Source organism: Trematomus bernacchii, unplaced genomic scaffold, assembly GCF_902827165.1.
Source record: "Trematomus bernacchii unplaced genomic scaffold, fTreBer1.1, whole genome shotgun sequence".
In the NCBI taxonomy this organism is placed as follows: domain Eukaryota; kingdom Metazoa; phylum Chordata; class Actinopteri; order Perciformes; family Nototheniidae; genus Trematomus; species Trematomus bernacchii.
This window is the reverse complement of record NW_022987656.1, coordinates 3035781-3095336: the sequence shown is the minus strand read 5'-3', so window position 1 is coordinate 3095336 and position 59556 is coordinate 3035781. Positions and strand designations below refer to the sequence as shown.

Sequence of the window (59556 nt, the reverse complement as noted above, 5' to 3'; positions counted from 1 at the left end):
GTCAGAACAAAATGTTTCTAGGCTATAAGCAAATGACATCACATTCGCTATAATTCACGTCACTACCGCTAAACTAATGGCGTCTCATTTTTAAGAACCAGAAGCTTTAGAATTTCACGAGTAAGGTAATTTTATAGCTTTAGCTTGTGCAAACCACATTTCTTATGTCACGCATTTAACCAAAAACACGTTCAAAATGGGCTTATTATTTAGCTTTTTCAACGTTTCAATTTTTTGATTGAATCTCAGGAAAACAGGAAAGTCCCTTCAGCTTCCAAATAGCTCAGGATTCAGCGTTCAAGTGCCAGAATCCCAACCTTCCCACCTCCAACCCATCATCCCAGGATCTCTTAAAATGTCAGTCTAAAAAGAACCCTGAAAGAAAAGGTTACTTTGGGCAACATTGGTTTCCTTTCTCAGTTCATTGCCACCTTTAAAAATGTCACTACATCATGACAAATGCCATCACAACCTCAAGCATCGGCATTCTTTAAGCCAGGAGGCACAAGCATCCCCAACTAGATCCTTGTTGAAGTGACTGTTGAGGCTTCATTAGGTTCCTTTGGAAGTTATGGAATGCTTGTGCTAGTAACCTTTAAAGGCCAGCTGATCTATCATGTAAGATCCTTGGCAAGCATGCATGAGAATGATAAACTGAGGGAATTCATGTTTATAGCACCTTCAGAGCTGATATCACAAAGGAGATGACAATAAAAGCAACAAAGTAAAAGCAATATGAGAGTGCACAAAAAAATTGAAAAAGTATAATGCGAACCCCAATACACCAACTCAAATAATGAATGTAGTAAATCCTTGAATATTCAAATCATGTGGTGAAGATAGAGCATTTTGATAGGGGGGAATTCCCTAAAATGTACTTAATTGATAAAATACCTAAAAACATTTCAATTAAATTAAATACATTTTTAGTTATAATCTTTTTATTTTGATTATTAAAAGACATCTCATAATGACTCATCTGCTTCACTATGTGTATTGTAAAAATGCAGAATGGATACATAATGGATTTATCTGTAAATGGTCATTAAAAGTGCATTATACTCTACATTATTATTTCATCATATTAATATATTTATAGGTAATGCATTCAATTATTCAATGCAGTGTATCTGCATAACTGTTATTATGAACATATTAAAGCTGGAAACGCTCTACTTTATTGTCATTTTAAAGGCTGTAGTTTGTGGTAAAGTTGAATTGCGTCATACCAAGGGGGGGGGGGTCTAATATTTAGTCCATTTTCTAATATAAATAGAATGGACACATATTCAATCAATGAATTCTCAATGTCATGATGCACTGTTTCTTATTATAATAAAAAATACAATTATCCAGTGTATTATTTGTAAAGATATGGCCTATAATTAAATAATTCAAGGATCATTTGTTGTCATTGCGTAACAAGGTGGCATGGCTTTGACATATCATACCATGTCCATGTTGTAGATTTTTCAACATATTATACTACATATTTTTTTCTGATATTTCAAGGTTCAAGGTTCAAGGTTCAAAGATATTTTGGAATTACTATACCATGTTGACTTTTCATCAAAGCTACAGTCATTTGTTCTCATATTTTAAACATATTAAACTTTCCTGTGCTGTTCCACCACGCTAAACAAAAAAGAAACATTACCAATCAGAAAAATACAGTTGTTGTAAAGTTGCATTCCCGAAGTACAATTTAGAAATGTACAACTGAAATTCATATTGCAACCGTCATAAAAAATAAATGCAGGTTTGTCCACACTTTGCATTGAATACAAAAATATCCACCAACACAGGTGAATATAATATTTTCCCAGCTCTCTGTTGTGAATACTAATAAAATACCATTACCTGTGCAGACAAGTAAACACAAGGCCACTGACACGGTCACTAGATGGGGTTACAGACTAACCTTGGCAGCAATGAATGCAATCAATGTGGTAAATTGAATTGAGCACAGTTTCTCGGTCTCCAGTCGGCCTCAGTTGCCACAGGCAGGACCTCCTTGTGTTCCAATCAGAGGCACTTATTGAAATCCCAGACCACTGATTTCGAGATAACCGGTCAAATCCATCGGGCAGAAGGACATAATCCAGCAGGGGAAATATGAAATGAAAGCTAAAATCAGAATAGACTTTCGGAAAGAAAATGTGTCGCTAACGTAATCTGATTTTGAGTTATAACTCCGACCCGAATCCAGCAGAAGACCACACAGAGCCTTAACCAAACATTATTACTTGGAAATATGTATCCGGCTGACTTCTTTTAGGGCTGCTCAGGGGCATTTTGTCTAGACTCAAGGCAGGTTTTAATAGGTAATCATTTCACTGCTGTCCATCACTTTACACTGGAGGGAGCTGCAACCCCATTTAACTTTAAACTGGTGCTTGAAAGGCCAGTAGGCAGTAACAGGGATGGATTTGTTGACAGCACAAGTCAACATCCTGCAGGCTTTCAACTTGAAAGGCAGTGATTTAGGCGCTCAGTGTTGTGTGGATTACAATGTGGTCTTGTTTGTCTGCCTGGGTTTTTCTTATCTGGGGCTTTGATGGTGGCAGCTCACAATTCAGAGGAAACTAAATTAACTTAGGTGGCGACACAAGCTGGAAAATGTAATGTTTGTGTGCTGAGGTGAGGAGGGAATTTCAGACGATCAGCAAAAGCATAAAACATCAAGAAGGATTTTTTTATGTGTAAGTACGACTGGCAGAGTTGAGCAAAGAAATGTGTTCCATGGCGTATGTTGCAGCTACATGTAATTAGGAAATTACAATGTGTATCAGCATCTGAGCTGCGTCCATTTGTGAAGCCTATTATCAGCTTAACGTTCTGTATATGGCTGATCAATTTCCCCAGGGTCCACTCGGGCGCTCATTCCTCTCCCAGTAGTAAAGGGATCAATGGTGGGATTTGCAGATTAAATGAATGGGGAAGGTAATCAGAGAGGCAGTAAGCCTATACTTGCGACCAAGAACGCTCGGATAACATATACATTACATACGTAGGAGGACCCATGAGACACAATCAATGCAATAACAAAGAACACAACAGTGCAGTCTAAAGCAGTCATTGTACACATGGTGTGTGCTTTTAAAAGCATTGATCCAAACTCCCTGTACACTTGTCTGTATGAACTGTATATAAAGCTCAACTCCTGACAGACAATTATGAAGAAACACCATATTATCCGAATTTTAGCTTCACATAGCTGGCTCCCATTGCAACGTGGCATTGATTTGATCATTTTATTGATGCGTTAAGGATTTAAGGCACTTCTTGGTTAACCTAGTTATTTCTCTTAAGTTTCAACCCTGAGGGAGCTTTACAGTGCCCGGCGTGACTTTCTAACTTTGTGTTCTCCTTTAATGCACACTTGAAAAAATATAGAAACTCTGAAAGCCTAAATTGTCAGTAACTGGTTTAGGAATTGTTTGACATTGTTGGAAATGTGCTTATTTTTCACTTCGGTCTGTTTAAAATATTGATACCACTCTGTCTGCTAAATATGCGGCTAAAGCTAGGGGACGTTAGCTTAGTAGCAATTTAGCACAATGATGACATGCGGGGACAAAACTATGCTGGCTCTTTCAGACTCTAAAAATAACATTTAAAAAACCTCAGTAATTAACCACCAACAAGTGTACCTAATTTGTAAACAGCCAAAGTGTAAAACAAAATATGTTGGTTAGCATGCTACAAGTCTTTGTGCTATCCAACTGCTAGCTGTACCTCATTTTTAAACAGAACGATATAAGAGTGATGTCTTCTCTTTCTTCACAAGAAAGTGAGTAACTTATTCCAAAATGCCAGACTATTCCTTAAAGCCATTTGTTATATCCCATATCCTTTGGCATGGGTTCATCTTGTGACTTTTGCTCATGTAATTGTTGCTAAAAAACACTTTACCCTTCACTTGTTTTCTTTACTAATTGAATAATTGACATTTAGTAGGCATTGTGGTAATTAACGCGGTGATTAGTTACTTCAGCGGTTGTCAATATTGTCCACAGAAATGTTGGTTATCTATCTTTTTAATTGTAGTTAGTTACTTCCTCATTAGAACACAGGATGGAAAAACAACTGCTTTGAAAAGAAAGCATGGAACAAAATGTAGTTATTTCCGATTAAAAAAGTGGAACAGTTAATTTGAGCTCTGCATTTTCTAATGGCGAGGTCACAGTTGGAAGGTCTGACGCAAACTGGAGATTAATTAGAGTAGCCTTTTGTGACGTTTTCACAGTGTTTGCACTCACAGTGATGTATTAAATTGCCTGGTAATAATAACCCCATGTGCGCTCCCTGCCTCATTCATCTGTGATAAATGAGCTTGAGAGATTCAGTAGTCATATTCAATTTGTGTTAGACATATTGAGGCAAATATTTTCCTAACATTTAATTTCATACTATGTTGTACCCACAATCCACTGGCAATGTTCAACATTGTGTTAATGAATACATGTAATTATGATCAAGAAACATACTAAGCAGGACATTTACCAGAAACAACTACGTGTTGGTGACAGTGTTAAATGACTACCAACCTAGATTACTGTGCAGAGGAGGGTCTATAGATTTTAATTAAAACCAAAGTCCTAAACTGCGTTAATCAGTTCATTATGGCCGCTTGGAAGCAGCATATCAAGCTGAACATTGAATTGATATCCTCCTAAAGTTGCTACTTCAAACGTGATAGCAAACAATGTTCTATTTGCACCTCATAACACACCCCAACAAATCACAAATTCACCTTTAGCATTGTACACAATTTAAACCAATCAATGTTGTGTAATTAACAGGTATAATCTGGTGTTTTTGAGTTGATGAGTAGTGCAAATATCACTGTAAAATCAATCGACAGTAAGGAGAATACTTACTTCCGGGTGTAAAATGCTACTTCTGTGGCCAGAAAACGTGAGTTCGTAACATTCTTTTCTCTTTGTATAATAATAATAATAATAATAATAATAATAATAATAATAATAATAATAATAATAATAATAATAATAATAATGATAATGATAATGATAATGATAATGATAATGATAATAATAATAAAGGCCAGCAAGATTGTTCAAATTAATAAGCAGCCCCGTGCGTGGTCGAGCGCATTGTAGGAAAGCAAGAGAATAAATGGCAAAGATATGTAGAAGATAAATGTATTTGAGATACGTCCAAAACAAACGTAATGTGGGAAAAAATAAGTTTCTAGCTAAACGTAATTGAGAATGCAGTTTAGTTCTGTGGGGACGTAATTTTGAGGAGACAGGGTTGGAAATATAGAGAAAGAAAAGCAGGGGGCCACGACCAGAGCCTTGAAGTACTCCATATTTAACGTCAGAAAACGTGTATGTAGTATTAGAAGGAAACACTGCATTGCGGACCAGTAACCCAACAAAAATTAGTTAAAGGAATGCTAAAAAAAATGTGTAGAGCTGAGAGGAACTCCCGATTTTCGCGAATATTACATATCGTTTCTCACTATCGTCAGCCCCTTTCACATACACTTAGTCATTTGATCTATTGCTGATATAAACATATGTATTAGTGCCGCAAAGTCTGTGTACCTTGGTTTCAATTGTTTTTCTTTGTTTAACCATAGTTTGGGAATGATTATCAACACATAAAGACACATCCAGCGGAGTATCATCAGCATAGCAATGGAAATGAATTCCATGTCTGCTTAACATGTGGCCAAAAGGTCCACAAGCTGAGAGGAACTCCAGATTTTTGTGATTATTCCATGTGTGTTTCTCATTATCATCAACCCATTTCACCTACACTTAGTCATTTAATTCATTGTTAATATAAACATATTAATTGGGGCCGCAAAAAGGTGATTTTACTAATTAGGAAAGCAAAAAACGAATCAGTTAAACTATCTTGATGTCATTGGTTCACATTTCTACACCCTAGCACATCGTTTTTCCACTGGTGCTGGGATTGGACTACAGGAGCTTTCAGCCAGTTCATCTCTTATTCACACAAGCTGTGTTCCATGTGGATAAACTCCGTAAACCTACTTCATACCAGTTAAACTTCTGAGTTTGTAGTGTGTTCACGCTGGAAAAGTGTATTCTAAACATGCTTTGAGCATTCTGTTTTTCCACCATCCAATGCATTAAGGAAATAAATAAGCCATAAAAATGTTTTCAATTGTGCAGGCAGTGGACAGAAATATATATAAAAACAAAAGATACACATTCAATATTTGAAAAACATGAGCCTTCTCTTCCGGAAATTTGATTGACAATTGCGATTTGATTTACATCCATTATTTCCTCTCAGTAGAAAACTGTAAAAAAACAAAACTTGATTTTGTTATATACTAACTTCAAAACACCCTACCGTGACAATTAGCATATGGTGCATTGTGTTTACAGTTCGTATATATCAAAGAATTGGAACGCACTATCATCCCAGTAGGCTTAAAACAATAGGAAAAACCCTCTGAGATTCATTTCAAAGAGTGATCCCTCCCTTGGAGAGTTGGTGCACAATACATTACCATAAAATAAACAGAGAGAGTTGTGACAGAAGAAAATGAGGTGAGACTTTAGTCAATAATACTTCACTGTATGCATGCAATAAAAAGCCTGGAAACATATGATGTTGTCCACAACGGCCAGTGGATTATCTATCCTTGAGGCCACTACTGCCCTATTAGGACTCCAGCTACATTAATGCTACTTTAGTGGAAAAAGCATGGATGAGACACCCTGGGTGTTTCTCAATCGCGAGTACGCTTGCTTGGTAGCACATGTCTGCCGAGCATCTTGCTTCAGAAGCGAGGCAAGAATACTTCCTGCCATTCGGAAAACGAAGAGTGGAACACGCTAGCAAGTGTGCAGGTGTGCGTCATATGAGAGGCCCCGCCTTACATCTTCCGCCACAGATTTGGGGAAATTGGTCCGTGCGCAAAGCATTGTGGGGATTTTAAGGCCGCGAAGTCTACTCATGTGCACACTCGATATTTCTCCAAACGGAGTACGCCGGGCTCGGTAGATTTCCAAGTATGCTGGAGATTGGAACAGTACTTCGGCGGCACTCGATGACGTAGTATGCTTGAAATAGTGGCTCGGAAGCAGCTTTACTCGCGATTGAGAAACACCCCCTGTGTGTTCCCTCCTACCTGATTTCCTGATTGTGTTCACCTGGTGCCCCTGTGTTTTCTCCTCCCTCCTCACCTGTGTCTTGTTTGTGTGATTAGTCTTGTGTGCATTTAAGTTCTGGTTTTTCTGTCTGTCTTTGTGAGATTATTGATGTTGTTGGAAGGTTTTTGTTCAGAGGGATTTTTGTGTTTTGCCTTGCCTAATTTTACTTTGTTGCTAGTTCCGCAATAAAAGTATTTTGGATTTGGATATTCTGCATTTGGGTCCTGTGTACCTTGCCCTCCAGCCGTGACACCCTCACCTGAAAACAAGTGTAATGTTCTACTAAGCTTTGTTGGCCTTCATTTAAATAGATAAATATAAGTATTTATTCAAACCAACAGACATATATTATACTTAAGTACATCATTTCTTTAATTAAGTCTATCAAGATATACAGTAGAGCCTATTTTAAACCATGTTTTCCACGTTTCTGATCAAATATCCTTGTGCTTTCCAGTGAGTTACAGGCACAAGTGTTTGTCGACCTTCTCATTTGTGTCTTCTGCTCGTTTTTAATGCCTCACTATTTTGCAGTCTGTTGCTGCCTTTGTGCACTTGGCTTGCATTCACCCAACTGCTGCAGCCTCCAACAATTCAACGCCCACCTCGGAGACACTTGTCACTTCTTTGTGGTTGTTTTCTCTCAGTAATTCTCCAAACAAGTGCATGATTTGTGCGTGTGAGTGGATGAAGGATTGTGTTGTGTGAATTTAATGCGCAGAATTGACTTTTTCGTTTAACTGCTGCTCTGAGGGTTCATACAGTACCGAATTCTGCCTTGAGTTACATAACTTCAGCTGAAATGACACGATTTTGGGAGCTTAACTCAGGATAATGAACATTTAAAGTCATTACAAACACTGTTGCAATAGGGAAGCAATTCTTAACAAGGGTTCTATTTTCTTTTATGTTAATGTTGGTATCTTGTTGTTCTATAAACACATTTCCACTGAGCAAGCAAAGCATTAAAAGCGTTACATTTGACACTTATCTTCAAAATGATAACACGCTGCATATTTTATTCACATTAGGCTCAGCCTGTTCTCATGTCATTCCTATTATGACCTGTTTATAGCTGTGTGGTCTTGAATCCTCATCCTCTGATCACTGCCTGCGTGTTCTCATTTACCAGATACTGGTGGTACAATGAATTCATTACACGTCTTGATCACCCAGCCGCTTGTTATTACAGGCAGACACCGGGTTTTGCTGCTCTCTCCTGACCAATTTCGCCTCCCACCACAACACAGGAAAAGATTGCAATATTCCTTGTAGGTGTGGTTATGTCACGGGCGCTGAACCAATGATAAAGTGTTTAATACCATGCATCTCTTTCCTATGGGCCAAGTATTCAATTGTGCAGTTGGTCTAAAATAATTCAAAGAGCTAAACAGCAATACTTAATGGTTGAGAGTTATTGCAAATAGTCCTATTAATAAAACACAGTTTAATGTTTGCTCTTTTGTATTGTGGAGGTTGAGAAGATTCTGAAAATAAGTCCCTGTATGGTATTTTGTACAAAGACACACATACATATGTTGTATCCATATATATATATATATATATATATCAGGTGGTTAGCTTAGCATAAATCAAGAAGAATCAGCTAGCCTGGCTCTGTCCAACCTGAGTACATCCCTTCCTATCTAATGAGGACCAGTGACAACCCGGAGTCACGGCTGGTTGCCTAGCAACCTCACGGTCTAACCTCACCTGCTGGCTCCAGCATCATATTTATTGTTCAGACATCAGAGTGCTGTCCGTGTTCGAAATCCATTGCTCTGCAAGAAAATGATCAAACTATTCTCTTAAAAACACCTTAACCCCAATTGATTCCAGAAAGCATTTATAATGTTTTCATCAGTTATAAGATGATAAATTACAGATGACAAAAAAAAGGGTGATTAGAAGGAGAAGTCACAACCTTGTGTATTTACCAAATGTGAGTACTTCTTTGGTAATATTGGTTACCCAATTTGTATACCCCTTAACCATTTTCATGTATAATGCTATAGAGTGGTGCAGTGATGACATTTTGTTGTAGACCCTCCATCAATAAAAAGCAATGGTATTTTTCCAGCTGGATGTTGCGATATTGCAGCAAACGAGCTCTGTGGCCAACACACGTTTTTGATAGTTAACATGGTTAGTTTAGCATGATTATCTCCACATATTAATACACCTCTCTGATTTTGGAAGCGTTAATGCATTGCCCGTAGTAAAAAGCTAACGTTTCGCTAAAGGTGGACTTGTGTTCGGGGGATGAAATGTAGTAGTCTCATTAGTCACTTGGTAGCAACCACTGTTTTTATGACACATTAAGGCTTCGGAGATTCGCAAGTGGAGTATTAACTGACATATTTTATGTCCTAGAAATAGATCGTAAATCTCGTAAGCTTGTGTTAACCACAGACCTCATTTCAGTCATCTAACCAAAATCCCGTTAAAAAAAACTTTGACTTTGAGAAGAGGAAACCCGAAGTGGAAAATGCTAACTCATTTCCTGGTTTTAGGAGTAATTCCTACACCACCCTATAGGGGACCAAACCCTAAAAAACTCATCAAGAGTTCCTCTTATGACAATCTTTCCAATGGTAAAACAGACATCCGTTTTTCCAACCATTCTGAAATGAACTATTTTTTCCACAGCAATTACAAAATGTCAAGTAACATTTGACTTTTTGCCAAGGAGTAAGCCAGACGTTTCTGTGTTGTGTATTTGCTGTGCAACGTGACCTTTAAGCAGATTTAACCCCTCTAGCTGGACGTGCTACTGTTTGTTTAAAGGACAGCTGTCACACAACCTAGCATGCAAGGCCTTATGTAACCCCGCTGAGGTGCACGAGATCAGAGGGACAGGCCTCTACGGACTTGTAGAAGGTATGATGGATGTGTAACTTTCTCACTTTTTGCCTCAATGCATACAGTTTGTGATACGTACAGTAATGACAGATTCTATAAACAAGAGAAGGAAGGAATAAGCTAGTGAAGATCTATCCGTGGATATATAAGCACAGCAAGAGGAATTCATTTATAAAATGGTGGCAAATGAACCATTTTAAAAACTATTATAACATTAAACATTTAAAATTGTTATTTTTTTGTTTGCCAATGTCGTTTAGAAATATCTTGAATACTTAATAAACCATTTACATATTACTTTGTTTTTGATTAAAATGTTTTAATCATTTAAAAATGTGATCTTTATTTAAGTAAATTACTAGTTTAATTGCCTTTCTGAGTTATTTTCATACAACTTGATAGGAACTTTCTTATTTCAATCCCTCCAAAAGGGCTACATACAAACAGGAATGTATAATTATTGATATATACACTGTAAAAGAAATGAGTTTGTAAAATGGTGGCTAATAGAGAACTATTTAAAAAATATATTACTTTTTCCACCAGGCCTACATAGAAATAGGAAATACAATAGCAATTTGACAACAAATATGTGCAGTACATCAGAATCTAAAAGTGGAAGAGCTGTGCAGTTTAGAAAGAGTTAGCATTGAGCAGAAATGTGCAGCAGCATATACAGGGAATGTGCGAGGCTCACATTCTGTTGCATGTACTGAGTACACCATCATGACACAAACACTGTACATCCAGCGGCGTCCCAGGGCTCACTCCAGTCAAAGAAGACCTTTGGGAAGATGAAGGCAGGATGGCATGATTGTTTTCTCAGAGGCCTTGGAGGTGAAACCAAATGTTGAGCCTTCTGTCTCTGTTGCTTCTGCCTGTCTGCACAACCTCTGCATGAGTACAGGCGACATTTACAATGTAAGCCAGATGCCTGTGATCCTGAGGCTCCACGCCACCAGGCTCTGGGACAGTGGTAGGGAGTTTCGTTGAGAGGAGGGACGAGGAGGGACATACCTGTTTATTTTTTCGTTTTACATTCTTCCCTTTATTTGTTCTCACTGAAGAGCGCCGGGTGTTGAAGCAAATGTTCATAGTGGCCAAACGGTTGTACTACACGTTTTAGTCCGTGTCGTCATTTTGCGCCCAAAAATACTTTCCTAGTGAAATTTCCTTACATTAGGAAGGAGATAGCTGTATACCACGATTCTATTTTTGGAGCTATATCAACTACCCACTACAATCACTTGAATAGCCTTTGTCAAATGTTCCTTCTCTTTTCATTTGACTAAAGCAAACAGCAGGAGATTGGAGGCGGGGCTCAAATCCAGGGTTGCGGTCGAATAGTCCAAAAATCAGCTCCTAAATTCTAACCCTATCGTCTATTCCTTGACCTCTGAGTGAAACGTCACGGGGTTAAGGGATAGTGGATAGGAGAATTCAAAAGGATTTAGGAGAAGAGACTGCGGGGTTGCGGTCGAATAGTCCAAAAATCAGTTCCTAACGTCTATCCCTATCGTCTATTCCTTGACCTCTGAGTGAAACGTCATGGGGTTAAGGGATAGTGGATAGGAGAATTCAAAAGGACTTAGGAGAAGAGACTGCGGTACTTAGAGAATCCGACTGCACTTTCACTATCCGACGTGTTTATGATGCGCCAGCGGACGTCATAAATGTGCATCTGCTGCTGTGGGGAAACTATGGAAACTACAGTTTTCTATACAACGGACTACAACATGGATGTTTAATAAGAACGAGGGACTACTGTAAACTCATCTAGAGACTCTGCACCGTGCTCTGATGCTGTTGTTTTATGCTTTATGAACGGGGACAACAGAGAAACATATTCTTCATGACCAAAGTTGGAATTGAAATAAAAAAGGAAAGTGAAACTTATGCTCGTCACCCTCTCCCTCCGGTCCACATTAATACAAATGATCCCAATACGTATGATTGTATGAATAGATCTTAAAATCAATACAAATGTATTTATTATAAACGTTAGTCCTTAACATCTATCACTGTGTATATCACCATTCAAACATCTTTTAAAAGTTGAACAAACCCCACACAGCTCAGTAAAGACTGTGAAATGTTGACTTTATTTGATCATTTCAGTAAAAACTAACGTTCATATTTCTCTTTTTGATTATAATACTGATGAACGTTCAAAACAAAGGGCAACTTACCACATACATTTTAAAATGCTTCATAAGCACCGTAACTTTCATGATATCATTTCTCGGTCATAATCGGTTGTTTCCGTGAACGGCCGACTGTTGTGTGACGGCAAATGCCGCGGCCGCAAGGCATTGTGGGGCAGCATTTTCTCCTCTCCTTTCGGTTAGGGAGGTCCAGTGGTTCCTAAGCTAAAGGAGGTTATAAAGGAAGTTTGAAACCTCCTTTCCTTTCATTTAGAGAATTCGAACGGCACTTATCATGGCTGCCACTGAGGGACTTCCGGGTCATTTCACTCCGTTAGGAAGGTTCCTAAGCTAAATGGACTATTCGACCGCAACCTAGTTCTCTTAAAACATCCATGTTCCTGTTCCTATTTTTTTATTTTTTTAATAGTTTCCTGTTTTATTTTCAAAGTCTTCTTCCCCTGTTTCACGTCTATTTCCTGTCTTTGTGTGTTTCCCGCCTTTATTGATTGTCCTGGCCTTATTAACTCCACTTGTTCCCAATTAGCCCTGCAACCACCTGCACCTTATCCCCTCATTTGTTCTGCTTGTATTTAACTCCCCATTTTTCAGTCAGAAATCCTCTACAACTCCCACAGCGGGGACATTTACAGCTTTAAAGCAGCTAACAGACAGTTACGATAAAGAAAAAAGGGGGAGAGTTACATTAAATAAAAAGGCAAAAACACGTTAATAAAGCAAAACGTGAAGTTACGTTAAGTTTGGTCCAGTTCTCTTTGCCTTGCATTTATCAGGCTATATGTCTTGTCTTTATTTTAGACAAATCAGTTTGCTTTAATATCCTGCATTTGTGTCTACCCCAGCTCCGCTTTCCGTGACACCCTTACTAATTTCCCTGATAACCCGTCTTGGAAATAGTGAATAAAACAAACTGATATTAAATATCACTCATAATAATTCAAGACAAATTCGATGATTGCAAAAGTGACTTTCACTTCATAAGACATAATTACTCTCATCCAGACCTGGCAGTGAGCACTCCTTTTTTACGAGAGCACAGTCAGTCTCAAATTAGGTTTACTGTCTCCTCATCCGACCTTTTGAGTTAGATTATAAAAAATCAAATTGAAATGTCATATACCCTATGTTTTAATCACTCGGGATATTAACACAGTGAAATAATATGTCCTGCTTATCAGTCTGAAATGTCAAAATGAAAGTTGCTTATATTTATAGCTTTGCCTCCATCATTATTTGCTGTCAGTCAATAAATGATTATCTCAAATTTTGCAGGAGTCTCAAACTGTGCAGACATGAGGAGAATACTAAGTATAATATTTGATTATTTATTGACTTACATTCTTTGTTTCACTACTGTATTTATCTCGATAGTTATCAGGTTCCTGCTGTATCTTTATTCAGGGTTTGATTTCCATTTTGTACAGCAGGTAATTACAGAGGAGACAATGTTAACTCTTACCTTCCACTAAATCCGATTTGTTTTAATAAGGATGAAGAAAGATTGACATGGCTATTAACATCGAAAAACACTTGTGTTATCTGGTGGCTGGCTATTGGTTGTGCAATCCTTATGAAAAGTAGTACTTTCATTTGCATTTGCAAAGGACGGGCATTTTAAAATGAAGTACAAGTACATATAATGTTGTATTATTGCTTTTCATTTGTTGTTTATGTGTTACTATCCGTCTAAGATTTTCATCGTCATAACTACACTATGTACGCATGACCAATAAAAAGCCTTGAACTTACCTGCAAACTTGAGGGCGTAGGTTTTAACGAATATAATACCATAAGGTTATAAGCTGTGAGTGGGTTATTTAAACATATTGACATTGAAAAATATTACTGAGATCATATGTTCTCCTTAGAATGTGATATTAAAGGGGTATTAAGCTAGGGGATGTAGATACCCTCTCAACTAAGATAGTAGCTCGGACAGGCAATACTTGAAGGCTGACATCAACTTGCTAACGTGCTCACAATGAGAACGTTAATCAATCAGTCAAAAATAAATTTTGACTGAAAAGAAACCATGGATAAGTGACAGTTTCACCATATTAGAATAAAATAAAAATAAATAACACACTATTATTAGCAGGTATAATATTTATCATGTTAACTCACCTTCGTTTAGTGTGTTAGAATTCCGTCATTTGCTAATTCACACTTAAAAACAGGCAGAACAGATTGGAATGCCGTTTGTGTTGCTAGCTTTTGGGGTAGCTATGGCTCAGGAGGTAAAGTGGCCATCTAATAGTTGTTGATATACTGTAGATATTGGATTGATATTTAACCAAGGTGGTTCACCGATCAATGGACAGCGGCTGTGACCGAGTAAACATCCTGCCAAAAAACGAAAACGTCACTGCAGGTACTAGGACGTGTTGGGAGGGGAAAAGCTTAACCGTGAAATATTACTGCCTTACAAGATTCAAACTAAGTATTGTGCAAAGTTGTCAGGAAAGTATACTAGAGCCACTCTTGAATGTTAGTTTTATGAATGCAGATATGTTTCAATAGATAAGAAAATGTTTGCTACCAAAACCAAAACAATTGAGAAAAAACATCCTGTGATTTAAATTCCTGGACTCGGAAGTATTGCCTCAAGCAACAAATAAGCCAAATGAAGGGATAAATTCCTCTCATTTAACCTGATAGTTTTGTTTTTCCTTTTTTCTAGTGAGCTGTTTCATGTTTAATCCATCAAATTTAATATTTTACAGAGCCTCAATTTGGTGTAATTAAAATGGCTTTACAGCGTAAAAGCTGAGATAAGGACATACATCAAACCGGAGAGAAAATATTTGATGTTAACATTATGAGTAATTGGGAGTGTAATGAATTATGAAGCAATAAAATGTGTGAACACATTTTAGGCTTTATATCTTCCTCTGCATGGTTGCCATAGATGCCAGAGCTGTGTTCCTCTTTGGTCTCTGGTTCTGTCTTTACTGCTTCTATTTTGGTCTCTCTCTCAGTCCAAAGTGTCAAGGGGTGCAGGTGGGGAGTAGCGAGCCAGTCTCTCACCACAGGGACAGCAGCGGTGTAAGGTTGTCTAGCCAGAACCCCATAGAGACATTAGCCCCATAGGTACATGCTAATGAAGAGAGTGGAATCAATATTCCTGCCATCCTCCCCCCAGACACACACACACGTTTGTATTTCTGTACTTGTGAGGACCACCGAGGACTAATTGTAGTCCTCAGTCCCAAAACTAAAATGCAAAGCACAACCTTGACTCTTACATAATTAATTCATTGTATTTATTTATATTTTCAGGGAACTCACTTTGCTTTTAACTGCCTTTAACACTTCAGATTCTTACCCTTTTTTAGATTTGTGTTAACACGTATGTTAAGAGGTTATTCATGTTAGGAATTTGTTCAACATTTTCGGAACACACTCAGTTTATTTCTTGCCAATTGTTATGTCTTGTCTGTTAGCTTAGATTAAAGGAATGGTTTATATGATTTAGTGGCATCTAGTGGTGAGGTTATAGATTGCAACACATCGAACACCCTTCCGCTCGCCCCTATCAACTATTGTGGCCTTCAAGTAACGTGAACATGTTAAATGCCCTCTTTTTGGCCATTGTTGCATTGGACAGTTGTAGGCTACTGTAAACACAGAGGCCGACTATGATTTGTTGTTCTGTTTAGTTGTGTTTTTCTTGTGTAGCTGTTACGTCCCCACTAAGGTCTAGGGGACCTGGAGACAATAACACACAACAACCAATAAAATGAGAGAGTCAGCGTAAAGGTTGACAAAAGGTTTATTCTTGTAAACCAAGAACTGAACAGAAAATGAACAGAAATACTCTGTGTGTGAGGAGGAGGAGGAGGAGTCGAAGGATTGTGCCAAACATAAATGGAATAAGTTAACACCACATTTCTTTGTGCAAGCCTGTGTTGCATAATGAAAACAAGTATAAGTATTTGTTTTTAATTATTGCTAATATTTCACCCAAATCCTACACACTGGTCTTTTTTAAGACTTAGAGGAAAAGGCCAGCTTGGCTCACTCCAAGGTAAAAAGAAAATCATCCTACTGGCATCTCTCAAGCTTGCCAATTAACACCATATCTTGTTAATCTCCCCACGAAGCCAGACATTTCAGCGATTTTTCGCTTTCAAAGATTTCACAGGTATATTTCTTGTTAGTCTTTGTGCCAAGCTCATATAACGTCTCCGGAAACCACATTTTAATCCTTTCCACAGAGCAGGACCTGTATAATGTCAGACCTATTGCCTCTATGGAGAATGTCTTATAGATATCTTTGTGAGGAAATGTGGTCCTCATTAGTATAGAAATGTAAGAAAACACGCTGACACACACCTCATATCTTCATCATGTCACATGCGAGTCGGGGCTCCCCTGTGAGTCTTAGTGTGAGGGAATGTCATAGAAGATTAAAATATGGGAAAGATGAATGGGTAGTGTGGTGTGCATGGGGAACAAGGATAGGGAAAGAGTGTGTTAAAGCTGATCTCAGAATAAAAGTTGCATAAAGCAGATTGAGAGAGAGAGAAGAAATAATAAAAAGTGAAGTGAAAGTAGAAATAAAAGAGATCCCACAGGCGCTCCTTTCTTTTCTTGGCGTCATACTGTGAGCATGACGCCTAGTCATGTTCACTGGTAATAGCAGACTGATTAACTCTGAAGACTGGATTCCAACCATCTCATTGGCAAACTACCCAGGACATGTAGCAGGACTTCCTTTGAAAACCTTCAAAATAAAACAACAAACACGAGGGATTTTAACAAAATCATTCCAGAGATTTGGAAATAAATCAATTTATTCACAGGTATATATACAAATATTGTTTTAGATGTTTGTCTTGACACTATATATAGACACTCAATTAAATTGTGCACAGGAAACAGTGATTGAGTGAAATGTGAGCCAGGTATTGATCTGTTTTAAAATCCAGAGCTAATCTTGAAGTCAGCATTGTCCACCTCTGATGTAATGATTTATCTGTTTCAACACAAATTGATTGGAGAACTCATCACCGCTGGGTGTCTATGAGAAGCCTTTCAGGTGATGCTAATGTGACATTTGATCTAAATCCACTGTGACCCTCTTTGTTGTCTTCTTGTGCTTTTCGTTTTTCTAAATTTGGGATTAACACGAGACATACCTGTCTCCCTAAAAACCTACGTAACAAGTCAAAAACAACTGCATTCTCTATTATGATTTGTAAAATGAAGAAGCAAATCTTTTTTAACCCTTTTTTTTTTAATTTAATCTGGAAATGTATCTCCCAAAATGACAAGGAAAAAAAAAAAAGTAAATAATAGTTGTCATATGACGAGGAAACACATGACAAATAGCAACTAAAAGAGACTGATTGGATTTGACCAAATATCGTTTGCCATTCTTTCGTTCTTTTGTGTCACCTATTGCCAGCTGGTGTTCACTATTTACCAGCCATGACTCACCAGTAGCCTTTCCTCTTTCCCAGCACCTTCAACATGTGCAATAGAACCCCCTCTCTGGTGACCTTCATCTGTTCGTCTCTGGTCTCTCCGCTAATTTACTATTAATGACTTCCTTAATCAATCCTCTGTTCTTCTTGTGTCTGCATTCTATAGCAATAGGCAGAACATTGTATAGTGACTGTGGTTGTCTCTTTAAAATCGCACTTTTCAGAAGCTCACTTTAGCTTTTTTGAATTTTACCTTGAGAGATTCTTAACTCTTGATTTGTAATTGACTGGATTCGAATTATCTAAGGAATTAGTGTTTAATCTAAAATAAGACACATGGAGTATTGAGTCTTTGAGTATTTGGTTCAACTTTGGTTTTCACAATGTCTCTAACCAATTCATTCATTCATTTCTTCAGTGTATCCATTCATTCCTCCACATGACAGCATCAGGAGCGAGCCTGACTTGCAGCCATAATTAAGGATCAGTGGATGAGCAGAGTCCTGCAGGCTTTTTTGTTCTTTATGATCCTCTATGCTAACATTTGCAGTGCATACAAATGACGTCAACCCTGTTGTCTTTCGTTATTTAACGTTTTCATCTGTATTGAGGGGGCTTATCTTTTATTCTATTGCATGCTTTTACTCTGAAGGCAGATGCAGCCCAGTCTCATTGCTGTTGCCTTGACTACCCCCCCCTGTTCTGTCTCTCCCTCTCTCTCTTTCTCCGTGCTGATGCCTCTTTAAACCTGGAGCTGCCACCAGGAAGGATGCTCTGCTTGCTTACTGGAGAGAAAAAATAAATAGAAGACGAATAGATATTTTTTCACAAGAAGGTAGTTTTCGTGGAAGCAAGAGACCAACTCAGTGAGAGAAAGTGTGGGAGTGTGTGTCAGTTAGACCCTCGGACTCCCGACTCAGTGATGTAAAACGTGAAGGTGGATTTTGGCATGTGGAGGAGCAGGTAAAAAGGTAAGCCTCATGACACTTCACTGATCACTCACAGCATGGAGTTACAAGCTGTTTCCTCGCACGACTCAATATTAACTGTTAAAAAAAAAAGATATTGACACTTGGTTTCATCAGCAGACAGGCGTAATCATCTGGGCGTGAGGTGTGAAGATTTGGGCAGAAATAAATGAACAAATTAATAAAGTTCCCCATACTGTTTTATGATGAATGAGAATGGATTTGCTGTAGGTGTTGAAAATGTGGTGCATTCACTGTGAGAGTTTGGGTGGATGACGACACTTCCTTCCCCCAACATTGTGGGATGAAAATGTAATCAATTAAGTGATTAAAAAAGTGGCATTATGGGTGAATGGTTTGGTGAAGCCCGTGGATGTGACTAGTTTTTTTTTTAAGCCGTAACGAGATTGCATGTGTACCCAGGCCGACAAGATGACAGCAACACACTTCACAAGGTGGATAAGACCCTCCCCGAGAAGCTCAGCGGGGGTGACACATGCACTGTGTGAAGTTGGCGGCTGGTGCGCGGCTGTGAGTGGCCCTGCAGCAGAGCACCACAGTCCTTTTTCTGTACCCCCAGAGTGGCCCTCTAAAAGCCTGTGGGTGGGGGAATAGTGTAGATATACTCTTTCATGTGGATGAGTGCTTGCTAAAAAAAAAACTTCTATCCTGACCTTAAGTATGAGAAACAGGACTGAATTATAAATGAGTTAAGCTCCAGAGAAAGGGACTCGGCTACTGTCTGACTTGTGCGGGCATTAATTGAGTATGGCATTGGCTCCGAAAATTGCGTGCAAATTAAATATTTTCGTTGTAATGGAGAGTAGAGCTCAGGGGAAAAAATTGCCAGGAATGCATTTGTAAGCCAGATCTAAAAATAAAAAAAGGGGCGTTCAGGAATAACAGTTCGAAGTGCGTCAAATCTCGTGTCGGTGAATATCAAACTAAGTTTTCTTCGTGATAAATGCGCGTAGTTTTTCTTCTTTTTTTTTTGTGTGTCTGTAAGCAAGAGGGATGCTAATGGAGGAGAGATAGGATACAGGCGTCACCGCTGCAAGATAGAGAGAGCGTGTCTGCGAGAGAGTGTGTGAGGCGTTTCCATGGCAACCTGTCAGGGGTGTGTTTGGTCCCCGGAGACGGTGAGGAAAGGAGGGGAGAAGAGAGATGAGAAGCGAGGAGAAAACTATCCCTCGTTAAGGGTGAGAGGGGGATGGGAAAGGAGATAATAGAGGGAAGAGGGAAAGGTGGGATTGTCTCCCCTCCACCCCCCACCCCCCCCCCCCCCCCCCCCCCCCCCCCACCTTACATTACCCCTCCTATTGTTTTCTCTTTTCCCGGATTCCTTCCCTTCTCTCACGCCACCTCCTCTGTTCACTTGAAAGTAACTGTCGTGGCTTCGTCGGTGTCATACGCGAGGCGTTCACTGTGATCATCAAGTGCATCAAAGTGTTTGAACTCGTCGTAATTCGTGATCATTCTCTGTCGGCTTTGGTTGACACTTTTTTTTTTCACACTTCCTTGAGGTGTCTTTAGTGAGTCATACTGACCGTGACCAGAGTCTCTACATCCACAGTTCAGACCTGTTCATTTATCACTCGTCCTCAAGAGACTTAACATGCAACCATGTGGCTGCGCATCAGCCAGCTGGGTGCTTCTTTGCACTTTAATTTCCTTTTACATGGAGCCATTAATGTAGGGAAGCGATGCCAGTCTTTGGACTTAATCTGATTAGTTCTTTTGGTGCTGATTAGAGCTGATCTCCTATATTGGCATTGTTTGGACCTCCATGATCTGTGGCTATTAGCTTCAACCCAACACATCCATACCACACCCATAGCCAAATATAAAGACCCCAACATTAATATACAAGGAAAACGCAATGTAAAAATGAAGGCAGGAACACTAAAGCTCTAAAAAACGACGTTAACATTATTGTTAAAGGACAATTGCCATCTGTTGCAGCAACAAGTGTCCCTTTTTTTTTAATGACGTAGGCCTACCATTGAAAATACTTTCCATGATCATGTTTTTTGTTATTTGAGACTTTGACCAACAACCTCTTCTGTCGTTTACGTACGAGGAATTATTGCAGAAAAAAAATACAAAAAAATGTAAAAGTCAGTATTCTGATACTTCGCTAAAGAAAATCTCAAAGGCTGAATTCAACTCAAAAGGTTTTTAAATGATGCCCATATCTACTACTTGCACAGAAGTTAAGCAAATAATGCCTTGGTGAATTAAAAAAATAATATGATAAAGAGCAGGGGCCTCATTTATAAAGACTTGCGTAGGATTCACGTGGGAAGGTTGCTTACGTAGGACAAAGCAAATAAATACGCACAGACATTTTCCGATTCATAAAAGACTGCGTACCGGTTTCCCTTTTATAAATCACAATCAAATGCGAAATGCGGCGCAGCTTTTGCGGGCTTCACGTAACGCCCATATTTGTCTATAAATAGTCAAAGAAATGCCCATTCATTCATTCATTTTGACTGACTGCATGAAGAAGATCGCAGGAGATGATGACAGAACAGCTAAAAAAGACATCTCACACCGTGTCAGATTTTGGTTCTTTTGGCGAGGTTGAGATTTATCATATTGTTTGGTGGATGCAGTTTGAACCAGAGTAGCAGCATGGAGGTCGGATCGTCACCAAAATAAATAAATAAGTGGTCCGAAAAAGGTTAATGACAAAAAAAATACACATAACCTTCCTCAGGCAGTGTGTTTGTCCCGGGGACAGGAGACACCCCCTTGATGAGAAACTGTAAGAAATGATCGGGGAATCCCTCCGGAGTGGAGTCATGACGACTGGATCTGAATTATTTTGTTGTATTTGGTGGTTTGTGTTCCAGCTTTCGATCAGCAACTATATATCCATAATCCACCAGTTAAAGGAAATACAACTAATGTGTTGTGTTATATTAGCTGTACAATTTACCACATATGGTGTTCTTAGTTTCCATACCTCCTGTGTTTTACGAGCGACTTATCAAGTCTTGGCAAACGGCATAAAACACGATTAAACGTGATAGTATATAAAACCATGCTCGTATCTACAACCTATAGAAATGCAAAACGGCGTCAGTTTAGACGTCATTCTGTCCTCCTGCTTACCGCATCATTTATGAGAAAACATTTCATAACATTAACAACATATTCGAGGTGGTTTTAAATAACATATCCGTATTTATTTATTTCTCCAAGTTATGTTTTTGTGTGCACTGAGGAGTCTCAAACAGGCGTTTGTTTAATCATTTTAAGATTGGCTTTAATCAATGTTTGAAAATGAATTCTTCATATTTGATAAATGAGAGGTAACATTTTATTTATGGTATTATTTCCACATATTTCTCTCCATTCTTCCTTCTGCCAACGGTGTCGCAGTTTCTCGTCTCTCCCGTTTGTGTGCTTAGTGCGTACGCATGGGTTAGAGTTTGCTTGGAGGACCGCACATTTTCCCGTCAAGTTAGTATTTTATAAATCGCAAACATTGCGTAAAAACTGGCGTACGCCATTTTTTGAGCGTATATCCCTTTATAAATGAGGCCCCTGGACATTACTGTCTTATAAAAAGAAAAGAAAGTCCACTTAAACCAGATGTATGAATTTTGGCAAGAGCATAAAAAGCTCTAACATGTATTATGTTACGTTTTTCTCATACTGATATTCTGCACAAACTGTGCTGTTGTATTTGCTGTAAAGTGTCTTTACTGTAGGGTATTTTTATTATATGTACAGCACTTTGGCTCGACCAAAAATCGTTTATAAATGTGCTATATAAATAAAACTTGATTTGATTTGATTTGATTATATATAAGCATCTTTTTTATATTCATCATAATTATAAAATGACATTTGCCACATACTGAAGCAATGATTTTTTTAATGATGTATATGCCTACTATTCACACAAACTTGATAACGAAAGCCCTAGGCATACTATCTTGCGGCTTACTCCTAAGCGTGCGGTGCGATCTCCATCTCCGGTTTATCCGAGAGATCCAATATCTATGGTAACCATTCTCCTAAGAACACCAGAGTCTTTACCTTCAACTCCCTCTGGAAATCCAACAACCCTCGGATTTCTCCTTCTTTGGCGATTCTCCTGGTCTTCAAGTTGCGGGTGCTAGTGGAGCCTCGCAGATGGGGGGTGCTGCAGCCCCCTCAGCACCCCCCCTCCATCCCGCGTCCATTCGCGATATCTCGCTGTCTCGCAGATCCCACGCAGCAAGCAGGAAATGAACCCAGCTCACACTGTCACTCACAGCAGCGAGCCGCGCAACGTCCCGCCAACACGACACCCAGACCCCACGCAGCATTCTCATCTGTTTGTCCTTACTGGTATCATTTTCTGGTTGCTAACAAACGCCATTGTAACACATAATCACTGATGTTCCGCTGTAACGGTGGTAGACTCATCAGAACAGAGTGGGCGAGCTGACCAATCAGAGCACAGTGGGCTCACAGGAAGGGGGGGGGGGGGGGCAGGAGCTCCAACAAGCCGTTTAGGACAGAGAGTGAATACACATACTATATAGAGATGCTGTATGAGAAACCAATGTGAGTTTGGAACATTGCACAATATAAATCTATTCTAGTAGACCTCAACAATGGAATTATGATCAGTAGAAATGGCCATGACATGGGACCTTTAAAGAAATGCAAGGTGTTGCACTGACGTATCACTGAGGCCTGCTAAGCAGTCCACTGTGTTTAAGAGCAGCTGCTGCATGGTCATACTAGAAATAATGAATGATCAGCTGTCCTTCTACCAGTGCCTGTTTTATTGTGCTTGCTAAAGTAAGAATGACAGAAAGTAGTTAATTAGAGGGTATAATGATTTGTATTCAGACAAATTAAAGTTGAAATGTTGGGTGTCTTTAACACCTATTCTGCTTTAAGTGCAAAATAAAGAACAGCTGGCCGCCTGAGCAGCGCCATAACTGATGAAAAGACTAAAGCTTTTAATAGCTTCAACAATTATCTTAAGTGTTTCTTAAGTATTATTTTGTTAAGCAAATGTTCAAAGTGGCCAAACAGTGGTACTACAAGTAGAGACTCTTTCCCATTGACTTACATTGGGAAAGAGACATCTGTAAATCATCAAGGTCTAAAAATGGTTAAATGCTATGAAAACCGAATCCAGAGTTATTTCTACTCCTTATTAATTTGACCGAGAGTGGTAGATCGGGGGCAGGGCTAAGAATGAACGTTGCCCCGCCTCTGACGCTGAATCCAGTTCTCTTTAAACATCCATGATGCGAGCAGCATATTACGTCCCATATTTACGTTTATTGTTGGGCCGAGATTTCAAGTGGCCGCAGTAATTATGACCCAAGGAAGTAAGGTGATATACAGAACTACAAAGTATGCGTACGAAGGAGGAACAGGTCAAACAAACACAAGACCTTTTCCAAGGATTCAAAGTTAACATTGATTTAAGTTAAATTATGCCACGTGCATATTGCCCTTAACCAACCTCACGTACACAACATACCTAAGTTACGTAAAAGCAGTTATTTTGACCTAATTGTGATCTTTTTCTTAACCTAACCAGGTAGTTTCGTTGACTAAACCTTGAGCATGTTAACCACATGTTTGAATCTGTAATTTTTCACACCGTTCACCTGTCGCTGTTGCTCTCCTATGATCAAGTATTTAGTTATTTGAGCCTTTGACACATAACCTCTTCTTTCAATTGTGTATGAGGAGGTTTTTCTTCGAGAGCCTGCTCAAAAGATAGGAAACCATCTTAAAAAAGTAAGTAATCTGATGGGTTAATCTAAGGAGGTTTGCTAAAATGGCTTAAAAACTAAAGACTATACTAAAAGATGAAATTCCAAATTCAAAGGATATTTGTGTTGTGCAAAATAGCTACAGTGAAGATTAGTTTTAAGGAACTGTTGTGTAAAGGAGGTGGCAGAGAAAGTGATTCACACATATGAATTAAGACAATAGAACATATATACATTCTCAACTAACACTTACGGAGAAGCAAAAATAGAAACACATCATGGGAAAAATAAGTAGAACAACCATTTAGTGTAGCAGACCGTATGCTAATTTTGTAATCCCCCTGCTCTTGTTCTGAATGCAGATATTGGCGAACAGGACAGTGACGGCAACACGCTATGGGTGGTTACTGGAGACATTTTTTTCAGTTTGACAGGGAAGACAAGGCGAGTCTGTGGGGCCTTTACTCGACAGTGATTAGCATTGCAGATGTGGTTTTCTGTAGGCGTCAGATTCAACAAACTCAAGGTTCCCCCCTATCTCCAGTGCATGATTAAAATGTAACAGTTATGCGTGGGAAATTCACAAGAGCAGAATTATGCTCCGACACTCACAAAGCCTATTTTTTGCTCAGGTATGTTGGACCTCCTCCTGCACACGCTCTCTTTTGTTTCCCACTTGAACATAAATACACATAAGGGCACGACCCATATGGGAGGTTTGTTTTTTAATTTGGAGCCAAAATCGTCTCATAACACCTTTTTATTTTCTACAGATATAAAAAAATAACGTGTTGATGTGAAGGAGAACATTGATGTAAGTCATGTGAATTTTGTAGAGGCACGAAGAATAAAGACAATAATGGAAACTATTTCAAAACATAACCTTTCAAACAGTCATATTTCTTCACTCAAAGCATGGTCACAAACGTGTGCATAGGCATTATAAACATAACAATAGTCGTATAACCGACAAACCCGTCATCATAATAATGATCATAACAATAAAACGCCTTCACGGTTATGCAATCCTGTTGAAATGTCACGATCCAATTAATTCAGGTCACGATCCTCACGCCAGCGTAGTATTGATCTGCTTTTAAAATAAATATGTGATCAATCAAACATCTATTGCTCGAGACAACAGAATGAAGCTGATTCTTAATGAAAGCCTGTAGCAGCTGGGTCATTTATCAGAAAACACACTACACACGCACACAAAAACACTCGTGTGAACACGAACATGGACAATGGCTATAGTTTGATGGTGCACAGATGGTATGATATCTAGCCGCTAGAGGAAGATGCACACAGACGTATATGTAGGATTGTAAAATATCTTTATTATTTATTAAATAAGCTGTGATAACTGCAATATTTAGATTGATACATTGTAACCACTTCTCTCACACATTTCTGCTTTAATAATAAATGTATTCCCATTAAAATGCCACATGGGACATGAGCACTGAGTCCATGTTGCTCTGTACTGTCTTGACCCACTGCAATTACACATTGCATTAATAAATAATAAGGTTATTTACTGGCTTAATGTAGGCAAATCTATATTCTGTGTTGTATCACAGCACATACTAGATGAAAGTGCTTCTTTGTGTAAAATAAAAAGGTGCTAAAAGTCCAAATGTTTCAAAGGGCCTGCCACTCTGCTGCCACATATAAAGATGCGGCCTCTGTGATGTCAACAGCACATAATGGCACACTTCGTTCCCGAGGAGGAAATCAACAGGTAGGTCTCTGGAGGACACACTCCTGCAAGAGATGCCAGTTCAATGGGGAAAGGCTTTCAGCACTATCGAGTTCTCCTGTTAGCTTGGGCTTCCCTTCCTCTGGTATCATCACGTACACGGAGGAAGGTTGACATTCTTCATAAGCCTATTTTTACATTATTTAAGAGCACGGTCTATAAAAGTAGCTGGACACCCTTTTTTAAGCAGTACATTTATTAACACAGAAGTGGAGTCACTTTCTGAGCTTCTTATGCAAGATCTAACCCTAACCCTAACCCTTTTCACATCTTCAAAGTTAACTGAGGCCAGGGGTATTATGTTTTCCGGTTGTCCGTCCGTAAATTCGTACGTTCAATTGTTGTGAATGCTAGGAGGGAATTTCTTCAAATTTCGTTAGACCACAATAATTTGTACCTTATCCAATGTCTCCAAAAATGTAGCATTAGCTGCAAAGCTACTTGCTATGGCTAACAATGGCTTTCTTTGGTGGTTGCATATTGTTAGCTAATCACACAATTAGCTAGATGCTAATTGGCAGCAGCATAATGATTTGCAATTTATAGAAACTCAAACAATTGTTTTACTCTTGCACACAATTGAACACCATTTCCTTTTAAAGTCAGTTCAACCAAATGACACGTTTTGCCCTCACTCTTTTAAGATATCCATCTCTTATAAAAAAAAAAAAACAATCTAATTTTTCTTACCAACTGAATTTGTTAGTTTCAGTAATCCAATTGCCTATTAAATCTACATTCTAATGAAAACAATAAAGATGACTAATGAGAGAACCATGTTCTTTAACATCTAACAGATATCACAAATGACCCTGGTTGCATTAAAGTTAATAGTTGCCATATTGTATGGCAAAAAGACAAACCTTGTATAAAGCCAAAATAGGATTATATTCTGCATGATATTTGTGTTCCACTGGACCAGACAGATTATTGTGGAAACAGACAGCAGAGGTGAGGAATTAAATGTGACATTAGCCAGGAGGCAGATTTGATATCAGAATGTCAGAGTACCTGCCTGTCCTCCTATCTGTTTCCACTTGGGTATTTTATTCATTTCAACAGCGATGCCCCGTAACCCTGCACCTCCAGGAGTTCTGCCTGTATCTGGCCTGTAGTCTATCATTAGCTCCCTCTGATCTCTCCCTCGCTGCCTCCCTCCCCCTCTGCTACGGCAAATTGACTTTAGTCCCAAATACAGTAAAATAATAGAAAGGCATAAGAGGGAAATATATTACACATTGTTCAGGGGATATGTCAGCCCTGAGGGGTTTAGGAAAGTAAAACATAAGGAGACCAAAATGAGCAATGGAAGGTTATAAAGACATTTCTGAATTGGATAATAGAGCGGAAATGATGCCAAGAGTCAACAGGGAGGCATTTCAGAATGCCATTTAAAGTGCACGAACGGCAGAGCATGAAATAAAATAAATCTGATACAGAAATTGAAAGTGAAAGCAGTGGTAGGTTAGCATGGAACATGATATAAAGGAAATGCTTTGACCTCAAAGTATAATGTAAAGACAAATTAGATATTTTTCCTTTTCAATTTTGAATCCGCAGCTTCAGTGAAAATGAATACAGATTACTGCAAGGCTAATATTAGCTGTTTATGTATAAATGTGTTGGATTCCAATGTGTGGCAGCAGCAATTAAGTACAATTATCACCCCTCCCCATATAAGCATTCAATTGCCCTGTGACGTAAAGATCAAGCATAGCTGTTGAAATGTAATCGCAACATTTGTTTTCCTGGCAGTACCACAGGGAAATAAATGCCACCAGGTGATAGACAAACACAAATCACCCCTATTTCCTGACATTGTATCTGGGGTAATAAAAACATCTGCTGATTGCCTGTCATGTATGATAGAAGGGAAGATATGGCCTGCTGTTGCACATCTCAGAACAAATATTGTTCCAATCTAAGATGGTCAATATGGCTGTATTCACCTCTGTGACAGCATGCAGGATGGCTTAGCTTGCGAGCTCAAATAAAAGCGGCGAGTGCCGATACAAACAGGTTGTTTGCTCATGCAGGGAACATAACAGAAGATAACACCTGCTGTACTTTTACTTACTTTCCTGTCAATGCCATTAGTCCAGCTAGCTTTAATCTGAATGCAATAACCCCTGTCCCATTATAAAGCACTTCACAGAACACAAAGGCCAACAGTGTAGCAACAGGCCTGCGTGTTTCCAGTTGTGGAGCCTCTGGCCTCTCAGCTGTGCTGTTGTTTGGACGCCAGTGCTCTGTCATCCTCTGTCTGAAAGCACACTCCTTGCCGTGGGGCCATGTGGCTGGTTGACGGCCAAAGCCAAAGCTTTTTTTAGAATGAAAACATCATCCAGATAATAGCTGTGTCCTTCCTCGCTGGTACACTGAGCATCTGAACCAGAGGTAGTTTGCATTGCTGCCTCTCAATCAGGTTTTTTTTAAAGTTTGTTTTATTTGAGGTTTCAATAGTATTATAACCTATATAGTTTAGCATTATACATTGTATTTAGTGTATTTCAGTCTGGTCTCAAGGGTCTCACTATATGGCATTTAATACTAACACCTGGGCAGTTGTCAACATATTAATAGCAACACCCAATGTATTACAATGCTAACCATGTGATACAATGCTAGTCGCTTTTCAGAGCAGAAACCACGTGTTACTTAGCTAGCCATGTGCTACAACCAGTGTTGGGTGTAACGCGTTTCTAAAGTAACAGAGTTACAGTGATGTATTACTTTTTGCTGTAACGCAGTAATGTAATGCATTACTAATGAAATTTGGGTAATATAATACCCGTTACATTTCTCAGTAACGCACGTTACAACACATTTTAACCCGAAATTAAGTGGTATTTAGTTTTTTAAGAATTCACCAACATCGCGAGACATTCCGACACCAGAGAAAAATTGTGTGGGTAGATTAGTAAGCCTGGTGTTTACGTAAGGGTTAATGTGCAGCGAGGCAGTCATTATAGGGAAAAGAAGACCCGACAGGCTGATCAGGGAGCCCGACCCGAAGCGGAGGGATCTTCATGAGCCTGAAGGGTGTTCTTTTCCCCATAATGACCGCCTTGCATAATGATTTTATTGACTTAAAAATTATCGTATTTCTTCGGCTAAGAAAAAAAACACAGTGGGCCGATCGGACGATGTGGGCCGGTCGGATAAGTCACTAGCATCCCCCCCTGATACAGACGGGCTGTCAGGAGAGAGGAAAAGAGAGGCTCCGTTTATTATTCCCGTGTTATTATTCAAAGTTACTGTAAACTTCTGAATAATGTAATAACTACTAGAGTCTAGTCTGTCAAAGGGAGAATCTAGTAATTTTTTCGCGCAATGTTAGTAACTGTAGTGTGATTACTGAATGTATAACAGTAACGCGTTACATTACTCCGTTACCGAAAAATGTAATGTGATTACAGTAACGCGTTAGACCCAACACTGCCTATAATGATCATATAAACGTGTGCCTCGGAAATAATTGTTTACATTAATCGTGACCAAACCGTTTGAGACCCACTGAGATAACTTAGACTAAAGTTAACTATCTAAACACTGAGAGAGTCTTTTACTTCACCTGAGATTCTCAGTCTGACAGGAGAGAGTTCTCCCTCCACCTTGTTGTTGAAAAAGCTCCTTATATCCGTTAGCGTAGCACCAGATGCTAACAACAAAGATCTCCGGTACCGGTGCGCTCTCTCTCTCTCGCTCGCTCGCGCACGCACACAAAATGGCTCGTGCCACACAGAGCCGAGCTTGAATGAAACACAGAGACCCAGACGTACTTGTACTGTAGCATATTATTTTCCAATCAATCCTTTTTCAAATTATGAATTTCACACATAAAAAAAAAAAGACACATACATTTCTTGGGGGTGCTATGGCTATCCTAAGGGGAGCTGCAGCACCCCCTAGCGCCCCCTTGGCGCTGCCTATGCAACTAAGCTGTGTAATAAAAGTTGTTAGTAGCCTTAATGGGACAGAATCATGCTCTCACAGAAACAGACAGCTCCTGCTTCAGGACACTGAGAAATAGAGCAAATGAGCTGCAAGGTGTTATGCAATGTGTCACACAGGCAAATATTACTCAGTATTGCATAGAAACCTCTATGCAGAGACGCACACGGTAGGGAACTAACACAGAAAAGGTTTCGAGTTTTTTGCCAGGTGTTTATATGTCTGTCTGTGGACAAATGGTTAGCTGTGATTAAAGAAAAAGATTGATTTTAAATGTGCATGGTCAGATTATGGGGGATTAAGTGACTATTGACAAAATGGTCTCTTTTCTCATTTATTTAGTTAGTAGTTTAGTGATTTTTATATATGTTTTTTTTTTTTTTCTTCTATTTATCTCTATTCTTGCTGTCTTTGTGTTGCTGTAAGAACTGGATTTCCCCTCTTGCTATGCATAAATGTCTTACTTAGCTTTTTCTATGTTGCTGCTCAGAGGGTTTTATTGAGTGGTACATTACCCTTATTGCTTTTTATTCCTTTGATATATATCTTGGCTTGGTTCTCAAAGAAGATAAAAGCTATTCAAGGCTGTTTTTACATTTCAGATTGATTCTAGGTGAATTTTTGACTCATCTTTGAACAGCTAAAAGGTTATTTTATAATTGTAATACAAGAATGGATTGAATTGAGTTCTGATTGAATTAGCGACAACTGTAGTTTCGTATGGTTTCCCTAACATTATTTGAATTACACAAGTTCCAAAGTTCTGTTTGAAATAACACAACTATCAATGACTGGGAAAAAAGAGGACTATTAGAAGATTCAATTGTGTTTCTTCCAAAACATTTCCTATTTGTATGCTCTTCCAGATTATACGTAACATTCCACGGCTCTTGTCCTTCCAATTTCGTACGGAGTATTCTTCCAATATTATCTGTAAATCCCTTCAGCCAGTGTATGCCATTTAATCCATTGTGGCTGTCACGATCTGTCTGTTTCCTGTTTTATTTTTGAAATATCTTCACTCCCTGTGTTAGGTCTGTTTTTACTTCCTGTTTCTGTGTTTTCCCTCCTGTTGGATTTCTTAATTATGTTCACTTGGTGCCTTTGTGTTTTCCTTCCCTCCCCAGCTGTGTCTTGATCAGTATTGCATGTATTTGAGTTCTGGTTTTCTGTTTGTTGTTGTCAGATCCTTTTATGTCATTTGTGAATTATTTCATGTCAAGGCATTTTTTGTTGTATTCGTACGTTCTGCATTTGGGTCCACCCTGCTGTCCTCTCAATCATGACAGTGACACTGCAAACTACTATATGGAGTTTTAACGTATGGGTGTACATACATTTAATAGCCCAATAGCAGAATAAATGCTATCCATAAATATTATCGAAAGAAATTGGGTTGGATATGTTAATAAACCTACTGTATGCCCTCATAAGAGAATAAAGCGGATTACAGAATGAATTCACTGAAAATGTCTCAAACTAAATGCTGATACAAGCAACCTCATAAACTGAAAAGATTATTTGGGTTTTTGTTGGCTCTTTCTCTCCTTTGTGATGAACAATTCTGTTCTTTCACTTAATTTTCCCAAGTCAGATTTCTCATGAGATGATTGCCTCTAATTTCACCCTTAGACATGTGCAGTGTTGCACAAAACGCCATTAGTCTGCTGTTAAGTGCATTAAGGGATATTTGACTCAACAAAGTGGTTAAATAAAAAATGTTGTTGTATCAACTTGCATTTCAATCTCCTTGTTTATACATAGAGTAAACTTGTTGCTTCATACGAACTCTGGACAATCCAGAGAATCAGGTTTGGACATTGTCCAGAGTTTACTTTAACATGTGTAGCCCAACAGAAGTTTTTCACTTACTTAAAAAATACTCCTTTGGTTTAGAGGAAGCATGAAATGATGCGGATTACACCACAGTCATGTAGCCGGTACATCATTTGATCATACACAACCTAGTTTTTGCAGTTCTTTGTACGACATTCGTCAGCCCTTCCTGAAACATGTTTGCCATTGTCCTTGTCTCTCCAGTTCGAAATATTTGTGTAAATTACCGTACTCCTTCATCCTCAGTTGTGTTTTTTTTCCAATTTTGCGCCAACTACTCATCAAACATGAGACATTAGAAGATGTTGGACAAGGAAGCTGGCAGGGAAAAGTCCAGTTAATGTCCTTTACAAATAATTTGGAGATTGACATTTGCCTTCTTACAATTTCTTCAAGTAATGTCCAGATTTCAGACTTGTCTAAGGTTTGAAAGCATGTGTTCATTTCACAGAATGGGACATGATCATAGAAATACTATGGATGGACAAAAATAGCATAATTTATTGTGTTCAAATTATAGTGTGACTTCATTGCATTGAGGTACTGTATACAGAGTCTAATTTCTAATGGAAAAAGAAAACTCTTCGTCATACACTAATCCACATTGACAGAGTAGGACATGGCTTGTTGAGCTACAAAAGCTCAAAAGAAATTAATAAGTCGGTTTGTTGCAGATTGCTCTCTCTAAAGAAAGAATACTATTTCGGCGAGCAACTAAGTGGTAATGTTTCCGGCCATTTATCAGTTTTAATGGGTCATTAAAGGAGAGGGAGCTCGCAGGATGCACTCAGGTTGCCAAGACATGTGCTAAGTGCACTCAGCATTCCCACATGGACCCCCAGTCACTGGGCTCTGCCATATTTGGACAATAATTTGCAAAGCCGCTCATGTCTACAAAATCAATATTTCTTCATGTGTTATTTACATGCATTTTATATCGTCTTATGAGTTGCTTACATTTCTTATTTTCCAAAAACCCTGAGATTATTTTTGGGAAAACAAGCATGAAAATAGTCTCAATGATTCAAGTGCTACTAACTTTGGGTGCTATAATATAAAGAGTATTGCGCCTGTGTGTCATGAAGATGTTGCATGATGACAGAAATTATGGAAATGGCCTCAAAATACCCTTTTCTTGATGAGAATATAGTTGTCAGATATTATTTATATATAATACATGTTGGGTTGGTCAAACAACAGATGGTTACAACTGGATAACAGTTTCATGATAGTAAGGCATGCCACAGCAACAAAACTGAAAACAATTGTATTTTTTAAGGTTTTGTAAGGAAAGGCACACTCAGAACACCTTCATCTTGCCTGTGACCTTTGAGGTGATCTGACTTGGGCCCTATGAAAAATAAAAAGACAGGACTAAAAACGTATTAAGGTCCAGATGTGAAATATTACTAGAGAAAGGTGGTATCAATTTGTTAGAAATGTCTCTGGTAGCCGGAGCAGCTGCCACCATTTACTCTGCTGCTCTGTGCTCAGCTGATAGAAAATAGATGAGGTGCTAATGGATGCGTGCCACCAGTAGTTCTCCATCCTGTGTAAAGACCCAGGCATGGCTACAGAGGCCACTTTGTCCTCAGTTTCTCTGTATTGATTTCCTGGCATATTATTTATTTTCTTGAATGGTACAATTTGTAAGATTCTGAATGTTGGGACAGCTTGGCTGCTGCATATAGACAGAGAAAATGTGACGTTTCACTTTACCAAAAAAGGAGTGGGGCTGAAATATTTTATGTGCTACTTTTTCAACTGGATGGGTTTTTTAAACTAGCTTCTCCAGGAGGTTTGACTTTTAGGATAGCAGTGGTTTTGAAGACTACATGAGTGAAACACTCTTTAAACATAGAAGCTCTATCCAAACCACACTTCCTTCCAGCACAGACAGTATGAACTCATCATTGTGCAGTGATAGAATTTCCCCTTCTCGCTTGGTCACAAAGTGGATATCAGACTATGCATAATCTCTGGGAGTATTGATGCATGCCTGTGAATATGAGTTATTTCAGTTTGTTTAATCACAATTAAGTGGTTCAAACCCATTCATTCCCAAAAGAGTTCAGTCTCCGGCTATGTTTGCAGACAGCCAATTATGCGGCAGGTGTAAAAGGCAGGTAGTTTCCTTTGAAAGCATCCAAACTGCTCACACACACACACACACACACACACACACACACACACACACACACACACACACACACACACACACACACACACACACACACACACACACACACACACACACACACACACACACACACACACACACACACACAGTAATTGAATGCTTTTACATTAATTCTGTGGATCTGCATTCTGGAGTAAACAAATCACAGAATAACAGGTTCTCAGTCTGGGTGAACCTCAGGCTTTTGTTACATTTTAAGTAAGACATCCACAAACACTATAAAGCAGTCACTGCTTTTATTGCTGCAACAGCTACACCTATGGAAGAGCTACATTAGTGGAATTAAGTAATTATTGATTCTGGCAACCAGTAGAAATTGCAGAAATGCTGTTGTTTACTGGAAAGATCTAACTGAGGAACCTGGTCTTATGAAACAACATTTTTGAAATAGTATTGATCAATCTAAAAGATAAACATTACTGGTTTCTGAGATGAGGGGATTTGCTCGTTGAACTATCAGTTGGTCCCTGGGGAATTTTGACGGCCATTTTTTGTCAAATCTAAAATGGTGTACTACATAGATAGACTAAAGACCCTAATGGCGGGGTAAGTTCAACACGGTGTGGTTTGTGTGATATATCATTAAACTTGTGAAAAAGGTGATTATAGCGATTACCTTACTCTAAGGTGGGATAAAGGGAGAGATAGGTAAGATGCAACAGTTGGTCAAATTCAACACTGTTTGGGCCTCATTATAGCCCACTTAGTAGGGGTCTCGGCCGATATAATGGTGCCAGTCCCCTTGTGGTGGACCCGGTATCAAATCTGGCCTGGGACAATTTGCCGCAAATCATCCCCTTTGTCTTCCCCTTTCTACTCTGTCTCTTCAATAAAGGCCCCCCAAAAAAACCTTAGTACGCAATCAGGACGTCAAAAAATGCTTGGTAAGAGTTATTTTCTTTCTCCTGAATCAATCATCAGTCCGTTAGATTATCAGCTGAATTATATATCTGATTCTTTGATAACAAGTTGAAGGTACATATCTCTGTACCAAAGAACTTAAGAGGGTTAACTTGGACACCAAATGGGTATATCTAATCAATTACCACTCCAACTTCATCATAAAGCTGATTTGGCTTGTGACTGTCTTGGGAACAATGATATTCAGCTTGTAAGAGAGAAAGAGGTTGAGAAGAGCCATTGCCCAATTAACCCGGGTCAGCTCCAAAGCAGCACAAAACTCTTTGTTTCCCCCAATGTCAGTTCGCTAAATCAATATTGTCATGATTTCGATTTTTGGTGTTCTATTTAGAAACGTTTTCTGCGGTGCAGTGTTGCGTAGTTTCAGGTTCATATTTTGTTCATATTCGTCCCTATACCCTAACCCTTACCCCAACCCTAGCCCCTGAGGCTCATTGGTATTCTTACCAATAGAAATCCAATGTCCAAAAGAGTTCCCTCACTGGGTTTTCTAACTCATTATCATCCCAATGCCTAACCCTACCCCAGAATCAGCAGAAAATAAGCTGTCTTTTGCTGTATACCTTTCCAGATGGTTGTACACGGACACACCAAGTTCGGATTTTTCACATTTTTACTTGCCCAAAACCCTTAACACTAACTATACGTATGAGTCAATGACAATCATATCAAGGGAAGAAGCTAGAGGTACTACATACTGGTTTTCTAACCAATTATAAATGAATAAAAGACTTTGTTATACATCTTGCAGCTGACTAAAGTGATTGGTAGCTGATTTACAGTATGTTAACCCACTTGATTTCCTACTGTCTCTTGACAACTCCTACGTAATGTCCGTCATGCTAACACTGTGCATGCTGAGGGAGACTCTGTCAGAAAGGGTTGATGAGAATGACTCTTTCCTTTCCACTCCAATGTCACCTTGGCTGTCACAGCGACTTGAATTTGCTTCAAAGCCCGAGCGATTTCTAGGGAGTGACGGTGGAGATTGCTAATCCGTCAGAATGATTTGGTGACAGGCGAAAGTGCTAATCCCCCTCATGTTATTCAGTGCCAGCGAGGACAGCCTAATCCCTCGCTGTGGGTCGAATGTAAAAAAAGATATGACGCCAACTAAACGACTCTCTAGGAAAATGATCGGAGAAAATTCCAGATATTAACAGCGCCAATATTTACTGCTCCCCAGTGTATATGGTAGTAAATACATTTTGGTTCTAAGCCAAATTCATGGGATTACTGACAGATGAGTAGTAAGACATTCTGTTCCTCAGGCTAATGAAAGTGAATGTGAAAACCTAAAAAGTTTCTTTAACATGTTTAAGGGCTATATTTCTATTTTGTTTGTGGAAAAACCAACTTAGTTTTCACATATTATATCATGTTTTAAAACGTTTTCGGAGGAACCCATGAATGCAAGTGATGCTGCTTATTTCTCTTACCCTTTCCCAAACACAAACTCGTCTGAAGCCAGTGAGAACATTTCCTGGAGTTCAAACATCCGTCTGAAAAAGGCTTTCGTCAACATTCTTGTTATTAATAATTGCTAGCGGGCAGAATTAGTTCCTAGAAATGTGGAAGTGGAAGAGACTTTCCCGGAAAGAAGTGTAAGTTCTTAGAATGCAAAGAATTGGGAATGAGAGCATATCATGATTGTGAATCCCTTGGCAGATAATAGGAAATGACTGATTTTAAAAGCTTGTATTAATTATAAAGCTGTCAGAGGCATCCTGCTTTAGTTCCGAATGTTTACTTCCGAATGTTTACTTTATGGAAATGAGGTGTGCAGTGACCCAGAGGGAGTGTGAGGAGAATAGCAGCAAGATGTCCTCAAGCACTGCAAATGAATTGGAAACTTCTATTCAAACTGGACGAGTTAATCACGTAATTATTAGCACTCGGATGCAACTACACTTTTGTTCTGCGTGACCTCTCATTCACTGCGGTGAATCACCATTGCTGACTGAATGAGTGAGTTTTCATTCTGGAGCTTGCATGTAGAAACGGACAAAAATAAAGAATGAATTTGACATTTGGGAAATAAGCCTCTGCACTAGCTTACCAATATTAATTAATACAATGTAATATTACGTAGGATTTGATGTTTATATTAGATAAGAATAGATTATACTTTTATTGCAAAGTAAGTCTCAATTGGGTTTTAATTAAAAAAAGATATATCAATATATCATTTTGACATATATCATGTATTATCAGATATCCTTTATTCCTCCCACAGCAGGGGAATATACATTTGATTTTATTCAGATATATTACATACATTCATATACATTATACATAACATTTATACAGTAACATTATAAATATTGAACAATGCATATTTATAATTGTATTTATCAATCATTATTTAATTATAGCATATTTAAATGCATTCAATTGTATTGTGCTATTATCACTATCATACTATCCCAAGGTATATCTATTTCACTTAAATGTATTATTACCTATACACATTAAAAAACATATGTACACTGACTAAGTGCATCCAATTATAATTTGTTTTGCCCACTTCTGGATCACTATTAATGTTATTAATCCCATTGGAATAAAGACACACATATATCTGTATTTGGTTAATTGAATTGATTGATTGATGCAATATCATACCTACTGTATCATGTTTGATCCACAAATGAAATAATAACAAATGAAATGCCCCCTCAATCGCATAAATGTTCATCTAAAGTATTGGTTGAAAAAAACAAATACACCTTTCTCAATATTAGCAAAATAGCTAGCTTGATAGGTCACTTGAGTCATAACAAAACAAGAATATTATTGTCTTGAATTTGGTAAATATAGCCCTCTACTTCCTGCATTACATTGCTAGAGGGCAGTAGACCCTGGCCCTTTCTCATTTCTCTAATTCCCCTCCTCGACTCCCCTCCTCGACTCCTATCCTCGTGTCTTAGTCCCGCCCACAGGAGATGCGAGCGGAGGAGTCGAGAAGGGGAACCGAGGGGAGAGGAGGGGAAGCAGCAGGCGTTTAGAGAAATGAGAACTCCTCTCCTCTGAGCGGTCATTTTAAAGAGACGTCCATTAATGATGACAGGAGGCACAGCAGCCCTCTGTCTGATGGACAGATGTGTTCATGACGACTTGTATGTTTACTTTGAATTAATTCACAGTGCGGTATAATGAGACAATAAGAGGCTAAAGATGCGAACATATACACACACACATATATAGGTATATATATATTTATATAAATATATACAATTTCAGAATGAAACAAGTATGAGAGCACTCTCATAACAACGTAACACTATCAGAGACTGGATATATCCCCCCCCCCCCTCTGGTCGCTACAATGAGGAAATGAAATTACGGGCCAAAAGTTGTATTTACAATTATTAAAAGTAAGCATAGGACACCAAACCAACTGAGACCTGTCTGTCCGCCGCATCTACGCACACACACACACACACACACACACACACACACACACACACACACACACACACACACACACACACACACACACACACACACACACACACACACACACACACACACACACACACACACTGTACCACACGCACCTACACACTTTAGTTTACAACACACACTTACAGCTCCTAAAGCATATAATATATATCAGGATACAGCCGTTGTGTATTTTATTATGTGAAGCACTAAATGGTTTTAGACAAATATCGACTCTTTGTTTGTAGATATCTACTAAACTACAGCATACAAATACAGAGAGTAATGTAGGCCTGTTATACTGAGTGATATATATTATACACACTGCTCTGCTTTCTGCACGGACCTCACAGCTGTTCTCACTGTAAACATCACGTCTGATTCAAGCAGTTAATAAAATAATATCCAGGGGATGCATGCAGAGCTGTCATTGGCTGAGATAAGTCCGGCCGTGCGTCACGACTCTTTGAAACATCACTGTTGCCGGAAATACATCCGCGGAGGAGCCACGGAGGAACCATCAGTGTATCCTCGATTATGGCTCCTACAGAGCTACAGCGTGGTTCGCGCACGTGGAGGCACACTTTGCTGTTTATACATCCATGCAGATTGTATACGATATGTTTGGCAGCTAATCATTGATCTTGTTCATGATGTTGGGTTATCAGAAACTTGTATATCAAGTATGGTATAAATGGTAGTATAGGGTTGAATATTAAGCCAGAGCCTGCGGCTGGTTAGCTTATCTTAAACCCTGACAGCACAGTAAACCGTGAGCTTGATTCTTGCCAATGTACCACGACTACAGCTCACTAATTAACACATTGTATCTTGTTTGATAAATCCGTACAAAATTGAAGCAGAAAAACAGGAATTGTGGTATTATAAGGGATTATGTGCGGGACTATTTCTTGGCCGGAGGCAGTGATTTGCTGCAAACAAGATATTATTTCGTTTTTGTGTGAGCTTTAGAGTTACTGGTAGCAGAGTTCCCGTTAGCCGGTAATTACCGGACTATGACCGGTAAAATATGCTGAAGACCGGCAAATCTAAATCTCTCCGGTCAAAATGTCCGGTCAAAATAATTTCCCTTTAGCACAATACGGCATCAGTTGCGCCACTTATGTGACAGACAAGAATAGTATGTGACAGACAAGAATAGTCAATTCTAATGACTAACATTTAATGTGGAGAAAGAGTGTCCTGTATGGGTTGATTGTGCGTTGATCTGTTGGTAATGCCTCGGGGTTCCGGTGGGCATGTAAACAAATGCATAATGCTGCGCTATACTTTGTGGCCTCACCCGGTTGCATAGCGACGCTTATTGTTTAGGTGTCTTTTAATAAGCATGTAGTCATATCATTAGCTAGAACTAGCTAGATCTGATCGATATGGACATAAACGCGAGTGAAGTCTAATCTGACGGGAGCAAGAGATCAGCTGCTGCTGACGAGTTGACACGCAGCTCTGCATGATCATCTGCAGCTGAGCGGAACAAACCACACACTTCAGGTTAGAATATCACGTAGCTATTTTAATTACCTCTCAAACTACCTAAACTAGTTATAGATATGTTTAGTTTTACTGTCGGGTCACTAATTACTGGATCCGCGAGCTGCATGATACTGACGGGCTGTCAGGAGAGGGAGAGAGTGCTCCGTTTATTATTCCCGTGTTATAAATTACTGTACACTTTTGAATAATGTAGTTAATCTACTAGAATTAGTTTGTTTAATATCGAATCATATCAATTTGTTTAAAAGCTCAATAAATAACAAAGAAGACCTTTGACCGGCACTTTTCTCATTTTGTCCGGAAGATTTAAACTTTAACGGACATGTTGACTGGCAAAAAAATATTCTAACGGGAACTCTGACTGGTAGGTTATATATTTATTCTTTATATTTTAACCTTTGGATACAGCCAGGAGAGCTTTTTCCAACTTCCAATAATGTTAATTCAAATCAAATGTAGACAGAAGAAACAGACAGTGTACCAATAACTGATGTGTTGCACTCTTAAACGTGATTTTGCAATGGTAGGTTGAACTTAATTATTTTTAAAATCCCATATGTTCTATATAACAGTCCAATAAAAAAAGGATATTGCATCATATCCGTTCATCTCCCCAATAATTGAATCCAGCTTGTTGTATTGACTTTTATCAAAGCTTCAATGAACAGAACGCAGACACAAGAGGACAACATTTCTCTTCTTAAAGTAAATACAAATGCCTTATTTATGAGGTTCCTTGCTGTTTTCAAATGAGAGCACTTTCCATTGTTCTTATTTCCTCTGAGAAACGTCTGTTGAATCTTAAAATCAAGGACGAACTTTAATCAATACTTGGGATCAATGTGGGCACCATATAATTGCAACAGGGCCCTACTAGGACAGTACAAATGCCTCCCTTGAGTTTTGCTTCGAACATAAAAATGTTGACAACAAGAGACCGTCTAACATCAGTGGGCTCCTTTCCCCTTTAGATGTAAATTAACACTTGACCTTTTCAGGCGACGCCTCTTCGCCTTTGTGGATTGGCGTCATCTGAAATTGAAAGGGACATAGTTAAGAATGAAGCCAAGGGAGTTCTTTCACCTTCTGAAAGAAAAATGAATCATATGTTACATTGTGTGAAGATCTTCTCTGGTTAAGTAAAACCTTGTATTTGGGCTATTTTGGTGTTTTTTAATATGATTGTGAGGATTTCACACAAGCTTAACTGAAGATAATCCCGACCCCTACCCCAGTTTGCAGTAAACCTTGGAAGGCACTACAAACTTTGCAAATAAACGATAATGCAGTTTTGAAAGAAATGACATGGAACTTGTCTGCACAAGATAATAACATTATAAGACTGAGTGCAGGAAAAAAAAACGCTGTTATATGCTATGACAAATCTTATTTTGGTGAATGGGAAAGAGGCCTATGAATCACTGTGGTCGGTAGTACACATATACCATGAAAAATGGATGAGTTCTACCTCCCGAGACTAAAATTAGACAGGAACCTAATATGGCGAGTGTCCTTCAAGTAACACTGTCATTTATAAACAAGACACACAGGGTGGGAAAAAATCTGCTATTCCACAAAACCGAGAAACGTAATGCCAGTCGACACGCCGTGGAAAATCAGATTATTCCTTTAAAATGGAAACCTAAGCAGCCATTGAGATGAAGCATTGGCATCTTTTCAAGCAGTCATTTCACAAATATGATTACTGTGTGACTGTTGTTCAATGACAACAGTGAAGTAGAATACACAATGGCAGAAAGGGATAAACGTACAATGTACTATGAATATGACATTTTCCGTTTTGCAAGCTTTAAATGTGAGTGTGTGCATGTTAATGTTTTGGGAAATATACTTAAGCAACTTAACTAATTCATTAATTAATATGGAAAGACCTTAATTCCTTTAAAAGCACCTGTGGGCAAAAGCCAATAATGAGTTGCTTACATTGAAAAGTGCAGGCTAAATGGCTTATGAATAAATCAATTTTATTAGGTAATGTATGCATTGCTGCAAATTAGTAGCTCACAAGTGGCCTGAAACGTCTTTTTTTCTTGGCTGACCATAAAGTACTTGCTATTAGTCATCTAGACATAGGTGTCCAGGTTAGGGTTAGGGTTGAGAAAAGAGCCACAATGCTTATAAGACCATTCACGCTAAGAGCATTTGGTCAGTTCTCTAAAAGGCTGCATCAGCTATAGATTTGTAAACCTATTTTTCTGGTAAAGTCTTAAATATTGAAAGTAGAGAGATCATTATGAGAACTAAATGACCAGACGTCAATACTGCTTGATTTCTAATGGCCATTTGTTGGCATTCTGACATTAACTTTAATTGGTCTGGATTGCATTACTTAATATAGGTCTCCTTTTAGCTCTGGTTTTGACTCCACCAAGTTCTGATGGATATATTCAACCTAATATTGCAGTGCGCTTATATTGAATGTAGTGAAATGCCTGGTGCGTTTCATGCAGGGGCTGATAGGGATGTGATTAACCTGTTGCGAACGTCTTAAATGTTTTTGTCATGGGAAGTGTTTTATAGTAGGTTTTTAGAGCTTTTTTGTTAGACCAACACTGATGAGAGCAGTCAAAACTAAAAAAAAGGCAGAATTAAATCAACTAAAATGGCACTCAGAGAGTGTAGACCTTCACCAAGGCCAACGCATTCACATCTTCCTAGAATGGTCCCATTGCCGGGGGTTGGGAAGTCTTTCTTTCAATTGTAGTGTGTTCATGAGCTTTAAGTCATAATGTGATAGGGAGGCTAGTATTGCTTTCACTGCTCAGATTAAATGTAATGTTTGCATGTGAACTCATAGCAAAGGAAGTAAATAAGTTAAAATATGCAAACCAAATGTTCTTCAGACTTTCCGACAAGGGCGCATTCTCAAGGATTTTCCAGTTGTTAATTCATTCTTCACCATATGAGGCAAGTGAAGCAAAAATTGCACAAATCTAGCAAATGTTTATGTAATAGAAACTTGGGATCCGCTCCCATTTTTTCATTGGGTTCTTTCTTGGCCCATTCTACACCCTTCCATTATGTTTCATGAAAATTGGGCCAGTAGTTTTTCTGCGTACAGACAAACAGACAAACCAAGCAAAAATATAACCTTCTTTGCTGGGATAAAAAATAACGTATATGCTTCAGAGAGCTAAGAACTGCATAGTAGATAAGTCTCTGTGGGGTTGTCACTACAAGTGACACCTTTCACATCATACATTACATAGTCATTTGATCTATTATAAATCTGAAAGCATTTGATTCCGACTTGCCATGTTGAAAGTGTCACAGAAAAGTCATAAATTCTAAAGCAGTGAGATTGCCTCCACATAAAAGTGACCTGGGTGCTTATTCAGATTTGAGCACATGAAGATTCACCATATGTAACGAAAACCACATTCAAAAGGAGCTTACATTTGAATTGAAACAGACAATAAATGAAAATATGGCACATGCTGCTGTGATATAATTCCTCTGGTGGAGGAGCGTTATGTTCACATTATTCATGTCCTAACAGCATGGAGGCTCGGTTACAGAATGTTTGTGCTTTTTGTTTCAGTTCTGGTGGCTCGAGTTTAGAAGCACTATGCAGTCCCTCCCTGCGTCTATCAGTATGAGCAAACACTGACTAAGTATTAACAGGACTAAATCCAGAGACTGCAGGGTAAAGCAACCTCCCTGGTGAGCCCGCAGCACAGCAGACGAACAACAAGCCACATGGTGGAAGACAGGATATGCTGCTGATGGCTCAACAAGGCAGCGCTTCAGAGGAAACATGGCCAGTGGTGCAGAAAGGAGCTGCTTAATTGGCAGTTTGAATGCACAAGCACTAATTAGCCGCGAGGAACAAGATTCTACTTCCGATTCCCAACACATTTCGCACTCTGTAGGGTGGTCAGTAAGCAGAGTTCTATTATTCCCAGAATAGAAAATGCATTTGGTTGGCATTTGTTATGCATACACAGTGAATTGTCATTAACCAGAGCACAAGCACAGAACAAAATATTAGGGATGCTTGTGCTTTTGCACAATCCACATCTCAATGGTCTCACATCTTGAAAGACATGCAGTTCTCATTCTCTACATCCTCTGTGTAATGGTATGGACATAATTAAAAAGGGCAATCAACAGGGATTTGCTTTGTTCCATCAGACGACTGTATGAATATAATATGTAAGTCTCATGTTTCGTTAATGCAGCGTATCACAACCAACAAGGTTCCCTTTTGAATAAGCATCAAATCACATGTAAGACACCGCTAGTGAATCGTAAACACAGTTTGCACGCATGTTCCTTTGCGCAACAACACGCAGACGCAAAATTGATGATTGGTTTTAACGATGTTTCCTTTCAGGTCAATTATCATGCAGAGTATGTCATGTTATATGCTCAAACTGCGGCAATTATTGCCTACAAGTGAACCCTCTCATGTGAAATAATTTCATTATTCATGCCAGTATTATATCTGGAAATGAGCAAAGCAGTAGAGTCAGGCCCATGTTAAATATTTCAAGAGAAAAAAGCAGGAAGAATGAATACGGTGCACTTAATACCAATATACAGTGACAAATTACATAAATACATGTTTCTTTTGTCCTACAACTGAATAAACAATTGGTGGTATTGAGTAAGATTTATGTTGAGAAAAATAACAATGGCTTTTTCCAAAGAGGCGGAGTGTAAATTATTTGCATCCATGTAAGTGAACTCAAAGCCTGATGTTGGCGAGACTGTGCAAAGACAAAGGAGGATTTATAGTAGAGATTATTATGCACAGTCACCACAAAAGCCTTTAATGTTGTATACCCTGACCACATGTATTTTTTGCTAAAACATTAGCTTAAATCACACATATTGTGTTGACTTTGCTAATAACGTTAGCTTAAACCACACATATTGTGTTGACTTTGCTAATAACGTTAGCTTAAACCACACATATTGTGTTAACTATGCTAATAACGTTATCTTAAACCACACATATTATGTTAACTTTGCTAATAACGTCAGCTTAAACCCCACATATTGGGGTAACTTTGAAAAAAAGTTAGCTTTGACAATGCGGCACTGGCTCAGTCTGTAGGGAAATGGCCTTGGAACAAAAGGGTCGCCGGTTTTTGTTCGTCACGTCCCGATCGGACCAAAGAACGGAGTGTGAACTGATAGCTGGAGGGATGCCAGTTCACCTCCTGGGCACTGCCGAGGTGCCCTTCAGCAAGGCCGAACCCCTAACTGCTCCATGGCGCCAGACTGGCAGCCTCTTTGCTCTGGCACCACAAATATTAGGCTTAATTTGCTAATAACATTAGCTTAAACCACACATTTTAGGCTAACTTTGCTTATAACGTTAGCTTAAACCACACATATTGGGGCTTGCTAATAACGTTAGCTTAAAGTTGTGGTATTGCAGTTGCTGCTTCTCACAAAGATACAACACAAAGCATTGATTTAATGGACATCGGAGAGAAAAAATAAAAGTGTCAGGCACAAATTCTGTCAATAAAAGTCATTATTAATTCATACATAATTATATGGCGATCAATGCTGTAATTTGGCGTAATTTAAAATATTAATTGGAACAGTTCAATTAAGTCCTCCTCAGTTTCAAATAAATTTGCTCTGCTCCTGTCACAGGCAGCAGATGTTAAAAGTGGGGTGATAATGAACAGGGTTTTAATAGTGCTCATCTTCACAGATTAAAATCAACATGTGCACCGCAGCGTTGCTTGAGATCTCCTTGGAAGAGCTGGAATCACTCTCTCAAGCTTTACTCAGTTAAATTCACATTCGAAATCAGAGTCAAGTCGTGCAAACAAGGGTTTTATCTAATCTCGTCGGCATGGCTTTCCTCATTGCTTCGTGTATTTCTGCTCTATCTCATACGCCGCTCTCTTTATTCTTCCCTCTCCCTGACTCTAACAGTGACTCATGCATCAGCCTATACAGCTCCTTTTTCAGCTGTCAGACTTTCTACAGTTTCACTGACTCTAATCCAATTCAGAACCAAATCCCAAAACGCTCAATCCTGTAGGCTGCCCTTCTCAATGACCCTCTCTCACCATTACCATTTACCCAGAATTCTGCTGGATCTTGAATGTTTTCAATCTTGGCCATGACACGGTTGGCTCCGAGTGTTTGTAAAAATATGCCTGCTGTCCAAGGTAGTCGAGAAATGGCCACTAGTCAAGTGAATTATATTTATATGGCCCAATATAACAAATTTGCCTCAGGGCGTTTTACCTTCTGTGAGCACCCTGTGTCCATTACAGAACTTATATATTTCGTTTTTCCAAGCAAATTGATTAGAGGGGTGCCTTTTAGAATGTTTAAAACCCAGAAATTATTCAATTAGTTAGCATTTTACAACTTCCGGTTCCCTCTTCTTCAAGCTAGCATTTTGGTTTGTGTTTTTCGTAAGACGCCATAAATAATGTCCACGTTTTGTTCTAATCTTATTCATTAATTTAACATAAAATACGTCAGTAAACACCCCACTCGTGAATTTCCGAAATGTTCATGTGTCACAAAAAACGGCAGTTGCTAACAAGTGACAAAATAAATGACTGAACGCCATTACACCAACACGATACCGCCTCTAGCTCAGTGATTGGGATGTGCAGCCATGCGTCCATGACGTAGTTCGTAGTTCGTATAGCCTTACGCTAGCTTTTTACTTTTGCTGATTGCATTTTATACAAAAATCCGAAGGGGAAATCCCATTGCTTTTTGTTGAGGGAGCGATGCTAACTCGGTCAGCCTACAAACAATATGTCCTCACTGCACCACTCTATGGGAGGATGATTGTGTAATTTAATCCAGCAGACACTCAACAATTGAGCCAAGATAGGCTGATATTGCTTTTTGACATTACTTAAAAATACACCAAATACATTATAAAGGTATTTTCAAACCCATATGAGTGTCTGTAGCCTATGAGTAGAATTCTCAAAAAAAACATAATCTCAACTGATATTCTTTTGATAATTTATGTAATAGCTAATGTAAATTTGTTTTACTTCAGTTCACTGAGCTTCCCCTGAAACTGCTTGAAGCCCTCCTGGGGATGCCTGCCTCACACATTGAAAACATCTGTCACATCTATAAATAATTCATACAGAGTTGAAAGTTCCATCAATATATTTTGCCAACATAAAATATAACAAGAACTGTTTCACCTTTACCCCTATAGAGTTGATATTGCACACAGCCTTTAATATTATCTCATCTTACACAAAGTAAGTGACATTAGCACATAGGTATTTCTGTCCATCGAGAGAATATAAGACTCATATAAATATATATATAGGGAAATATGTAGTTTTCTCATAGAGTAGTGCATTGATGACATCCTGTATTTTTGTCAGCCGATCCCGAAGTTAGCATCACAAACTATGGGATTTTCCCATTTGATTTTAGTATATTGCAAAAAAATAAGCTCTGTGGCAAACACACATTTATGATACCTACACATTTTGTTCAGCAGGATATTCTCCACTTATTAACACCACTTTGGGATTTTTAAAGTGGTAATGCAAAAGGCAGAAGTAGAAAGCTAGTTAAGCTATTAACAAACTACATCACGTTGCATGGCTGCGCGTCACCACCGCTAAGCTAAACGCGGCTAATAGTCGGCGTGATGAGGTTTAGTAGTTTATGTAGTCACTTTTCAGCAACTGTTGTTTTCATGACACATAGAATATTCAGACATTTACAAGTGGGGTAATTACTGACATATTTTAAGTGGTTGAACAAAACATGAAAAGGAGTCATTCCTGCACCACTCCAAAGCAACATTCTACACTATGTTCACCCAACACCAGCTAAATTCTAAGCTAGCTTGCACCGTGTTGCGTGTAGTGCCAGGCAGGTAGCACACAGTGGGTTAGTGAGCACTGACATGTCCTTTTATACAGGAAGTTAGATGATATGTATTACTATGAGCAAAACCTTTCACATTACACTCAGTATTTGCCTTTATTGTCCAAGAAAATATTGGTTCAGCTCTCAAAAGTCATTTTGAATATCTGCAAATGTGCCATTAAATGTAATTTCCTGGTTTAATGACCACAAATCAATGAGATCACAGAGTGCAAATTGGGCTTTCTATTTGAAATGGTCCCTTATTGTTTACTACATTTGGAACAACCTTTCCATTAAACCTGAACGCACTGCTTTCTTTCTCTCTACTCCCTAACAATTGAATTGTATTTTCACCCCCTCCTTAATCTGCCATTCCCAGAAAGATTGTTTTAGCTCTGTTTAGCTGGAAAAACCGAAACCTCGTTAAACAAATCTCTAGCAAACTCTGAACAGGTGCTACACAATACAAAAGAAAATATAATCTGCAGAAGCCACCGTTCTTTGCCAGCTAGCTACAGTTTATGGATTTTCTTTTCACTTACCAACATTGTCAAACAGCTTCTTCTTGGATGTTTTCTTTCATTATGGATTCTTTGAAACACCATTCTGCCATAAAGGATCACATACTATCATATCATAAAACAGTCTGTCAACCCCTATCAGCTGTCCATTCAGGCATTCTGTGGTGGGAGAAAATGTCTTATAGGCAAATAATGAAAACCTGAAAAAAAGAAAAAGGGTTCTGTATGCCAGATATGGATTGGGACATCAAACAGACTGCTGGTCTCAAGCAGAATCAAAGCTACATCATTGTTCAAGGCGGTGCTGAAATAATATTTTAATCCATGACCATGATTTACAGTCTTGGGGAATCATCTTTATTTGAGCAGTTTCTGCACTGAGACCTGTTGATCATGAAATGCTGAAACATTTTTTACGAGGAGCTCTACGTCTCTGTAAAAACAAATACATTTTTGTCTGTAAGAGAACTCTTGGTCTTTTAGGATTTCCCACCAGAAAAAGCAAAAGAAACACAAGGATAGGTATTTTTCCTGTTTTTTTTTTCTGATATGAGCATAAATAAGTTACAGAGAGGTTACACCAACTCTCTTGAGCAGAGCCGTGGTAAGAATTCGTGTTTCCTGACACACAACTCTCCGACAGATCACCAAGACCAGTTCCCCCACCAGACAACTGGACTGTAATTATTAAACAGGGAGGCAGCGAGGAACAGAGGCTGACGGCTAAAGGCAGAGAGATAAATACAAAAAGACAGAGTCGGGCTTGTGGACGGATAACAAGGTAGACAGACAGAGATAGTTACCAGAGCCGCAGATGGATGGGCAACAAGACAGCTCGACAAATAGCGAGGCGTCCAGAATGACAGATTGGAAACACCTTAAACTAGCCTGCTATACCAATGACACTGAATTTCCAGGGATGTATTCAATTTGTTAGTTTTCTCAATGTGCAGACTAATAATATGAACAAATGTCACACTCCTGGCTATTTCTTCCCATTTCCCATTAATGTGATTGGCAGACTACATAGAGCGGATGGGAGTAAGGGTTTGTAGTTGCTGTGGCAACGGCCTGCTCTTTGTTAAAGGCTACATTCCTGGCATCTGATGTTTCTGCGCTGCGATCGATAGAAAAGCCAGCCTGCAGGGACTGATGAGCGGACTGGAGCTTTTGCCAGGCCAGACAGGACCGGGGAGGGAAAAGGAGTTAGGTGGAAGATGTGTGAACAGGAGGACGGAGAGATAAAACAGCGATAGGAAGAAAGAGGGGAGATATGGAGATGCGTGCTGTGCTGCCGCGGAGGGGTGAGTGCTGTGGGAAACAGAAAAGAATGAGTGTGTGTGCTCTCCTTCTGCCTCATCTCAGCTATTTTCCGAATGTCACTCACCTCACTATCAAAGTAAGGTATGTGTCTGTCTGTGCGCTCATCATCTGCTTACCTTGGCTGGATTTTGCTTTGCAGTGATTGACAGAGCTCTGAAGGCAGTCAAAAGCTTTTCAAAGGGCACCTTTCATATTTCTAGCATTTTTCTTTTTCGCCTTTATGATGTGCATTCAGATATCTAAGCGCTACCTAATTGGCAAAGATAGTCATGAGCTGAATGCAGATACTACTGGTGATGAGGCAATTATGGTCAGCCTAACTGTCTACACAGCCATCTGTCAATTCAACAACCTGTGGCTGTTAGAGGTGTTTTTCTGTCAAGGTCTGTGTCTTTTCAAGCTGTTAGGAGACATGAGTCTCGGAGAACATAAGGCTTTACAGTTGAACCATGCATCCCTCCTCTAATTAACCCTATCGTTATCTTCTCTTCCCGTAAAACCCCTGTGTATTGAGACTGGAATTGGAGAAAATGAACGAAATGTAATGGAGAAAGAAAACCCTCACAAATCAATCAAACAAACAAAAAACCCACCATTTCTTTCCTACAATCCTAGCAAACTTTTTTCTAAAATACCGTACAACTTATAAAGACAAAACAATAGGTGTCAGATTTATTTTATTTCTTGGTTTTCACGTATATATCCTGTTATGTAAAGCAGATAGTGCTGCCATACCAATATGCTTTTTATAATAATGAGCTGACAGTGTGCCGAGAGTGTGTGTGCTTCAGAGACAAGCACAGTGACTGCAGTGATGTTACTCTGCCGTACCCTATAGACTGGGATTCAAGCCTGCAAGTAATGCGCAAACATTAATAAGCAAATAGCTTTATCATAACATTGCTTTGAAAAAGCTGGGGCATTTCAGGAATAAAGGTAGCACTTCAAAATGCAACAACTGAGATATTTAAAAAAGCAGTAATTTGCAATTACAAACAGAAACAGATCATTAAAGCAATGAAGCAAATAGAAAACGGCTGTGGGGATTATGTAAATGTGTTATTTCCCATGATCATTGTGCTCATTGCTTGGTGTTATATGGATCTTTAAAACGTAGATATATGCATTCTCTACATAGAAATTATGTACATTTAAATGCCAGAATTTAGTAACTATAGAAATCAGTGTACTCAATGTATCAATGAGCCTGTGAAATGACTCAGTCAGTTGATTACTTTTTGAAGATAGTATATATTGTAAAAGAGATCGTTGATCTCAATGGGATTTTTACCTGGATAATTAAAGGCTACAAACAAACAAACATATTTGTTGCCATTCTGGGGTTATGTGAGCAATTACTGCTTGAAACTCATGGAGACAAACAAGCTGCCACATCATTATGTTGATTTTATTTTTTAGTTAAAACAATTCCAATACAGTCCATTCAACACAACACCCCCTCAGACACACATACTGTACAGTATACTCACCATTACCATTGATGCAAGTAATTCACATGCAGCAACACCAAATCCACATGGACATTTAGCCTCACTGCACTCTAACAAGGGTCATTTCTCGCCATCAGGCTGAAACATCGACCATCCGCGTGAAACATCCCCAGTTAGCCTGCAACCTTTTCTGTTAACACAGTGTTGAACGTTCACATTTTTCCGCAGATGAAATTTCTCTTGCTGTGTCTTACTCGGCTGCTAGTTTAATTGTATTATATCCACCTTGCCAGGAAAAAGGACAGTTCATTAAGGGAGAAAGTACATGGCAGTTTAAAGAGACGTAAAGAGTAAAAGGTTGAACATGTAAAAAGGCGGGGGGCACAGAGGTGAAGTCCATGTGAGTGGGAGTATTCTAACACTTGTTCTTGTCTTCTGTCTTGCAGAGCTTGTTCGTGATGGTGCCTTGTATGGACAAAAAGCTGTGCCATGACAGAGGGCAACGCGGGTAAAAGAGACATGCGACACCCAGCCCTGAACCACTGCCACCTCTTCCTGGGCGGGGCCTTGCTGCTTCTGCTGGCCAGCCCGGCTCTGAGCTGCCCCGCCCGATGTGAGTGCTCTGCCCAAAGCAAGTCAGTTAGTTGCCACCGAAAGCGTCTGCCCACCATCCCTGAAGGCATCCCCATTGAGACGCGCGTCCTAGACCTCAGTAAGAACAAGCTACGTATCATCACGCCGGACAACTTCTCCTCATTCCAGCAGCTGGAGGACCTGGACCTAAGCGACAATCTTATCAGCGTGGTCGAGCCCGGCTCATTTCGTTCACAGCTTGCTCTCCGCTCGCTCAACTTTCGCAGTAATTTAATTCAGCTGGTTCCTGTGGGCGTGTTGTCAGGCCTGACCAACCTCACCCGCCTTGACCTCAGCCACAACCGCCTGGTGGTTCTTCTGGATCATGCCTTTCAAGATCTGCGCAGGATGGCGTCCCTAGAGGTGGGTGACAACGAACTGGTTTTCATCTCTCAGCGGGCCTTTACAGGCTTACTTGGACTCCAAAGTCTGACCCTGGAACGTTCCAATCTGACAGTGGTTCCTACTGATGCACTGGCACATCTGCACAGCCTGGTTGAACTGCGCTTGCGCTACTTGAGCATTAGTTTTCTAAAGCCTTTTTCTTTTAAGAGGTTATCACGGCTCCGCCGACTAGAGATTGATTACTGGCCCTGGCTGGAAACACTGCCTCCCCTTTCACTGCATGGCCTCAACCTCACAATGTTGTGCATAACCAACACTAACCTGTCTGCCTTCCCCGGCGCGGCACTGCGCAACCTGCCCTACCTCACACATCTTAACCTGTCCTACAGCCGCATCCAGCACATCCATCATGGAGAGCTGGGCCCACTACCACACCTGGTGGAGCTCCACCTCCAAGGGGCTCAGCTGATTTCTATTGAGCCCTTTGCATTTGTGGGCCTTAAATCTTTGCAACTTCTGGATGTGTCACAGAACCGCCTGGACTCTCTGGAGAGTGGAGTGTTTGCCTCGCCAGACAGCCTCCAGAGGCTCTGTCTGGGAGGAAACCCATTAATGTGCGACTGCAGATTGCTTTGGCTCCTCAATAGCCATAAGCCCCCCTCTCTGCAGATTCTGGATGTGCAGCCAGAGTGCAGCGGCCCTGAGCATCTCCTGGGGAAACCTCTCCGTGACCTCAAGGAGCCTCTGGTCTCCAGATACATGACCTGCACCAAACCACAGATTGGACCCAACACGACCCAGCTGCTGATGGCTGATGAGGGTCAGCCTGCCCGCCTGAACTGCAGGGCAGAGGGAGCGCCTCGGCCCTCGGTGGTATGGATTTCACCTCACAGACGCTACATCACAACCAAGAGCATTGGCAGGGTGGAAGTCCAACCAGATGGTACCCTGGAGATCAAGGCAGTGGAACTGCATGACAGCGGGGTGTACTTGTGTATTGCCAGTAACCCTGCTGGCAATGCTAGCCTGTCGGCCTCTTTAGCTGTGAAGAGCCTGGGCCTTGCGGACAGATCTCACTATACTAACAGGAGCTCAAACTATCTGTCAGACTCTAACAGCACATGGGGGAATGGGACAGTACTGTACAACATGACAGTCCCTATAGACCTTAAGACTATCATTATATCTACAGCGATGGGCTGCCTGTCTTTCTTAGGTGTGGTCATCTTCTGCTTCCTGATTCTGTTTATCTGGAGTCGAGGAAAAGGACGACATAAGAGCAACTTTGATATAGAGTATGTCCCTCGCAAGTCAAACGGGGCAGCAGCAGAAGTGACAGAAACAAGTGGCCCACGACGGGTAAACATGAAAATGATTTGAAAAAGATGCAGACTGATGCATATGATGGCATAGTCAACTGCAAAGTGCACACACATCAGCTGAAAAAAAAAGAGTTTTCTATGACACAGTGGATTTGTGACAAACAAAAGTGATGTACTGATATAGTGGGTGTCAATATGACAGTGATCTAGTGATAAAGTGGGCATGTGAATATAAAAGTGATATATGAAACCGTGGACGTGTTTATTTGAAATAATGTTCTCATACAGTACGTTGAATATAATACTATAACCAACATATCAATATGAGAGTGATATAGTGCTGCAATAGGCATGTGTTTCAGTGGTGATGTAATGAGTAATGATGTTGTCGACTCACCGTGACATCAAGGTGAAGAAGGTAGCCGCTGGGACTGACGGGACATCTTGGCGTGGCAATCATCGCTGCAACATGTCAGGACTAAATTGTGTAATACCCATCTTAGCTGCAGTATGAAAGGTGTGTGCTATGTTCATGTATGAGTGTGTGCGTGTATGTGCGAGTGCATCAGTGTGCGCATGTTGCATTTGTGCGTTTCTTTGTGCATGTGCACGCATTGCCTTTCTCGTTGGACAGAACAATGAAAAAGAATGATCGGGTCCAATGCATTTTCCCAGGCCTTTGTTCTTGTTCGGTCATTGTAACAACAGTATTGTCACTGTTGAGTTAAACAGAGGTCTATCTATGTTTGTATGCAAAATCACAGTTATTATATTGAAGAGAAATGCTGCATCAATTTTGAAATAGGTCATTGTCCCCCTTGGAATGACTCAGATTTTTATAAACTCAAGGAAATGTTAAACACACTCACAGTAGTTATAATGTCAAGTCTGAGCTTTTTGTCTTTATCATAGAGCTCACTCACCAGCAACACTAGACTCTTTTCCTGAGAAATTGTAGTGGTCAGTGTTGTTATTACTCTAGAAAAGCTTCCAGCTACAGAAATGGGATGTTAAACCCATTTTATAACATTATAAATCATGGGCAGATTTTCCTGCCAGGAAAATCCCTTGATATGATATGAAAGAGTCGCTCGCCAGACACAATGGTGAAGATTTACTGGCCAGTGCCCTCTTTTGGACAAGGTAAAGTTGAGCTTCGTAGATTTATGGGTTGAGTTTCCCCCCTCTCACATTTTTCTTTAATCGCACCACTTCAAGCTAGTGTGGCCGGATTCTTCCCTAGGGCACCATGGGGTAGTGGGTATTTAATAGATGGCAATTTGAAAGTTGTAGTGGAATCTTGTATTGTTTAGTTCTTCTGTTGAAAATGTTTTAAATGTAAAAAAAACACAAAAAAACAGTAAAACCAATTAAGGGCAATTCTTTGTAATGCAGGGACGTGGGTGTTAACTTGTGTGATCCTGTTGTGATAAAATGTTCAAGGTTGTATAATTGTTTTCATATGACACATTTATGGGTATATTTTCAAAAGGAAATAAATCTTAATCATACCCCTAAAATTGGACTTCCAATGTTCTGACTTTACAAACATTTTTCCTTTTAAAATCCTTTCTGGTCCAAATTCCTTTTCCCTAAGTTGATTTTCTTTTTAACCATTTTTTAAAATCATGTTAACAATTACATTTTGTGTCACAAGTTTTCAAAGCTTATTTTTGCTATGTACATCATGTCATATAGTAAATATTCTGTTGTAACTACCCAACACGTCTGTCCTTTTTACTCTACTTTAATATAACAGGGACAATTTGATTTGTATATTGCTTATTTCTTCTTGCTTTTTAGCAGCCTTACTTGACAGCTCAGCCTGCCTTCCGCCTTGTGAAGATGAATGACAACCACTTTGGGAATTTGAATTTGTAAAATCTTATCTCAAATATTATCATGCTTACATGCTCAACTAAGTTTATGGACATGCCCAACATTAATTCTGCTAACATCAGCAAGTTAATATTGTCACCATGAGCATGTTAGCATGCTGACGTAAGCATGAAGTACTGCTGTGCATTATTAGTCTTTCCGAGCAGTGCTAGCTGCATGTGGTACTCTGAAGGATCAAAAGTGTACTGAACACCGTTAGCCATTAGCTTGGCTGTAGACTGTGGAAACAAAAGACTTCCTGTCTCAAAACAAACCTCTCTGTTCACTTACAGTGTGGGCTATGCAGAGGTGGGAGTAAGTCCTACATGTGCAAATCATGAGCAAGTCTCAAGTCTTGACCTACAAGTATCAAGCAAGTCCCAAGTCACTGTGGTGAGAGTCAAGCAAGTCAAGTCAAGTCATTGCTCAGGTCAAGCAAGTCAAGTCATTGCTCAGGTCAAGCAAGTCAAGTCAAGTCATACGAAATTCTGATGAATAAGCCCAGTTTCCGCATTTAAATCAGTTAAAAGACAGTGGCTATGAAAATGGATTTAACCCACACTATGATCTTCATTACATACACAGTTAATCATTTGAAATCTAATTTAGACCGATGACAATCATATTAGATTCATATTAACCCTAGAACTGCAGACAATATAGCTAGGACTCAATCAAAAAGTCTGTTCAAAAAGGCAGAATTCCAGGTAAGAAAATCATATATGGCATTTGCCATTAGGCCTACACATATTTAATTTACATTTTTGTTGACACTAGAACCGCCAACAGCGTCAGCACCTACATAGATATCATTTTCAAATCATTTAATTTGTTCCTCTTCATAATTTCCTTATAAACTAAGTAGGACGATTTAAAACTCAGTTAATTGGGTTAATTTAGAAATTGCTTCAGTTTATCATCATAACAGATCAAAAAGTTCAGATTCATTTTACAATAAATCAAGGAATGATGCACTTCTACAAACAAAAACAACATAATTAAAACATTTAAACAAACTACTAAAAGTAGATGAACTACATTATTCAACAGTTTACAGTAACTTCTGATAATAACACAGGGGAAATAAACGAGGCATCTCTTTTCCTCTCTCTCTCTCTCCCTCTCCTGACAGCCCGTCAGTATCAGGGTTAGTACAAATCAGTGACGTGCGGTGAGGTTCATGGCTGGTGAGGCACTGAGTCAGATTTACAAATATTATATTTTGACCTTAATCGAAATATTCGGTTATTTTCAAAAGCTTTTTTAGTCTGATGCTTCGATTCATTTTAAACAGACCGATCAACAAAAGGATACCCAAAATCTAAATATTGGATTGTTCTTTCTTAGTAAGATCCCATTGTCATTACAAATGTGGTCTTACCTTGACTTGAAGATGAAGTCCATGCTATCCTTCTGGACAACAATCTCTATTACTTTTTTGTAAAAGTCCTCCTTATCTTTCTGTAGTTTCAAAAGTCTAGTTTGTTGTTACGTCTACCGTCTCTGCATAGAATTACAGTAGCAACAAGAACCTCTGGGCTCACGTGCGCCCCCTTCAGTGCGGCAGAGGTTATGGCTGCCTCCCCTGGTTCATTTTCATTGCCGTTGAGACCAGCGAGCCTAAATATCATATATACGTGAAATAAGTTATTTAGAGACTATGGATGGTGAGGATAAATGTAATAAAGGGATCTACATACATTACATTGGTGACCTACAGTGAGATGGTAACAGGCATGCGCTTAGGGCCCGCTTTCCAGCGAGTTTCTGTGGGGTGACGCATTCTGAGGTGAGGCAGATCTCATCTGTGCCTCACCTCAGCGCACAGTAAATGGCTTGAGCGCGCTCACAAAATAAGTGCCCGCGCTACATTAGTGCCCGCGCTCCAGCAAGTTACTGTGGGCTTACGAGAGGCAGAGCACGTCCCTGCCTCACTTGTCATCGCTCCCGTAGCGGAGCTCGGCAAATTTGCTGATTTTGACAATAAAAAGCGATTAGAATCATACATAAATCACACTTACAACACAGATCAGTGGAGACATTTTATTATTATTACTATTTCGTTTTTCTTTAGTTGTTTTTCCGTTACATTGGAGTATGACAGGTGAGGCTCTGCCTCCCCTGCCTCCACTGACTACACGTCGCTGGTACAAATGAATCCCTTGGAGGTTCTAGTGTTCATTTACCGTTTTGTATTCTCTTTGCAATGCTTAATCGGTTTGAAACCAAGTCTAACGTAGCTTAAACTTAACGTTAGCTTTCGAGCTAACACAACACATTCACGCACCTTTCTCTGTGGGGTTTTTTGTAGTGACGAATGAAGTTGGATGTTGTGGTGGTCGTGTCACTGATCTTTATGCTGCAGACCCTGCATACCGCTGTTCTCTTCTTATTAGCGTCATCGACAACATAATCCTTGAATCCAAACTTGACTATTTGTGGAGTAACGCTAGCCGCTGCCATGACACTCCTGCCTTCTAGTGGGTTGCCAGGTTTGCGCACATGGCACTATAATCACCCAATCACGTTTCGAAAAAACTAAACGTAATATCTCAATACAATAACAGATATTTATTGGGCCGGATGCTCTGACCGGTCCACTTCCTGCCCGGCGCCTCTGCAACGCCTCGCGTCGCGTCGAAAAATAGACTTGAATCCTATTTTGAGCGGAGCCCAGCGCCGAGACGCTTCTGGGACGCTTCTGAGCCGTAACGCGGCGCGTCTGGTGGAATAGCACCCATTGACTAGAGTGGCCGCGATCTTTGCGAATGCCGCGGCGCAGCCGTAACGCGGCCGTAACGCGGCCGTAACGCGACGCAGACGGACCCGGTGGAATCGAGGGGTGAGGCTGCAGCCACACGGAGACGATACGGGTCGTATCCGCTACAGTTCTCTATCATATAGACGGTTCGGCCACACGAGGCCGACAGGGAAACGCAGAAACGATAACGATAACGATAACGGGTCCCAAGGTGGGTAGATCTGCGGACACAACGCTCTGGGGGGCCAAACCAACCTGGTCTCACCAGAATGTGTGACTCCACCACGACTCCTTAACACTGCAGTGCGTGGTGGAGTCACGAACTTTGCTACATTTACGTGTCTGCACCACGCAAACAACCCCTATGTAAAGTGAATGAGGCTCCTTTGTCGTGGTACACACGCATTTCTACAACGTCCAGTAGTGAGCTTTTATTCTATAAAATGTTTTTAAAATCTACTTTATAGCTTGTAGTAACTCACGGGAGGCTTCTTTTATTTTATTTTTCGTCAGAATGTATTATGGTGCATTAGTTAAGAATTTTTGTTCTCAAAAAACAGTGCATTGTGTGTAATACAACTGTGATTTTTATTAAATTAGTTAGTTTTTAAGGAAGGCCAGAGCTTCAGCTGTGTCAAATAGATTGTTCCCTTTAGTTAACGTTATTTAAAAGATAATTATATTCCTATTTGATCATGTCCCCTTTATTGTATTACGGACGCAGAGAGCAATGTGAGCGTCCATTCCCATTGGATAACGGAGGATTTTACACCCGGAAGTAAGTATTCTCCTTACTGTCGATTGATTTTACAGTGATATCTGCACTACTCATCAACTCAAAAACACCAGATTATCCTTGTTAATTACACAACATTGATTGGTTTAAATTGTGTACAATGCTTTTGTAATTGTCCCCTTCGATTCGGAGAAACAAATATTTGTTCAGAGTTTAGGATGGCCGAAGACACTACACTACCCAGAATCCTCAGCTATTGTTCCGCTTTGCCTCAAGCTCTGTGATTGGTTGACCTCCAACTGCATTCCATATGAAAAAAACGTTTCGTAAAAGATAAAATCATACTTTATTCAGCAGTGCTTATTTACTCTTTGAAAGTCATCACATCCTGAACTGAACTGACGGGCGGGCAGACCCCAGGCAGTGCGGGTGGGAAATATCACATCCTCCACCCTGATTCTCAACACCGGTGCCCCTCAAGGCTGCGTGCTCAGCCCTCTCCTCTACTCCCTGTTCACCCACGACTGCGTGGCCACACACAGCTCCAACACCATCGTGAAGTTTGCTGATGACACGACCGTCATCGGCCAGATCACAGACGATGACGAGACGGCATACAGAGAGGAGGTCGAAAACCTGACATCTTGGTGCCAGGAGAACAACCTCCATCTCAACATCAGCAAAACAAAGGAGCTGATTGTGGACTACAGGAAGCAGCAGGGAGAGGGACACGCCCCCATCGCCATCAATGGGACTACGGTGGAGAGAG

General features: G+C 39.6%; 1 protein-coding gene across 2 annotated transcripts; it reads left to right on the top strand.

The window, feature by feature from the left end:
- The first annotated feature begins 18397 nt into the window (after positions 1–18397).
- lingo2b (leucine rich repeat and Ig domain containing 2b) lies at positions 18398–54927 on the top strand. 2 transcript variants are annotated; one of them, XM_034135151.1, is made up of 2 exons: positions 18398–18587; positions 51559–54927. In XM_034135151.1, exon 2 carries the CDS (start codon positions 51602–51604, stop codon positions 53468–53470), a length of 1869 nt encoding a protein of 622 aa, XP_033991042.1. In that variant the 5' UTR covers positions 18398–18587; positions 51559–51601; the 3' UTR covers positions 53471–54927. The 2 variants fall into 2 exon arrangements, with proteins under 2 accessions (XP_033991042.1, XP_033991043.1); XM_034135152.1 differs by lacking the exon at positions 18398–18587 and adding an exon at positions 49551–49642.
- The last annotated feature ends 4629 nt before the right edge of the window (positions 54928–59556 follow it).

Coding starts and splice junctions, on each gene's coding strand:
- lingo2b (XM_034135151.1), top strand. CDS start 51,602: ATGACAGAGGGCAACGCGGGTAAAAGAGACATGCGACACCCAGCCCTG.